At 40.0% G+C, this 72089-nt stretch overlaps 1 protein-coding gene and 1 pseudogene across 4 annotated transcripts; one reads left to right on the top strand and one right to left on the bottom strand.

Annotated features, from left to right (window-relative positions):
- Positions 1-35302: 35302 nt before the first annotated feature.
- CDK1 (cyclin dependent kinase 1) lies at positions 35303-49654 on the top strand. 4 transcript variants are annotated; one of them, XM_040242311.1, is made up of 8 exons: positions 35303-35445; positions 37968-38030; positions 40505-40661; positions 41443-41566; positions 43524-43694; positions 44854-45017; positions 45129-45270; positions 47275-49646. In XM_040242311.1, the coding sequence occupies exons 2-8, from the start codon at positions 37994-37996 to the stop codon at positions 47371-47373; spliced, it is 894 nt and encodes a 297-aa protein (XP_040098245.1). In that variant the 5' UTR covers positions 35303-35445; positions 37968-37993; the 3' UTR covers positions 47374-49646. The 4 variants fall into 4 exon arrangements, with proteins under 4 accessions (XP_040098245.1, XP_040098243.1, XP_040098244.1 ...); XM_040242309.1 differs by lacking the exon at positions 35303-35445 and adding an exon at positions 35464-35552 and having other exon boundaries at positions 47275-49654; XM_040242310.1 differs by lacking the exon at positions 35303-35445 and adding an exon at positions 35464-35561 and having other exon boundaries at positions 47275-49648.
- Positions 49655-69430: 19776 nt separating this feature from the next.
- On the bottom strand, positions 69431-70779 carry LOC120865343 (annotated as a pseudogene).
- Between the last annotated feature and the right edge of the window lie 1310 nt (positions 70780-72089).

The following is a 72089-nucleotide window of genomic DNA, read 5'->3' as shown; positions in this document are numbered from 1 at the left end:
TATTCTAAACATAGTATGCTGCCACTTTACAACATTGGTTATATTTGTGCATCACTTTCATTACATAATATTTTTATTTAAATTAGCTTACTTTCTAGCTAAACACATTTGTTTGTTTGTTTAGGCTGGGTCTTCACTGCTCCAAAAACTTTTCTCTAGTTGCAAAGAATGGGGGCTCCCCTCTATTTGCGGTACACCGGCTTTTCTTGCTGTGGGGCACCGTCTCTAGGGTTCATGGGCTTCAGTATTTACAGCTTGTGGGCCCACTAGCTATGGCTCCTGGGCTCTAGAGCACAGGTTCAGTAGTTGTGAGGCACGGACTTATTTGTTCCTCGGCATGTGGGATCTCCCCGGACCAAGGATGGAACCCATGTCCCCTGAATTAGCAGGCAGATTTTTTACCCCTGAGCCACCAAGGAAGACCCAACACATTTATTTTTAAAAGAAACTTTTTCTTCTCACCTTAATGGAAAATCACTTTCCCTTGCAATAAACAATATGATTAAAACAAAATATAACAAAATGTTAATTCCTTGTTTTATTCTGTATTCTGCTGAGACCCTCACTTTTTGTTAAAAAAAAAAAAGAGAGAGACTTAATAAGTGTTAAGTGGATGTGAAAACTGACACTAGATGTGATCTTTCTCTTTAATGTTAACTGAAGAAGTGAAAAAGAACTGAAAAGGTAATAACTCATTCTTATTCGATATTATTTAATGCGTTATCCTTAAGCCACCTACTGTTAGCTCAAGAACCACCAGCAAAAGGAAAACCATACAAATTTTCCTCTCTTTTTTTCCTCATTCTGCTTCTACACTTATGATATTTCTCTACACCTTCAACTGGACACTCTATTCTGTCCAGAGTAATTCCTACTATAATTAGTCTCTAACTCATGACTATGTTTAAACAGGAGGAATTTTCCACCTGACCATTAGCGAGAGAGAGGCTGCTTTCTCATGTGGTGCCCCTGCAATCGTGAATCAACAAGGAAGCAAGAGTTAATACAGAAATTTTTAGCCTGTGAGAAAATGTTTTTAAAGTTCAGGAAATTATGGTTAGGAACTGTGTATTTGTTTCATAAAATAAGCAAGTAATAGAAAAGCATTTCTCAGATAAAAATGAAATATCTCTGTATATTTGGTTACCCCTACCCATGGGGCGGTGATCATATGCAGAAATATGTCCCTTAATTTGAAAATTTTTATGAGGGAAAACAGCTCACCAAGCACAAAGTTGAACCAAAATGTTTTCTTTCTTGTGGCTTTTGGCTTTCTCTCCCCTATTTATGGTCTCAACTGGGTAGAAACTCATACTTCTAAATACACAATAAAGATTATGGCCTAGCAATATTTTTATCAAAGTCAACTGGAATGACAGTATAATGTTTATTTATTAAGTTTTGCAATCCCATGTAGAACATGGTTAAGTAATTTATTTTAATATCTACTTCCATTTCTTAATTCCTTAAATGTTTAAAAAGAAATAGAGATTTTTTCTGACATTCCCCCAGGAAATGAGAAGTATTGTTGACTCAACATATTTAAGATAACTAATTATTGATTTTAAAAACCCAATCATCCATATGATCCCACAGATTCACTCGAGTATCTACTCCTCGGAAAAGATGAAAACTCTAATTCAAAAGGATACACACACAGCCAATGCTCATAGAGGTGCTATTTACAGTAGTCAAGACAGGGAAGCAACGTAAATGTCCATCAACAGATGAATGGGTAAAGAAGTTTCTGTTGTACATATATACAATAGAATATTACTTAGCCACAAAAAAGAATGAAATAACACCATTTGCAGCAACATGGGTAGACCTAGGGATTGCCATACTAAGTGAAGTAAGACAGCAAAGACAAGTATCACAGGATATCACTTATAAGTGAAATCTAAAAAATAATGCAAATGAATCTATTTATGATGGGGAACACATGTGTACCTGTGGCAGATTCATGTTGATGTATGGCAAGACCAATACAATATTATAAAGTAATTAACCCCCAATTAAAATAAATAAATTTAAAAAAATTAAAAAACAGACTAACAAAGAGAAAACAAACTATGGTTACCCAAAGGGAAAGGGTGGAGATTAGGGATAAATTAAGAGTAAGGGATTAACAGCTATTCACTGCTATATATAAAATAGATAAGAAACAAGGGTTTACCACATAACACAAGGGATAATATTCAATATCTTGTAACAACCTGTAATGGAAAATCTGAAAAAATATATATATGTATGTATAACTGAATCACTTTGCTCTTCACCTGAAACTAACACAATATTGTATCAACTATACTTTAACAAAAACATTTTAGATGTCTAAGGGAAAATAGAACCTAATTAGAGATCATTAGTTATATTATATGTATCAATTTATTTGAGGATTATTTTTCTACAAGTGAAATTTTTAAAGTCACGTTTAATTTTCATATTTTGAAACTGTATGTCACATTAATCTACAGGGCTATGTATTCAAAAGTTAAAGAATAAACCCCTTTATTTGCAAAAGAGAAAAGAAACCAATCACAAAGTAGTTTATAACATGGACCTAATAAACTTTATCATCATAATAATCTTTATAATAATAATAAACATCATAGTAAAGTTACAAAAGAAAACTTAAAAAGGTTAAGACTATTCTACCTCCACGTTTTGATTTTAACAACTTTTCATTAATTCCTCTTCTCTACTTTGGTCTGAGTCTTCAAAATACATAAAGTGATGGTAATATGAATAATGGCTTCCCTGGGGCCTCAGTGATAAAGAATTTGCCTGCCAGTGCAGGGACCCAAGTTCAATCCCTGGGTCAGGAATATCCCCTAGAGGAGGAAATGGCAACCCACTCCAGTACTCCTGCGTGGAGAAACCCATGGACAGAGGAGCCTGCCGGGCTATACAGTCCATGAGGTCACAAAGAGTCAGATACGAATTAGCGACTGAACAGGGCAATGTGAATAATATAATATCAATCCATAAAAATACATATAAAATGTTAACATGAAGCAAAACTAGTTAGTAATTTGAAATAAATGTGTGACTTTCAGCTACACAGTAATAAGGAAAAGCAAACTTCTCCTATGACCCTTACTCGAATTCCCAGTGAAATGAATGGTATTGACTTTAGTCGAAGGTGCTCAGGAAAGAAGGCTAAAGTTATGTTTGTTGAGCGCCTAGCTGAACTCTGTATTCTGTTTATGGTTCTTCCAATTTATTGATATATATCTTTTCCATTGCTTATCCTGTCTCACACTAAGTTTATAAATCCAGAGTGGATTATTTTAATAAAAGTATTGATAAATAGAATGGAAATACAGGGGCACTATATAAATGTTACATGGTTTTATTGGTTGATTTATGCAACAATGACATTTGAAGTTCATTTCAGCTGCATCCCTTTATGAATCAGCTCTTTACAGCAAGGGCCTTCTCTTTTGCAGAGCACTTGAAAAATACCATCCATGACATGCCACTAACATTTCTCCAAATGCACTGCCTGCTAGGTGTATAGATTAGCATGTCTCTCAGATGCTTCTTACTCTTCATTCTAATCTAAGGGTCAATCAACTTTTCTGTAAAGGGCAGAGAATACTTATTTGAGATTTTATAGGCCATGTGGTTTGTGTTACAACTACCCAACTTTATTGTTACTCCAGGAAATGAATCATACCTAACACATGGACGTGGCAATGCTCAATAAAACTTGTCAATAAAACACGTGGTGGGCCAGAGGGGCCCGAGTCTGCTGACTCCTGATGGAGACTGCCAGCACCCTAGCCTTTGGTTTTGTGAACTGCCACGTAGTACTCACTGGGCACTCTCGTTTAACCCCTACAACAAATCTCTGAGATGCATAGTATTCTCCACTTTTTATTGCTGCGGAAATTAGGTTTTACCAAGTTGACTTAGTCTTCCCTGGTGGCTCAGCTAGTAAAGAATTTGCGTGCAATGCAGGAGACTTAGCTTCAGTCCCTGGGTCGGGAAGATCTCCTGGAGGAGGAAATGGCAACCCACTCCAGTATTCTTTTCTGGAAAACCCCATGGACAGAGGAGCCTGGTGGGCTACAGTCCATAGGGGTCAACAAGAATCGGACACAACTGAGCGAGTAACACTTTCACTTTCAAGTTGACTTGAAGCTTTCCAGGTAAAGTGGTAAAGAGCCCACCTGCCAATGCAAGAAACCTAAAAGACATAGGTTTGATCCCTGGGTCTGGAAGATTCCCTGAAGGAGGACGTGGCAACCCACTCCAGTATTCTTGCCTGGAAAATTCCATGGACAGAGGAGCCTGGTGGGCTGCAGTACATGGGGTTGCAAACAGCTGGACACAAGTGAAGCGACTTAGTACATACAGAAGTTGACTTGAGTGACTTCTCCTAGCTCTTGCATCAAGTAGCCGGGTCTGTCTGTGCAATAGCCCCATCCTTGTTCTGAGGCCACCATCTCTTGCCCAGAATACTGTCCTTCACTCCTAACCAGGTTTCCCTGTTGCCCTCTCTCCTCCCTATAATTCACTCTTCTCACTGAATCAAGAATGTTCTTTTAAAAATGTAAATTAGGCAACTCCCTGCCAACCCAGTTGTTAGGACTCCGTGCTTTCATTACTGCTGTGGGCCCAGGTTTGATCCCTGGTAAAATCTCAGAAGCCAAGTGGCCCAGCTTAAAAAACAAAATGTAAATTAGATCCCATGACTGTCCTGCTTAAAACCCTCCAGTGGCTTCTATTGCCTTTGGAGTTAAAACCAAATTCCTGATCCTGCCTGCAAAGCCTGACATGGTACCCCTGCCCCCTCCTGCCCGCCTGCCTGATTGACCTCACTCTCTGCCCTTTTCCCCTGCAGGTCCCAGCCTCAACAGCCTCAGTTCTATTTACGAGACATGCCAAGGTCCTAATGCCCTTATGATCTCTGCACACAATGCTTCCTTTGCCTGGAGCATCTTCTCTGCCCTTCCTCCAGGTCTTTACAGTTGCCTTCTTCTTGTCTTAGCCTCAAGATCATTTTCCCCCAGAAATCTTCCATGATTATCCAATCTATGCCTTGTTGTTGTTGTTGTTGTGTCGTTGTTGTTGTTCAGTCAATAAGTTGTGTCTGGCCATTTGGGACCCTATGGACTGCAGCACACCAGGCTCCCGTATCCTTCACCATCTCCCGGAGCTTGCTCAAACTCAAGTCCATTGAGTGAGTGATGCCATCCAACTATCCTCTCCTCGGTTGTCCCCTTCTCCTCCTGCCTTCAATCTTTCCCAGCATCAGGGTCTTTTCCAATGAGTCAGTTCTTCGCATCAGGTGACCAAAGTATTGGAGCTTCAGTTTCAGCATCAGCGCTTCCAAAAAATATTCATAGTTGATTTCTTTTAGAATTGACTGGTCTATGCCTTGTCATCAACCATTTTCTTTTCTGCATAGCTCTCATTACTATGGGAATTTTTTAGGCTATTGTTCAGTGCCTATCTGTCCTACCAGAATGCAAGTTCCCTAGAAGCAGGAATATCTTTCTGTCTTATTCACCACTATATCATCAGAGTATTCAATAGTGTTTGGCATATAGTAAAGACTCAAATGTGGGCTTCCCTGGTGGCTCAGAGGTTAAAGTGTCTACCTCCAGTGTGGGAGACCCAGGTTAGGTCCCCTGGAGAAGGAAACAGTAACCCACTCCAGTATTCTTGCCTGGAGAATCCCGTGGGCAGAGGAGCCTGGCAGGCTTAATATTGATATTTATCAGTATCTGCTGAATGAGTGTTTGTCAACAAAAATCTCATGTTCTTCTTCACAGTTAAACCACTTCCCTGGACTGACTGAGGTTATTTCCCATAAGACACATCATAGCATTTGGTTAGGGAAGTATTTGATTTGTGTTGTTCCAGTCACATCCCTAACTTATAACCCCAAGGACATAAGCAGAGGAAAACAAAATACACCAACTATGTTTGGCCAGTTTGTTCAATGACCAAAGATGATGATATGTTCCACTTAAAGAATAATACCCTTGAAAGCAACAGCCCAAACTTGATGTGGTTAAAATTCTATTGTTTAGAGAAGCAAGCTTGCTGAAATGATTTAACTCTTAAAGTACCATTCTTCAAAGCTCTCGTTAAAAATGAAAATAATATCTAGTCTTTCCAGTTTCTCTATAAAAAATATTACAATGCTACTGTCAAGTTTCCATCCCCATGAAATCTGGATCCTCTCCAGAATATATCAGTAGCTAAGGAGAGGAATTTAGGGAAGCTTACCATGAGCGTGATTAAGGAGGCTCCCCAGAGTGGGTAGGATGAGACCTGGACTATAATAGAGGGGTAGAATTCAGAAAGAATTCAGAACATTGATAAGTGAATTGCAACTGAGGAAGAGTTTCAGAGTTCCTAATCTTCAAAGCTATGTCATATTGCAAGCATGCCAAATAAGTGTCCTTTTTTTTTTCTTTTTGGGACCACATTATGTGGTACATGGGGTCTTAGTTCTCTGACCAAGAATCAAACCTGCACCCCCTGCACTGGAAGCTCAGAGTGTTAACCACTGGGTCACCAGAGAAGTCCCAGGTAAGTGTCCTTTATAGTGTCATCTCTAGTTAATTGGTCGGCGTTCAGTAGAGAAGAGTGCTGTGATCAACTAGTGATGCCTGCCACAGGTCAGAGCTGGGGGAAGGTAACCATGCATGTCACACACTTGCTTTATCTGCTCAGATCTCTTAGGGACCTGTTTCCCCACACCATAATAAGAACATTTTGCCGCACTTCAAATTTTACATCTCTTCACATGAAAATATCTTCTTTTTGATATAAACTAATATTGAGGTATTCCAGTACCGAGATGGAAGAAGAAAACAATATAGAGGTATTTGTTTTTAGGAGAGGGTTCTCTCACTTTCTGCCTATATCCCGCTGCTCTTCAGTCCCTCTGCTTCTCAGACAGCAGTATGTGTGAGCTTGAAAGTAAGGGTGTGGAGTTCCCAGGAGAGTGTCAATGCAGGCACAGAGGTTTACCTGGGGACCTTTAAAGGGAAGCAGAGAAGGAATCAATTTAGCAGGATACCAGCTTAAAGAGGTTCAGTCTAAGAGGTCTTCTCTCTGTGTACATTTTCCCACTCATTCTCCTTTTGGCTGTAGCTCCTTTTCTTTTCTCATTTCTAGAAACAGTGGGAGGGTCTTCCCTGGTGGTCCAGTGGTTAAGACTTCTCCTTCCATTGCAGGGAGTGCAGAGTCAATCCCTGGTCAAGGAGCTAAAATCCCACATGCCTTGCGGATAAAAAACTGAACATAAAACAGAAGCCATATTGTAAACAAATTCAGTAACGACTTTAAAAATGGTCGACATCAAAAAAATCTCAAAAAACAAAAAAGAAAGAAAGACAGTGGGATATGTGGAAGGAGAGAGATGTGGAAATAGAAGAGCATCTCTGTGGCTTTGAAGCTCTCCAGGCACATGGGTTCTGGAAAGGCCAAAGAGACCCTTTCCATCTGCTGGGCCCTAGGCCACCCTGGCTGTAGGGTGACTATGCTCCATGTACACTTGGGCTGGCAGCTGTAGTCAAAGACACAGACATATAATGACAATAATAAAAGCTAACATTAATCAAGACCTAGCCATATGCCAAACATGGTTCTAAGTACTTGCAGTACATTTTTCTTGTGGTCAGAAACATATAACAAAAGGGAAAGACTTTGGCATCAGGCAGACCTCGGCTTGAATCTGGGTTGCATCAGTGATTACGAGTATGGTTTGGGTTATAATAGTCTGCCTCTCTGAGCCTCAGTTAACTTATGTATGTATTAGAAGATATTATAATATCCATACTGCTTCGATGCTGCAATAACTAGAGATACTGTGTGTAAAGTACCTGCCCCTTAGGAGGCGCTCCGTAAACAGAAATTAGTGTTTTGATGGCTGTGAAACAAATCACCACAAATTTGATGGCTCATAACAGCGTACTTTTTTTTTCTCTCTCTCTTGCAGTTCTGGAGGGCAGATGTTTGAAATGAGTCTTAAGGGAGGAAAACCAAGGTGTCAGCAGGGTAGGAGTGTCAAGTGTCCGGGGGAGGCTCCAGGTGAGAATCTGTTCCTTGCCTTCTGCAGCTTCTAGAGGCTGTCCTGATTCCTCGGCTCATGTCCTCACATCACGTCACGCTTTCTCCCCCAGCTTCTGCCACCACATGGCCATCCCCTCCTCTGTCATCACATTTCCGTCTCCCTCTTACGAGGACGCTTGTAATCACATTTGGATCCCACCTGGATAGTCTAGGCTAATCTCCCTATCTCAGAATTCTCTAACTTAATCGAATCCGCAACGTTCCCATTATCATATGATATTCACATTTTCCAGGAAGAGCATCTGGACATTTTTTGGGGGAGAGCATTATTCAGCCTACCATGATGGATATGTTAAAATGTTCCATGAATGGCCTCATTTTTAAGAGTGATGCTGCAGACTCATTTGAGCCTACCAAAGGAGACCAGCTAGGCGCAAGACCAGACCTTTGGCACATCAAATTGGGAAAGTTCGAATTAATAGGATCCTATAGGCTTCCTTCCTTCCTTCCTTTTTAAAGAAGTGTTTCTAGAATCATAGCCCTGCAAGGGCCCTCTGAGAAGAAATGTAGGTCCCTCACCTTATAGAGGAGAAGACTGAGTATTTGTAAAATGTCATGAGGCAACCCAGACTAGAGCCCAGGTACTCCCATTCCAAGATTCCTGTTCTCTCCCCTATTTCTGAAAATAATTGCCTAACAAATATCTATAAGTTTCAATGCTAGCAAATATTATCTCTTTCATAGAAAGAATATGGCAAAGCATCTCCTTTTGAAAAACCAGCACAGCTGGAAATCCACCTGTGGGTGAAGAAACTGAAGTTTATATGTATTGTAGTGCTGTGTATTTTTAGATATTTATTTATTTTTAATTGAAATACATTTGACGCACAGTATCAAACTGTACACAGTTTCAGGTGTACTACATAGTATTTGACATTGGCATTCTTTATGAAATGATCATCATAATAGCAATCATCTGTAACCATCTGTCCCCATACAAAGTTGTTACAATATTATTGACCATAATCTTCCTTATGCTGTATGTTACATTCTTGTCACTTATTCATTATACAACTGAAGGCTTGTACCTTTTTTAAAAAACATTTTATTTTATGCTGGAGTATAGTTGATTAACAATGCTATGTTAGCTTCAGGTGTACAAGGTAGTTCAGTTCTACATATACATATATCTATTCTTCTTCAAATTCTTTCCCATTAAGGTTGTTACATAATATTGAGCAGTGTTTCCCTGTGCTATACTGAGGGTCTTTGTTGGCTCTCCATTTTAAATATAAACGCTGGGTATTTTTGTTTGAGCCTACTACCTTTGTTCCTTGAGGTATGGAAGCTTTCTCACAGTTCCTTACAAGCTCAGCTGGCATTGCTGGTGATATGAAACTTGTCAAGAAACACTGATCTTTGGGGGAAAAAGGAAAAATTAACCAGTGATTCTGCACTGACTGGGCACCCTATCCAACCAGATTCACCAGGAGGGCTTTTTCCTCTGCCATCACACCTAAGAGCAGTGGTTCTCAAGGTGTGGTGTCTGGAACATAAGATAAGATCACCTGGAACTTACTACAATTGCAAATCATTGCACCTCACCCCTGACCATATCCAAAGTCTGAGACTGGGGCCCAGCAATCTGTATCAATAGCCCCTGATGATGTCAGCTCCAGGGTTAGAACCAATTCCTTAAGTCAATGCCAGACTTCTCTGGGATGAATGGGGAGGATGGGCAAGAGAAAAGGGCAAGGTTTGCTTCCCAAGGTAAGAATGACCATAGACATGATTACATCTAAGGGTTTTCTTCTTGGGTGCTTTGGGATGGAGAGCTCTGGTCCAGACTATGACTTCAAGGATATAGGATATGCAATTGTCATAAGAGAAGCAATCAGCAAAGGATAAAATCATATGGACAATACTACGGAGAGAATTCAGAAGGATTCAAGATTGTGTGGTTTTGGGTGACAGCAAAGAGAATAATTTCAATCCACGTGACAGGGAAACATGGACTATATAGGAAAAAATCTTGCATCCCAGTAAACCTAGAGACCTGAAAAAAAAATTCACAAAAGGGCAAGGAAAGGAAGATGGAGTCCCAGCAGCAAAATCATTACAAGAGAACCTGAGGGACTTCCCTGTGGTCCAGTAGTTAATTAAGACTCCAAGTGGACCATAAAGAAGGCTAAGTGCCAAAGAATTGATACTTTCTAACTGTGATGCTGGAGAAGATTCTCGAGAGTCCCTTGGACAGCAAGGAGATCAAACCAGTCAATTCTACAGGAAAACAACCCTGAATATTCAGTGGAAGGACTGATATTGAAGCTCCAATACTTTGACCACCTGATGGGAAGAGCTGACCCATAAAAGACTCTCATGCTGGGAAAGATTGAAGGCAAAAGAAGAGGGGTAGGCAGAGGATGAGATAGTTGGTTGGCATCATTGACTTAATGGACATGAGTTTGAGCAAATTCCAGGAGATAGTGAAGGACAGGGAAGCCTGGTGTATTGCAGTCCATGGGATCGAAAAGAGTCAGACACATCTGAGTGTCTGAACAGCAACAATGATTGCAGGGAGTCCTGGTTCAATCCCTGGTCAGGGAGTTAGATCCCACATTCTGCAACTAAGACCCAGTGAAGCCAAATAAATAGATATTAAAAGAAAAAACCCTGACTGCTTGCAGGGTGACATCAGTAGATATTTATCAAACTTGTGAAAAAACAATTTAGGAGCTTCCTGTTGGAGGTTGGCTTGAGTTCAGCTTACATGGGGGCTATGAAGTGCAGTAGGGGAGAATGCCTCTCTCTTCTTAGGTCACAAGATAAGATACTAAGATTCTTCACACTTACCAGGGAGCAGGAATTCCACCTTCCACCTATTAGGACATGGATCTGAGGTCTTCCCTAGTAGCTCAGCTGGTAAAGAATCTGCCTGCAATGTTCAATCTGCCCCCAGTTCAATTCCTGGTTGGGAAGATCTCCTGGAGAAGGGATAGGCTACCCACTCCAGTATTCTTGGCCTTCCCTGGTGGCTCAACTGGTAAAGAATCCTCCTGCAATGTGGGAGACCTGGGTTTGATCCCTGGGTGGGGAAGATCCCCTAGAGGAGGGCATGGCAACCCAGCTTCACTATTCTTGCCTGGAGAATCCCCATGGGCAGAGGATCCTGGTGGGCTACAGTCCATGGTGTCGCAAAGAGTCAGATATGACTGAGCAACTAAGCACACACAGCACTAGGGTCCTGGGAGCTTCCACCTAATAGGACATGGATCCAAGATCCCGATTCTCAACTAGGCGTTATTTGTTCCCCAGGGCATATGTAGTGATGTCTGGAGACATTTTTAATTGCCACAGGCTGTATGGTTCCTGTTGGCATCCAATGAGGAAAGGCCGGGAATGCTGCTGACCAACCTCTAGTGCACAGGACAGCCCTCCACAAGAAATTATCTGGCTCCAGAGGTCAATAGTGCTGAGGTCAGGAAACGCTGCTCTTGGATAAGATGCACTAACAGCGCCCACCTCAGTCACATCTTAGGTATCAGTCTTCCCGAATGAAAACCTCTTGTTTGCAGGTAGCAAAACTGTATCTTAGAGTATTCCTACCAAGTCAAAGTGAGGCCAACTATAAGTGACTGGGAGAACTGGGAGTGGCGAGCTGTTGTTGACCAGATGAAGACTTGATGGCTGGACTCAAAGTAATATCAAGTAAACAGGTCAGACAGACAACCCCCATCTTCTCTGTCTACAGGAACTTAGTGATCTAGTCACCAGACTCTTTCCCAGTGGGTGGGCAATGGCTGTCTTCAGGTTAGCAATTCTAGCCTTGCAAGGAGTGGTACACAAGGATATATATAGCCTTGGGATGGGAAATGTACTATTTAACCAACCACTCTGCACATCAAACATGAATTACACTGATTTTGAATCACCAGTACCATTTCATCATTTAACTAGCAAAGGTTAAAAGCTAGTCATTATAAAAGAAGCCCTGTAATGAACTTCTCTGTAACCTTGTGTAATGAGAGATCCAAGAGACTAGCACTTAATGTGTTCCAAGGATACACTGTGTATTTAACCTAAAGATCTATCTATTAATACTTTCTGTCTAGAATCACCCATGGCTACCAGATGTTCAATTAAGAGAGTTTTGAATACAGTTCACTAAAGGTACAGAAGAATAAAAGTCTGTTTTCACCCAGCTCTGGTGTCTTTCCCCTGAATTGTTCATACTTAAATATAATTCTTTCCTACCCCACCCTCCAATTTTTTGTCCACTTTATTAGATAGTGATGATATAAAAATTTTCAGGTAAAATATAGGTTTATTGGATGACTTTGCTAATTTTCATTGCTCTTCTAATTAGTTAGGTAACATTTCTAACTTTATCTTAATTGTTTTTTAACTCCTTAATTAAAACTGCCTGACATTTAATTAACTTCTAATTAATTCTTCTACTTCTTCCTCCACTTCATAAGCAAAAGGGTTGAGATAAAGAAATGTGGGGTATGGTTTTCAGTATGTAACTTGTTTTCAGTATGTAAATTGAAATTAAAGCAGTTGCCTTTTTTAAATTGGGTGATTTGACTACATAAGCTGTTTTTAAAAATATATATTTATTTAGCTCTCTTAGTTGAGGCATGTGGGATCTTTAACTGCAGCATGCGAACTCTTAGTCGCGGCATATGGAATCTAGTTTACTGACCAGGGATAGAATCCGCGGCCCCTGCACTGGGAGCACAAAGTCTAAGCCTCTGGACCACAGGGGAAATCCCAGATCAGTCTTTTTTCAGGTTATTTTTCCCTGGCTCCTCACCTGGTTACCTACTGAAACACCTAGAGAAATTTTGCTTTGGCCTCAGCTTCTGGAGACCATGAATTATGAGCCTACTTTCTTTGCTAATGTCATGAATATATTTGGTCATATATTTATTTGGTCTGATAAATCTGCAAGGGTTAAACTTTTCTCTGGATAAAACATTGACCTATTGTGAAGCCTGTTAATTTTCTCCTGGTCACTGAGTTATGAGTCATCACGAGGAAATCACTCTGACTCTGCACCAGGCTACAGAAGTCAGCGAAAGGAATTCATGTGCCCAAGCCAACGCTCAGGAGACTGGCCTGGGCACAATTACTGCAATTACTGTTAAAAATGTCAGAAAAGAGATGTGATCTGAAATAAGACCTGGTTTTCTACTAAATGTAATTTCCTTTTCACTCTGATCTTGCACAATCACATAGGCTCACCTTTGCACGTGCGCGCACACACACACACACACACACACTTCTCTGTGCACACGATTTCTTTTATTTTCCCTGGCACACAATGTCTAAATCTCCACTTTTCTATTTTAATTGACACATCTTCATATATTATTAAGATTCTTCTCAGAGAAGTCTTTTCTCAAAATTGTGAACAGACTTGTCTTGACATCAAGCTCTTGTTAAAAATATTATCCATCTACCCCTTACCGTTAGCCTCTTTCCTACTTGTCCATGAAAACTTAGTTCAGTGACTGCCACCTCCTCTGGAAACTCTTCTGGGATGCTCCAGTCCGAGGCAGAGGGAGGTGTTTATTCTCTGCCTCTCTGAGTACATGTGCTTTTCCCTCTGTTGTAAATGAGTGATGACTAGGAAAACTCCCTCCCCTGCCTTTTGTCTCTGCCTATGAGTTCCTTACAACTGGCGTTTTTTAAAATTGAAGTATTGCTGATTTACAATGTTGTATTACTTTCAAGGGTAGAGCGTATATGTATGTATAACTGAATCACACATATATATGTATATATATATTCTTTTCCATAATAGGTTATTATAGGATATTGAGTATAGTTCCCTGTGCTATACATTATGTCTTTGTTGTTTTCCTATTTTATATATTGTAGTGTGTATAGGTTAATACCAAACTCCTAACTTATCCCCCCTCCCCTAGCTATCCCCTTGCTGCTGCTGCTGCTAAGTCGCTTCAGTCGTGTCTGATGCTGTGAGACCCCATAGACGGCAGCCCACCAGGCTCCCCTGGCCCTGGGATTCTCCAGGCAAGAACACTGGAGTGGGTGCTATCCCCTTGAGTAATCAATAAGTTTGTTTTCTATGTCTGTGAGTCTATTCTGTTTTTATGAATAAATTCTTTTGTATCATTTTTTAGGTTCCATGTATAAGTAATATCATATGATGTTTTTCTTTCTCTGTCTAACGACTGATGTTTTATAAGCCTTGTACATCTGGTGCTCAGGACAGTCTCTTACATACTATAAACAGGTACCAAATACACATTTTATCAATTTTCCTCCATAGGCTTAGTGATAGAATTAAAAAAATACAGGAATGCATGACTATAAGAAACATGGAATTCACAGAGATGTGTCTGGAAAGACAGATATTCCTGTGAGGCAACCAACCAATATGATTAGGAACTGCGGCACTCCATGATATCCAGAGATATGTTAAGTTGGACAACTTCTACTCTGGCTTAGAAAAAAATGCATTCATTTATCCAACAAACACTTAGCTGTGTTTTAAAAATCAAGTTCTGAACTATTTTGTAGGAACTGAAGAACTGCTAAAGAAAGCACCAGGGGTGCCAAGATTGTTATAACAAAGAGAGATAAGACCCCAACTAAGGTACATATAATATGACAGCACAGTGATGAGATCATAAGCTCTGGAGTCAGACTAAGTTCAGTTACACTCACCATTGATTACTGATCATTGATTATTATCAAGGTTACTAGGGCTAGAGACTTACCCTTGCCAAGCCTTGGAATCCTTACCTGTAGAGTGGAAATCTAATAACTCATATAATATTTCAGAACTTTATAATGTTATTTTGATTATTAACTTACAATCCTTATAAAGCACGTAACAGTAAGTGCTTTAAATAAGGCATTAACAGTAATGCCTTGGACATGGGAAAAACTCAGTAAATGTCAGTGCTTTTATTACCACTACTTGAATAGTACAAAATATGAAAGAATGTCCTACTTAATGAGTAGAGATAGGGATAGTGAATGGTGATTTTTTTTTAAACTTTGTTTATTTTATGCCTAATTTTTAAAAATTTGTCAACATTATTTATACATTTTAATTGAAATATAGTTAATTTGCAATGTTGTGTTAGTTTCCAGTTACACCAAAGTGATTCAGTTATACATACATATGTATATATTCTTTTTCAGATTCTTTTCCACTACAGCATAGGTTATTATAAGATATTGAGTGTAGTTTCCTGTGCTATTACAGTAGGTCCTTGTTGTTTATAAAGCAGTATGTATGAATTAATTGCAAACTCCTAATTTATCTCTCCTCCCCTCTTTAATACATAAAAAACTAACTCATTACTTAACTGCATTAGAAAACAAAGATTAGGCCTCACCCTCTGCAACGGCCCACATTCTGTCTGTGGAGTGTGTTTCTCTCTAAATAAATCCATTCTTACCTTAAAAAAAAAAAAAGAAAAACAAAAGTTAAACGTAAGTCACCTATATTCTCAAACGAACACTTTGGTGCACATTGTTCCACAGTTTTTTATTTCCTTGTAGAGAGATCATATTAAGCTTACTATTTGGTATCATATTTTCCCACTACTCTCAATAATTATGTATTTACACCATAACTCTTTACAGTTCCACGTATTCATTGTATAATTGCATACATTGTATCTAGTTGATTGCCTGTCAGAGTTATTTTTTCTTTGTTCTATTAGAATCAACACTGTAAAGAACATCGCTTCCTGCCAATGGTCTGATAATCATCTGGTAATTTTTCTAAAGGAACAATTACTCATCAACAGTTAAATTTTATTTTACTACTTTATTTACTTTGTTCAGTAGATAAAACATTTGCATATTTCATATAGCAAAACCATATAGAAATCGTAAGTAAAATACCTTGCTAACACTCTGTCTCCATCTAGCTTCTCAGTTTCTCCCATCATAGAAAATCATTTTGATTACGTTATTAGGTAACTTTATAGTATTGTCAGGCGAGTGTATGCTTCTCGGTTCTGTCTCGTCACAACAAAGATTTGGAGTGATGGACATTAAAGCCCTCGGCGTGTCACAGCTCTCGGGTCTTGGACAGACCGTGTTATAGCTCTCAGGTCTCGAATGGACCGTGTTACAGCTCTTAGACAAATCGGTGTTACAGCTCCGTGTTACAGTTCTATTTTATTTAGATAATAGCAGGAAAATCCATCTTCGAGGCGTGAGGGCATGTCGACCCAAAGACACGAAGAGAAGAGCGCCCCAGGACATGGGAGAGAGAGAGAGCGCCAGAGAGAGAGCCATTTGGCTCCTGTTTTTATATGTTTTTTTCTTCCCCCTGGGCCTATCCTACGCAAATTTAGCTTAGCCAGGAGTGCTGTTCTACCTGAAGTCCTCACTCCGGTCCTCGGACCTTCCTTTGATCTTCCTCTGTTCTATTTTCGCAGGCTTTTCCCTTCCTTCTCTTTTAGCCACCACCATTTTGGACTCCTTTTCCCTATTCTAACTACCTATTAGCAAATGCTCCATATATAATCTTATTTTCCCACTTCTTACCCCAAAACTAGCGTTGCATACTCACGTTCTGCATCTTGTTTTCTCATATAGCAGTGTATGGGAGATGATACCATTTTGGTACATAAGAAACTGACTCTCTTTTCCCTTCACTTCCCTCTCAGCCTTCTCTTAAAAAAAAAAAAAAAAACAGGATTACACTTTGCGGAGATATCATTTGTTCCTCATAGACTGTCTCCCTGCTCTAACCCCTAGGATAGGATTAGATGAATTTAACCCTGCCCTCTACACCCCTTCACCCCTTCCTGGCTTAGTAATGACAGGACAGGAAGAGCAACCCAATCTAGAAAACTGCCTGAAAGTGATGAAAAAGTGTTAGTCGCTCAGTTGCATCTGATTCTCAGTGACTCCATCAACTGTAGGCCACCAGGCTCCTCTGTCCATGGAATTCTCCAGGCAAGAATATTGGAGTGGGTAGCCATTCCTTTCTCCAGAGAATCTTCCTGATCCAGGGATCAAACTCTAGTCTTCTGCATTGTAGGCAGATTCTTTACCATCTGAGCCACCAGGGAAACACAGGAAACTGCCTGCTAAGTCGCTTCAGTTGTGTCTGACTCTGTGCGACCCCATTAGATGGCAGCCCACTAGGCTCCCCCATCCCTGGGATTCTCCAGGCAAGAACACTGGAGTGGGTTGCCATTTCCTTCTCCAATGCATGAAAGTGAAAAGGGAAAGCAAAGTCACTCAGTTGTGTCAGACTCTTTGTGACCCCATGGACCACAGCCTACCAGGCTCCTCCATCCATGGTATTCTCCAGGCAAGAGTACTGGAGTGGGTTGCCATTTCCTTCTCCAAGGAAACTGCCTAGATTGTTGCAAATTCCTGGGAGACAGCATGTGTCCACCATTTTTCCCAATCTATTCCTTTTATATATATATACATATACATTTTATACATATATATATATATATATATATATATTTTTTTTACTTTTTGAGGGTGCCTTGTGGCCTGTGCATGAATGGATATGAGAGTTGGACTGTGAAGAAAGCTGAGCACCGAAGAATTGATGCTTTTGAACTGAGGTGTTGGAGAAGACTCTTGAGAGTCCCTTGGACTACAAGGAGATCCAAGCAGTCCATTCTAAAGGAGATCAGCCCTAGGTGTTCTTTGGAAGGAATGATGCTAAAGCTGAAACTCCAGTACTTTGGCCACCTCATGTGAAGAGTTGAGTCATTGGAAAAGACTCTGATGCTGGGAGGGATTGGGGGCAGGAGAAGAAGGGGACGACAGAGGATGAGATGGCTGGATGGCATCACGGACTCTATGGACGGAGTCTGAGTGAACTCCGGGAGTTGGTGATGGACAGGGAGGCTTGGCGTGCTGTGATCCATGGGGTCGCAAAGAGTCGGACACGACTGAGAGACTGAGCTGGACTGAACTGTGGCCTGTGAGCTCTCACTTCCTGACCAGGGACTGAACCTGTGATCCCCTACATTTGGAGGGCAGACTCTTTACCATTACAGCACCAGGGAAGTTCCTCCAGTCTAACTTCTTGATTACTAGGATTTCCTTCCAAAGAGAAACATGTGAACAGACTCTGAGAGATATTTATAACCACATACTTTGTTTACAGCAACTCTGAGCAAAAACAGTGGGGAAAACACAGGTGTATGGAACCAGAACAGTGGGCTTGTTAATCCTGTATGTACATAAACCCTTTTCTTCTCCTCCATGATTCATTCTTTGTTTAAAGCACAGACCACTCCCAAAACTATCCCCTGACTTTCTTCCAAAGAATGATAACTAGGCCTAGATCCCTAATGACTGCTTTATTTGCATGTAAGTTTTCTCATTATGATATATAATTACCCTAAATTCATGATCCTATCACCAAGGTCAACCAGAGCCTGATAATGGACAGTGAAACTTTAACTAGTTGTTGTATTTCCTTTCATTGGTTTACCTTCAACTTTTTAAGGCTGCTGTTTCTCTGTTCTGGCTGACTTTCAGTTTCTCTTGAAATGACTGAGTTCAGAACTTTCATGATGGTCAGTGGTTTAAGACTCCTGCTTCCAATGTTGGGGATTCGGATTCGATCCCTGACTGGGGAACTAAGATTCACATGCTATTGTACAGTGCAGCCAAAAATTTAAAAAATAATTTAAAAAAAAAAAAGAGAAAAAAGAAAAAGAAATTCCTGAATTCATTCCTTCCATTACTACCGACTAAAACTGAGGCCTTTCTCCTCCTCTTAGCCAGAACATTGTAGACCTTTCTCATTCAACGAATTATAGGTAAAAGAGATAGTCATTCCAGGGACTTCCCTAGTGGTCTAATGGTTGAGAATCCATCTGCTGATGCAGGAGACATGGGTTAATGCAGGAGACATTAACCAGGGATGCAGGAGACATCCCTGGTCTGGGATGATCCCACATGTCGCAGAGCAACCAAGTCCATGCACTGCAACTACTGAAGCCCTCGCATCTACAGCTGTGCTCTGCAACGAGAGAAGCCCCTGCTATGAGAAGCCTGCCCATCAGAACTAAGAGAGTATCTCCTGCTCACCACAACCAGAGAAAGCCCACAAGTAGCAATGAAGACCCAGCACAGCCAAAAATAAAATAAACAAATAAATCTTAAAAAAATGTTTTTTTAAAAAAGCAGATAGTCCTTCCAGAAAGAATGCAATACAATGTGACTGAAGAATCCCAAGTTGTTTGATGCGATGGGATGTAGCACAGCATAAAGCATCAGGGCTATCAGGAGATGTGATAGGTTAGATAGACTGGAATTGTACTGCAAAGAAAGGAGAATGCCAGGCTAATCAGTTTAGGCTCTATTATCTCTGTGACAAAGAGCTACTGAATAATTTTAAAGAAAGTACTAACATGGCTATAGAGATAGAGGAGACACTGGAGCGAGAACAACCAGGCAGTTATTGAAATGATAACCAAGAAGTGTGAGGACAGGGGGCCTTACCTGGTGGTCCAGTTGTCCTAAGCTCCCAGTGCAGAGGGTCTGGAATGGATCCTTGGTCAGAGAACTATTCCGTAGGTGGCTCAGTGGTAAAGAATCCACTTGCAATGCAGGAGACTTGGGTTAGACCCCTGGAGAAGGAAATGGGCAACCCACTCCAATATTCTTACCTGGAGAATCCCATGGACAGAGGAGCCTGGCAGGCTATAGCCCATGGGGTCGCAAAAGAGTAAGAGACAACTTAGTGACTAATGACAACAGAGAACTAGATCTCACATGCTTCAAATAAGAGTTTGCATGTCACAACTAAAGATCTATGGTGCTGCAAGGAAGACTAAGTATCCTGCATGCCGCAGCTAAGGCCTGGAGACAAATAAATACTAAAAAAAAAAAAAAGTGATAAGGACATAAGCTGAGGCAGTGGCAATAGGAATGGAAAGGGAAGAAAAGGTAGACTGTACATGTCGAATTAGACATGGTTGGGGAGGAAAGGAGACCATCACAACTTCCAGAGTGGGTGAAATGGAGAAGCAATATCTGGTTGAGCATGATATTAGAGGTTAAGATGCCAGTGGGAAATCCCGGTGGAAATGTCCAGTAGAAGTGAGCTTGGAGCTCAGAAGAGAGGTGAGGATTCGAAATATGCACTTGGTCACCTTTGAGTTCAATGAGACTATCTCTGCAAAGAAAGAGAATAGAGTGAGAAGTGAACGCCCAGGTGGAACCTTGGGAACCATGATGGAGAGAAAGGAAATCAGCCAGTGAAGGAGACTGGAGAGCAGAAACCAGTGGTAAGAAGAAAACCACAAGAGAGTTTTCTTGTGGTATTGAGAAAGATATGTCTTTTTTTTTTAATTAAAAAAATTTTCTTTGAAAGATGTAGTTTTTAAAAGAGTTTCAAAAGAAAAAGTATTGTCAAAAATATTGAACACCTCATAGAAGTCATACAAATTTATGCATGTATAGCAAGACATGCTTCCTGTCTGACTTTTGTATCTGTATGAATAATGAATCACACCATTATTACTTCTGTAAAATAACCTAATGAACTCCCCCCCCCATTCCTTCTATAGCCTTGCCTTCTATCTTCAATCTTTTTAAATAGCCAATATGTCTTTGTCATCAGTATGTGTATACCATTCTTGCCCTACCCTTATCTCTGTTTCACTACAGAATCATTTACTGGACCATTCCCGTGTGCTAAGCCTTGTCCCATCCCTGTGGATTCAGAGATAACCTGTCTCTGTCTTCAGGCCCTCATAGTTGGCATTCTTGTCATGTTAAACTAAACAACTGTAAATCACTAGGAGACTCGTGGAAAGTGCTGGACTAAAGGGCAGCATGGAAGAGCTGGGTTTTTCATTTTTGTTTTTATTTTTGTCACAGGGCATGCAGAATCCTAGTTCCCTGGTCCGGGATCCAACCCATACTTCCTCCCTATAGGGGAAGCTTGGAGTCTTAACCACTGGATTGATTGCCAGGGAATTCCCAGACAGTCGACTCTTGACCAGCACATCCCCAGCCTCCCCTGACGTTTTCTGGGCTCAGCTACACAATCTAAGGAGGAAGAGAAGGAGAGAGAAAAGATACAAGTGCTCGATCAGTCAGCCTTGTCTAACTCTTCTGTGAACCCACGGAGTGTAGCCTGCCAGGCTCTGTCCATGGAATTTTCCAGGCAAGAATATTGGAGAGGGTTGCCATTTCCTCCTCTAGGTGATTTTCCCTACCCCAGGGATCGAATCCCTGTCTCCCCCACTGGCAGGCAGATTCTTTATCTCTGCACCACCTGCAGAGATAAAGCCCTAAGATAAAGCAAATTTTAAAATTTTTAATCAAAAGTTAAGGGGAAACATATATGCACACTCTTTAAGATTGTACAGATGAAACTACACACAAATACAAGAAATGCTTCAGGATAGCAGTCACTCGAGGCTGTAATAGGATGGGACACAGAGAATCACACACGTGGAAGCTATTGTTAAGATCCCAGTTTTGATACCGGGTTATGGTTTCATGAGTGCTTATTACATTATTACTGTAAATTAATAATTATACGAATAAAGATGGCTAAAGAGGCACCAATGATGGAAATGTGTCATGAACCATTCATCCACTTCCTTGTGGATTACTATGTCCAGAAAAACACTGAAAATTACCAGATATCTTTCTAAAAACTTTTTATTGAGGCAGAAATTACATAATATAAAACATACTATTTTAACCATATTTAACTGTACATTTCAGTGGCACTAACTGTCACATGGCTGCGCAACTCTCACCATCATCCATCTTCCAAGTTTTCCTAAACGGAAACTCTGTCCCCATTAAACACTAAGTCCCCATTCCCCCTCCTCCTTACACCACCCCCAGCCTCTGGCATCTACCCATGTGTTAACACTTTCTGGCTCTATTTATTTGACTATTCGAAATATCTCATATAAGTGGAGTCAAAAAGTATTTGTCTGCACCTACTGTATACTGGAATGCATTTTTAAGGAATAACCAGCTATCTTGAGTGGAAAATTCTAGTAAGGAGAGAAAAGCCAGACCATCTTCCCTGGTGGCTCAGAGGTTAAAGCGTCTGCCTCCAATGCAGGAGACCCGGGTTCAATCCCTGGGTCGGGAAGATCCCCTGGTGAAGGAAATGGTAACCCACTCCAGTATTCTTGCCTGGAGAATCATGGACGCGGTCGCAAAGAGTCGGACATGACTGAGCGACTTCACTCACTTCACTCACGGCTGTTTGAGAATGAGCTCTGAATTTTTTCATCCCTTTCATCTGAAACTAATCACTGTGGTGGTCCAAGAATAATGCACAACCATTTTAAATACTCTATTATTACCCAGTGATTCAACCTTGTTTAATCACATTCTTATTTAAAGAAAACGGTATACTTCTACTGTTCTTTAAGGAGACACCAATGAGAATGAAACTATCCTTGTGGTATGTAGTATGAGGGCTAAATATATAATTCCTATTTACCAAAATCAGTGTCAATAACATTTCCAATAATTTATCTTAGAGTGTCATATTTCTTTTTCTCACACGCACATGGAAGATTGCATGGTAGTAGAGAAGCTGAGCTTTGGAGTCAGAAAACCCTGGGTTCAAGGTTCCCTTCTACCTCTTATCAAATATCTGACAGTGGGCAAACTATTTACCCACTCTAGATCTTGCTTTCGTCCTCTGAAGCTGAATCTGTACCGAGAGAACTATTGCATTTTTGAAGAAAGGCTATGTAAAGTTCTTAGCACAGTTCATGGCATAAGTCTAAATGTTATAAAGAAGGTAGCTAATATTTTAATACTGAAACTTTTAAACTGCCTTATCTCTTTCCATACGAACATGGGCTTTCCAGGCGGTGCTAGTGGTTAAAGAATTTAGCTGCCAGTGCAGGAGATATAAGAGACACAGTTTCAGTCCCTGGGTCAGGAAGAAACCCTGGAGGAGGGCATGCCATCCATCCCAGTATTCTTGCTTGCCTGGAGGATCCCATGGACAGAGGAGCCTGGAGGGCTACAGTCCCTGGGGTCACAAAGTGTTGGACACGACTGAAGCGACTGAGCACACACAGTGTACATATACATAGATTAATGCATGTTTATGTATTTCCTGCTTACTGACAAAGTTACACTGTTTATTGTCTGGAACTTAAATAACACAAATAAGTCCTAGGAGCTCTGAAGATAGGGGAAATGTAAAAACTTTAGTTCCTTAACACTCTCTTCATTGCTCATTAGGTGATCTCTAAGGCTCCATCAGCTTTAACACTTTATTGTCTTATAAATTCTATGATTATTGCCTTTGCAAATGCTCAGAAGGCATTGAATGGAAAGCAAGCTTATTTTTGGTTTTGGAGTTTTATTATATATTTAATGATAAAAGAGGATGGTCAACTCAGACATTTTCATGACCAGGCAAGTTTACAAAGTGTCTACTCCTACATTAGGACATGCATTTTTGATATTCAGTAACCACAGTACTGGTGCCATATTTCATTTGAAATTTCTGTTTGCTCTGCTGATTTCTTTGCATTCCTTTCCTTAAACTGCTGAGGAAGGTATTTATAAATCTTTTCAAATACTATACTTTACTCCAGAGATGTATTGATTGTAGACATAATCATTCTAGGTGTCTCAGTTTGGTTTCTTCCTTTCCTTCCTATCTTTTTTTTCTTAGTAAAAAACAAGGTCATTGAAGAGAGTTGTTCTGATATGAATTTTCATATATAGTGACCTTGCATTGTGAAGCCTTGGAAAGTGTTAGTTAAATGGCAGCAGCTTGAAATTGCAAGTAAATTTTAGTAGCAGTACATTCCTTTTTAGTGTGTGGTCATTGTCCAGGTGGCTCAGTGGTAAAGAATCTACTTGCCAAGCAGGAGACATGGGTTCCATCCTTGGGTTGGGAAGATCCCCTTGAGAAGGGCGTGGCAACCCACTCTAGTATTCTTGCCTGCAGAATTCCATGGACTGCGGAACCTGGTGGGCTATAGTCCATGGGGTCGCTGAAGAGACGGACACGACTAAACAGCAGCAGCAGCACTGTAAAAACAACATAAAGCTATTTGGATGGAAATGCTTTTAAGTAACCACACTTTCCATCACACTGAGAGAACAATTCTGTGTCTATTTCTTTCTAGGATAAATTCATGCTTTTATAAACTTGCTATCATAGTATATGTGTCTGAGTCTGTGGTATTTGATTAAGGGAAATGTCATAATTTACTGATTAAACTATTTCCCTATTAGATTTCTAGATTGGCTCTAAATTGTTTTTCTAATTTTTTATTATTAGAAAACGTTGCAATCTGCTTTTCCAAATACATGACTTTTATTCGTATAAAATTTTTTCCTTATGATGAAATAATGTTGGAGGAAATACTAAATTTCCAGAAACAAAAAAACAGCCTGGTTATTTTAGCTCTTCAGTGCTATATTACTTTCCAAAAGGGTGTGTGTATGTGTATAAAATAGAGCAATACAGCACAGCAACATATATTTTAGGATATTATCTATAATGAGTATACCAAAAATATACTTTTTCCCACTTAAATTATTTAACCAAGAGAACACACCAAAATTAACTTTTACTAATTTTTCTTTTCTTCTCTCCTCCTCCTTTCTTCTTCTTCATCTTCTTTTTCTCCTTCTTCTTTTACAATAATCAATAAGAGACTTGGATGTAATATTCTAGGTTCAATTTTTTTTAAAAAAAGACTTTCCATTCAAGGCCATATTTAGATATTGGTTATTGTGAAGAAGCTAAATACTGACTAGTTTTCTGGGCTTGCAAACTCAGCTAGATCACCTTTTAAAAATGGGTACTTTGAGTTTACTCACTTGTCTAAAGATGTTGTTGTTCAGTCACTCAGTCATGTCTGACTCTTTGTGACCTCATGAATTGCAGCACACCAGGCTTCTCTGTCCTTCACTATCTCCCAGAGCTTGCTCAAACTCATGTCCACTGAATCAGTGGACCATCAGTGAACATCGAACTGTCTCATCCTCTGTCATCTCCTTCTCCTCCTGTCTTCAGTCTTTCCCAGCATCAGGGTCTTTTCCAATGAGTCAGTTCTTCACATCAGTTGGCCAAAGTATTGGAGTTTCAGCTTCAGCATCAGTCCTTTCAATGAATATTCAGAACTGATTGCCTTTAGAATTGACTGGTTGGATCTCCTTACAGTCCAAGGAACTTTCAAGAGTCTTCTCCAACACCACAGTTCAAAAGCATCAATTCTTCGGTGCTCAGCTTTCTTTATAGTCCAACTTGCACATTAATACATGACTACTGGAAAAACCATAGCTTTGACCAGACAGACCTTTGTGGGCAAAGTAATGTCTCTGTTTTTAAATACGCTGTCTAGGTTTGTCTAAAGCTACAATCTGCCAAATGTACTTGTCATATTTTTCTTAGCCATGGAATAACTGAATCAAGCTTACAACCATTCCAAAATATAGACAAGAAGAAAAATACTTGGCTTTTAACCAGTAGAGATGATAACAGCTTCATCTACTTTACCACTTTGTCTCTACTACCCTCTAGTGGAACTGTAGTCATAATAGCCTTACAGCATTGCCTCCAGATTTAACACACACACACTCACACACATACACTCACACACGCACACACACGTGCACGCTTGTGTACGTGTAGAGCATGTGTGCATGTGTGAGTGTTTGTGTGTGTGTGTAGAGATTTATAAATTTCTGCCTTGTAGAGTTGGTCCCAGCCTTGGATATGAGAAATGCCTGGAGGGAGTTATCTTTTAACTGGCATTCTTGTTCTTCTTCCTGGTGGCTCAGAAGGTAAAGTGTCTGCCTACAATGCGGGAGATCTGGGTTCAGTCCCTGGGTTGGGAAGATCTCCTGGAGAAGGAAATGGCAACCTTCTCCAGTATTCTTGCCTGGAAAATCCCACGGACGGAGGAACCTGGTAGGCTGCAGTCCATGGGATCACAAAGAGTCGGACACAACCAAACAACTTCACTTTCACTTTCTTTCTTTCTTGTTCCTCTCTCTTCCCACACTAATCCTTTCTGGGGAGCACTGCCAGACTAATCTGTTTAAAGGGGAAATGTGATACTATCACTTCCCTGCTCAACTGAGTGAGAAAACCTTCAGTCCTTCCTTTTGGGCTTTCTGAAGTGCTGCTGGTAACCTTCCCCACCGTGACCTCCGAAACTCTTCACGATAAGAATCCAGCTCTCCTTTCTGCTCTTCTACCCCCTTACCTCCTGTCTCACCCCACCTTCCAGCCAAATCCCACTGCTTGATGTTCTCCACTTCTGGCCTATGCTTTCCCTTTCTGCTTACCTTGAAGATGACTCTAGTAGTCATCTCCACCCCACCAACTTCCTTCTTCTATCTCTATTTGCTAGAATTATGCTCACATTTCAAGACTTCTTTCAAATGTCATTGCTGCTGCTGCTGCTGCTAAGTCGCTTCAGTCGTGTCCAACTCTGTGTGACCCCATAGACGGCAGCCCACCAGGCTCCCCCGTCCCTGGGATTCTCCTGGCAAGAACACTGGAGTGGGTTGCCATTTCCTTCTCCAATGCATGAAAGTGAAAAGTGAAAGTGAAGTCGCTCAGTGGTGTCCGACTCTTCACGACCCATGAACTGCAGCCTACCAGGCTCCTCTGCTGATGGGATTTTCCAGGCAAGGGTAGTGGAGTGGGTCGCCAGTGCCTTCTCTGTTCAAATGTCACTACTTACTTTAAAAAAAAAAAAAATTATTTGACTTCACTGGGTCTTAGTTGCAGCATGTGTGATCTAGTTCCCTGACCAAGGATCGACCCTGGGACGCCTACATTGGGAGTGTGGAGTCTTAGCCACTGAACCACCCAGGGATGTCCCTCAAGCACACTTTCATTCAGCGTGAGCAAGCTCCCTTCATCAATTTCATGCAAGCCAGATACATCTCTGATGTATGCTGTTATGTATGCTATTCTCTTTACCTGGTCTTCTCAGGTGTCTCCTTCAATTCCCATTTAAACTGACATTGGCTTTCCTTCCCAACCCAATGCAAGGGTCAGGTCATTTAATGAAGCCTGACCTGCCTCCCCCAATTTTTTTTTGCTTCTCTTCTGTGACCTTAGCAATTCACCCAAGTCTCTGTTTCAGTACCTACCACCAGAACTATTTTTGTGATCAACACAATCAGGAAAAATCCTGCATGTGACCTGTTTACTAGGGGTGATGCATTGATCTAAGTAAACATTTAATGGATTACCTCGTGTCATGCTCAAAGCAACACAGTTGGTTGCTAATACTATTGTCATTTGAGTAAATGAGGCACAGAAAATTGAAGTGACTTGCCCAAAGCCACAGCGAAGTTAAGGGCAAGAAACAAGATTTAAAAGGATTTGACCCCAGGTGATCTTTGGGCCTTGAGTTTTTGGTTTTTTTTTTAAATTGAAGTATAGTTAATTTACAATATTGTGTTAGTTTCAAATGTATAGGAAGTGATTCAGTTTTTCATACATACATATTTTTTCTTTTTCAGATTCTTTTTCATTATCAGTTCAGTTCAGTTCAGTTGCTCAGTCGTGTCTGACTCTTTGCGACCCCATGAATCACAGCACGCCAGGCCTCCCTGTCCATCACCAACTCCCGGAGTTCACTCAGACTCATGTCCATCAAGTCCGTGATGCCATCCAGCCATCTCATCCTCTGTCGTCCCCTTCTCCTCCTGCCCCCAATCCCTCCCAGCATCAGAGTCTTTTCCAATGACTCAACTCTTCACATGAGGTGGCCAAAGTACTGGAGTTTCAGCTTTAGCATCATTCCCTCTAAAGAAATCCGAGGGCTGATCTCCTTCAGAATGGACTGGTTGGATCTCCTTGCAGTCCAAGGGACTCTCAAGAGTCTTCTCCAACACCACAGTTCAAAAGCATCAATTCTTTGGCACTCAGCCTTCTTCACAGTCCAACTCTCATATCCATACATGACCACAGGAAAAACCATAGCCTTGACTAGATGGACCTTAGTCAGCAAAGTAATGTCTCTGCTTTAAATATACTATCTAGGTTGGTCATAACTTTTCTTCCAAGGAGTAAGCATCTTTTAATTTCATGGCTGCAGTCACCATCTGCAGTGATTTTGGAGCCCCAAAATTATAGGCTATTACAAAATATTGAGTACAGTTCCCTAGACTAAACAGTAGGTCCTTATTGTTTGCTATTTTATATATAGGAGTGAATATATATTAATCCCCAGTTCCGAATTTATCTCAACTCCCCTCCCACTACCTCCCCACTATCCCTGTTGGTAACCATAAGTTTGTTTTCTGTCTGTGAGTCTATTTCTATTTTGTAAATAAATTCCTTTGTATCATTTTTTGATTCCATATAGAAGTGATAGAGTATGATACTTGTCTTCATCTGACTTATTTCACTTAGTATGATTCTCTCTAGGTCCATCCATGTTATCGCAAATGGCATTATTTCATTCTTTTTTATGGCTGAGTAATGCTCCTTTGTATATATGTATCATATCTTCCTTATTCATTCCTCTGTTGAAAGACTTTTAGGTTGCTTGCCTGTCTTGGCTATTGTAAACAGTGCTGCTATGAACATTGGCAGCCTGAGCTTTAACTGTGATAGTATAGCTAGCCAATCCAGAGGGGCTTTTTGTCAGGACAGTGTCTCCTCCTCCTCTTTTTCGTTTCCAGTGTGCTGTTTGGGATTGGTTGGGGAAGAAATGTAACACGATTTCTGGGGTAGGAAAAGGTATTTATCTTGTCTTGTTGAATGAAAAGCTCTACTTCCCTCTTTTTCATTTTATGTTTCCCCATCTGGACTTTGAAGTTTGGGGACTTGCATTTGATTCTTGCTTGTAGGCCAATTATTTAAGTTAGCGCTTGGGGCATAATAAAGGCTTCATAAAGTTATCAAATGTTATTGAAACAGCAGGTATCTTTCTCTTTTTGACTTCAGTTCAGTTCAGTCCTCTCAGTCGTGTCTGACTCTTTGCAACCCCATGGGCTGTAGCATGCCAGGCTTCCCTGTCCATCACCAGCTCCCGGAGCTTGCTTAAACTCATGTTCATCGAGTTGGTGACGCCATCCAACAATCTCACCCTCTGTTGTCCACTTCTCCTCCTGCCTTCAATCTTTCCCAGCATGAGGGTCTTTTCCAATGAGTCAAGTTTTCACATCTTGTGGCCAAAGTATTGGAGTTTTAGCTTCATCATCAGTCCTTCCAATGAATATTCAGGACTGATTTCCTTTAGGATGGACTGGTTAGATCTCCTTGCAGTCAAGGGAAACTCAAGAGTCTTCTCCAACACCACAGTTCACAACTATCAATTCTTTGATGCTCAGCTTTATTTATAGTCCAACTCTCACACCCATACATTACTAGTGGAAAAACCATAGCTTTGGCTAGGTGGAACTTTGTTGCCAAAGTAGTGTCTCTGCTTTACCTGTGCTGTCTAGGTTGGTCATAGCTTTTCTTCAAAGGAGCAAGCATCTTAATTTCATGGCTGCAATCACCATCTGCAGTGATTTTGGAGGCCCCCCCTCCCAAAAATAAAGTGTGTCATTGTTTCCACTGTTTCCCCATCTATTTGCCATGAAGTGATGGGACTGGATGCCATAATCTTAGTTTTTTGAATGTTGAGTTTTAAGCTAACTTTTTCACCTCCTCTTTTACTTTCATCAAGAGGCTCTTTAGTTCTTCTTTGCTTCCTGCCATAAGGGTGGTGTCATCTGCATATCTGAAGTTATTGATATTTCTCCCAGCAATCTTGATTCCAGCTTATGCTTCATCCAGCCCGGCATTTTGCATGATGTACTCTGCATATAAGTTAAATAAGTAGGGTGACAATATACAGCCTTGACATACTCCTTTGCCAATTTGAAACCAGTCTGTTGTTCCATGTCCAGTTCTAACTGTTGCTTCTTGACCTGCATACATATTTCTCAGGAGGCAGGTAAGATGGTCTGGTATTCCCATCTTTTTAAGAATTTTCCACATTTTGCTGTGATCTACACAAAGGTTTTGGCATAGTCAATATAGCAGAAGTAGATGTTCTTCTGGAACTCTCTTGCTTTTTCGATGTTCCAATGGATGTTGACAATTTGATCTCTTGTTTCTCTGCCTTTTCTAAATCCAGCTTGAACATCTGGAAGTTCTCAGTTCACATACTGTTGAAGCCTGGCTTGGAGAATTTGAAGAGTTACTTTGCTAGCGTGTGAGATGAGTGCAATTGTGCAGTAGTTTGAACATTTTTTGGCATTGCCTTTCTTTGGGATTGGAATGAAAACTGACCTTTTCCAGTCCTGTGACCACTGCTGAGTTTTCCAAATTTGCTGGCATATTGAGTGCAGCCTCTTTGTCTTAACTGAATGTATTAATAACATCACTTTACCTTGTATTTCCTCAGTACTTGGCTCAAGGTACCAGCTAAAGGAAGATATTTAATTAATTAGCACAAAAGAAGTATGATCACTTGTTGCATTTTTCTTATCTGGGCCTCTCCTGTCAAGCTCAATGAGACTAGATATCTAATTCATCTTTGGATATTTGGTTGCCACCAAATAATACAAGATAAACTGAAGAAACTCAAATATTTGGTGAGTGGAGCTGATAGAGTTTGGTTTGCTGTCATATTTCACTCTCACATCACTGGTATAAACTGATGCACAGCCAAGAGCCAAACAACTAATGTTCATGGTAGAAGGGAAAGCCTCGGGTGCTACAGGGCTCTCAAGTGCCTATCTCATTTTGAAGGATAGAGTAAATTATGTTTCATAACATCTTAGCAGTAAGAGGATGTTACTCTAACTTTGCTCTTTGAAACTTGCCAATTATAGTAAACATTTTGCTTGAAGCAGAATATTTCATGGTATGAAATCGCAGGTCTGTATCAATCCAGATGACAGTTTATTTAGGTAAAATAGAACCTCATTTCATTAACACCACTAGAAAAGAGACTTTTACATTAATCCCTTAACTTATTGATTAGAGATATAGTTACAATCCACTGCCCTGGTTTATCAAAGTGACTTTTCAAAGAGAATGATTAAAAGAATTACTTCTAAAAAAAAAAAGAATTACTTCTCACTATAAATTTTTAGCTCTGGCAGAAAGCCCCTATACTAGGTATTAATGGTATTGTGATAAAATTTAAGAGACATTACTAATTCATTCAAATTAGTAAAAGAATCTCAGACATTCAGCTAAAACAACAGCCCTGATAGTTTCTCCTGGCTCCAAATATGTATGAAAATGCTTGCCAGTTTCAGAGTTCAGTTCTCCATGAAGCTCATGAAACATATGTGTCAGGATTCTGCCTTTGCACAGCCCCTTCTGGTCTCTGAAAGAGGTGTTCACAGGGGCATGTCTTTGTAAAATGTATAACAAGATATTTTAAACACAGTTTGTTCACACTGCTGTTTTTTCCCTACTTCAATTCCCAGTCAGTCACACTTTCCCACCTGTCCAGTGACCTGTCCATGAACACTGTTGAGATTCAGCTCAGGAGATGCTAAATTGAAGATACAGGTAGTTTAGGATGAGTTGTATCTAACACTTCCAAAAAACACATTACTTTTGTTATCAGAGAAATGCCTAACTGAGAAACAGTCATGATAATTCAGTGTTTTCAGTCATGATTAAAAGGTCTCGGGACCTTTCTCGGTAAGGGGGGCAGGGGAAAGGGGGTGGGGGACATCCTGGTGGTCTGGTGGTTAACTCTCCATTCTTCCAATGCAGGGGGCATGGGTTCAATCCCTGGTCAGGGAATTAAGATCCCACATGCTGTGCAGCGTGGACAAGAAATTAAAAAAAAAAAAAAAAGGTTTCAAAACTGTGTGTCTTACTTTTTCTACTATTTTACTTTCTGAATTAATGAAAAGGAACAGTCTTTTCCTTTTCGATACTTTTTAAAAAACGGCTCTGAATTTTATCCCATAGCAAAAGAGGCCTTGGCAAGATTCATTTCCTCATATGTGCATTTCTTCATACATTCATCCATTTATCCATTTATTCATTTTTGACCTAGGTAATACACCCAACGGAGAAGGCAATGGCACCCCACTCCAGTACTCTTGCCTGGAAAATCCCATGGACAGAGGAGCCTGGTGGGCTGCAGTCCATGGGGTCGCTAAGAGTCGGATAGGACTGAGTGACTTCACTTTCACTTTTCACTTTCATGCATTGGAGAAGGAAATGGCAACCCACCCCAGTGTTCTTGCCAGGAGAATCCCAGGGACGGGGGAGCCTGGTGGGCTGCCGTCTATGGGGTTGCACAGAGTCGGACACGACTGAAGCGATTTAGCAGCAGCAGCAGCAGCAGCAGCAGCAGCAGCAACACACCCAAATGGTTCAAAATTCAAAAGCTCCAAAGCCTTCCTCCCATCTCTGTGCCCCAGGCATTCTCCAGCTCCATACAGGCACACTGTTATTAGTTTCCTGCATCTCCTTCCAGGCATTTTATGCATTTACAAGCACATATTTCTCAAATGTTTTTATCTGAAAAAAATACTTGTGTTTGCTTGGGCTTCCATAACAAAATACCACAGACTGGGTGGGATAAACAACAGAAATTTATTTCCACACCATTCTGGAGGCTGGGTCACAGTGTTGGCAGGGTGGGATCTGGTGAGAGCTCTCTTCCTGCTTTGCAGATGGTGACTTGTTCTGTGTCCTCACGTGGAGGAAACAGAGTGATCGAGGTCTTATAAGGCCTTCTTATAAGAATGCTCATCCCACAGCCAGCTCTCCACTCACATAATCTTATTTAAAAGTAATTACTCTCCCAAGGGCCCATTTTAAATAACACCATATATAGAGGTGTGTTAACATCAGAGGGCTGCAATGCACAAATGAAAGGGGTGGGGGTGAGGAGAAACATAGTTCAGTCCATAGCAACATTTGTATCTCAAAGCCAAACAAAACTTCTGTGCAATGGCAATGGACCTCTGCACACCCCCTCTTCTAAATGGAGGTCACCAAAATATGAATATGAAAGTTTGGGGAGCACATACCTTCTTATCCTCTCTGTTTTAGTTTTTTGTGTTTTTTTGTTTGTTTGTTTTTTTCCATGTCACTTTATATACATTAAAAAACTTTTACTTTTCAGGTTCCTCCCTGCGGCATGTTAGTTCCCTGACCAGGGATCAAACCTCCGCCTCTTGCAGTGGAAACAAGGAATCAATCAATCGCTGAAACACCAAGAAAGTTCCCTAGTTCTAAAATACTGTTGCAAAGCTGAACCTCTTCTGTTCTGAGCAGCCTCTCAGAAGAGCATTCAGGGCTCTTTTAGATTCTGACTCCAAATTCCCTTCCCTGCTTAACACCTAAGGGGCCCTCTACCCTCTGATCAAGGCACCCTAAATTATACAGGCAGACTTCAGGGCTTTACTCATACGACTTCTGCCTGGAAGGCCTGCCTCACCATTCCTTCTCCAGTGTTCCTGGAGAATGTCACATCCAATGTTTCTTCAAATGTCACATCCTCTTTTTGAATTAGTAATTTCCTCCTCTATGTTCTCATGTCACCTTAGAGCACAAGTTACAGCGTAAGTGCCAGAAGCAAGTTACAAGTAATGGTTGTGTCCTCCCACTCCCAACATCTCAAGCAGGAAAATACCTGACTGATTTTTGTGACATTGTATAGAAGTTGACCCAATGAACAGTAAATTGTATTTGCCAAGATAAGAGCCTAAATTTAGAATAACCCCTGAAGCCTTGTGGCTCAGCTGGTAAATTTTCCTCCTCAGTGTGGAAGACCTGGGTTCGATCCCTGGGTTGGGAAGATTCCTCTGGAGAAGGGAAAGGCTACCCACTCCAGTATTCTGGCCTGGAGAATTCCATGGCCTGTATAGTCCATGGGGTCGCAGAGTTAAACATGACTGAGTGACTTTCACTTTGCTTCACCCCACCTGAAACTTTAAAAGATAACTAAAAACAAACAAAAACAAGCTGCAAAAATAGAGAAAGATAACTGAGTTAAATTTAAATAAAAATCTAGCATGAAAGTGTGGAAGCTTGTGGTCTTCTTTATGCTGAATGTCAAATGTATATAATGAATTACTAGCTGTTTTTAGATGATATAAATTAAATCCTTTGCTTAAGCCTCTCAGAGAAAAAGCTATATATATTTATTCTTTAAAATTAGTACCCTAAACTAGCAGAGAATAGTCTTCTCTAGAACACAGTTTTCATTTTATTTAAGGCAATTTAAGGCAGTTTTCATTTAAAATGTGAATTTGAGATTTTAGAAATAAGTTTTAAAAGTTATTAGGTTCAGGCCAAGATTTCCCAAATCTCCTACTTCTACTATGAATTCAAAATATTCTGTCACCCAGGAGCACAAAATTGCCAAGGTTGAGTGTTTGTGCCACATATAGGGGGCCATATGAAAAACTTATTCCATTCCTATCCTAATCTGGATCATCAAATACATAGTTGTAGAGGGCATGGTAATCAATATTTGTTCCAGATCCCAATACAGTCAGTGGAAAGACTCTTACTATCCCCAGTTCTTTTTTACTTTTTTATTTTCTTAAAGACTTAAGAATGATGTTCAGGTGCAGAAATCTCTTTAGGATATGGTGGAGGGCAATGAAAGAGTTTGGGGATACTGGATTATTTAAAGTGTAATTTAGATCTTTTTCTTCTCCCACAGAAGTGTGAATTTTTGTGTTTTTAAGAACATTTAAAATTCTGATGTGAGAATATTTTAACATTTAAGAAAAGAAAAATTTTGCTTTTTAATTTTTAAATTAAAATGTTACACAGATTTAAAAAATGAAATTTAAAACAGTGAGGTGAAAACAGCACAGCCATATATGTGTGTGAAATGTGACAAAAATGTATCTAACTCATATTCATATATATATATATATATATATATATGAAACGTTTCTTTACCCTGTTGAGGACATCTTTCCTAGTTTTCTATTACCTCTTTCTATTAAAACAAAGTTTATTTGTTTTGTTTTTTGGCTGCCTTGAGTCTTAAGTTGAGCATGTGGGATCTTCCCCTTGGGACATGCAGAATCATGCTCCTTTGGCCCAGACTGAGATTCATTATTTTAGAAAAGCATAAATATACATTAGCTTTCAGTATCAGAAATGAAAGTAATGGGATCTGGATTACGTGTAGCACCACTTCTGTGATGAACTATTTGAATACCTCAAATTTTTATTGTGCCAATATTGGGAGAGAAAAAAACCCAACCCAGAGAGGACAGTAGATTTCTTATGACTAGAAACAATAAGACGACCCTATCTTGGAAAGCGCTTGCGCTCAGACTCAGTTGGCGCCCGCCCTTCTGCTTTTTCTCCAGCCGCCGTTTCCTCCACCTTTCGCGCTCTAGCCACCCGGGGAGGCCAGCGTTAAGGGAAGCTAGGCTCTGATTGGCTCCTTTAAAAGTCTACGGGCTATCTGATTGGTGAATCCAGGACCCTTTAGCGCGGTGAGTTTGAAACTGCTCGCACTTAGCTCCAAAGCTGGCGCTTGGAAGTTAGGGAGAGCGTCGCCGCCTTGGTAGCCGCCGCAGCTTTCGCCGCGGGATAAAGCCGGGTAGCGTTGGTGAGGTCAGGGTGTTGCCTATGGGGTGTCGACTCGGAAGGGCTGGCTCGCGGACCTTGGAGGGGAAGTATTAATGAAGCAGGTGATAATTGGGAGGCTGGGCTCTGGGCAGTGGGGTTCTGCGTACCGCCAAGCCCGGCCTTAACCGGAGGCCCCGGGCCTGCGCATGGAGCGACGCCCAGCCTCGGCTTCAGTGGGAGGCGTTGGGGAGTCCAGCCCGGCCCGGTAGGGCTGGCATTGCTATGGCCTCGGAATTGCAATCTGGAGGCTGAGGAGGCTTTCGGGGGTTGATGGAAGGCAGATTTGTGCCTTCGTTCGCCGATGCCAAGCGCTTGTGGAGTGCCAGGCTCTGCCCTTCAGCTCCTAGCTTCGCCTCCGGGAGTGGAAAGCAAGACTGCAACTCAGCCAGGTGCTCGCGCCTGCTTCTAATCCCAGGTGGCCCCGGGAAACCGACCGGAAGAACTAACTTGTGGGCCTTCTCAGCTTGCCTCTCTGCTCCCATGACCCTAGCCTACCTGGAGCTTTTAAGAACACTTATCCTGGGCATAGACCCCGAGAGAACTTGGATTTTTTGGATTTTATTTTATGCTTGGTGGTTGTTACATACAATGGAATTGGTAAAAACTGGAAATCTAAGAAACGCCGAGAGTTAGAAACGTGTCATTTAAAATCCTTTCATCAGTTTTAACGTGCAGGTCTTGCTTTCTTTAAAGACCTGGAGGTGTCTGGGTGGATGAAGCCATTGGTATTTTACATCCTGCCACTAGGAATAGAGGAGGCACTCAAAAGGCATTACGAAGCCACATCCTTTATTTAAAATAGTTGCAACCAGGAAAAGGTGGAAGAGTAATTGAACCCAGCTTTGAAATTGAGTTAGTTTTCAGTTATTTTGTTTAAAATAAGCTCCACAGTTTCATTGTGATTTGGGCATATTACAGCTGGATATTGAAGAAAAGATAGTCCTAATCCATTGCCATTTGTAAAATTGAACATTTTTAAGATGGCCAGGGTAGTGCAATTTTGTTTATTTAAAAAAGTTTATCTCTGCTTATGTCTGGAATGATTTTGAAAAAGAATGTGAGAAATTTAACTTAAGGGTCAATATAACTTAAGGTTCAGTGACCTTTATGATTTTATCAGTGATATAAAAGGATGGTTTGGGCTTCTGAAGTTGATGTTTCCGTGGCAAACTTACCAGGCCAGGAAGTCTTGAGTATCTGGTTGTCATTTCCGCTTTTTTTTTTTTTTTGTGATTCAAGTATATGGACATTCTTTGTACTTGACATGGCATGGGGTATAATTACACTTTATGTATGGAATTGCCCATTTTCTTTTAGAGTGCTTAGTGATATTTCCTACTTTACAAAAGGTATCTTGAAAGTTTTTTTTATCATGTTTGTGTTACGTGACTCCTGACAACAAGAGAAAGATAAAAACTCTCATTTGAGCAGGTTGAAATGAATATACTTTTGCTGTTTTAAATATTTTCTAATGTGAACAGTGTGACCACATTTTAGCTCCCTACTCATGTCTTTAAAAATTGTTTATTAGCTTCATAAAAGTATCATGAAGCTACAAATTCAAGTAGCATTCATTGTTAAACTATTTGGGTATAACTGGCACACATTGATGAGCCTTGGAAGTCTTATGTAAAGAACATCAGGGTTTTCTTTGGGACGGATAGATGTTGATATCTGAATTTGAAAGTTAATTTTGAAAGAAGCTCTCAGGTGGCTTTAGTGGTAAAGAATCTGCTGTAGGGAACATAACAGACAGTGGTTTCCATCCCTGGGTCAGGAAGGTACCTTGGAGGAGGGCATGGCAGTCCACTCCAGTATTCTCGCCTGGAGAATCCTATGGCAGAGGAGCCTGGCAGGCTCCATAGGATCACAGAGTCGGACACTGAAGCCACTTAGTATACCAAAGTTATACAAGGATATACAAATATCTCCAATGTTTCAGAAGCTAAGAAAGGTGGGAGAGTCTTGAGCTCTTCCCCTTGTAAATATTGTTTTAATAGAATAGCTAATATTATGGAAAATTTTTTTAAAATTTATTTATATTTGGCTGCACTGGATGTTCATTGCCACAAGTGACTTTCACTAGTTGAGGCAAGTGGATGCTATCTTTGTTGCGGTGCACCACCTAGGTGCACAGGCTTCAGTAGTTGTGATGCTTGGGCTTAGTTGCCCTGTGGCATGTGGAATCTTCCTGGACCAGGGATTGAACCTGTATTCCCTGCATTGGCAGGTGGATTCTTATCCACTGCACCGTGACGGAAGTCCTATTATGGAAAGTTAATACTGCTCTAGGCACGATTCTTTACTTGTAATATCTTATCAATAACTTAAAAGCACCCTTTGAATTAGTAGCATGTGATCAAATAAGCTTTTCTTCTCATTGTAGGATCTACCATACCCCACTGATTAACTATGGAAGACTATACCAAAATAGAGAAAATTGGAGAAGGTGAGTGGTTTTAATAATATACAAGGAATTTAAAAAAATGATTTAATGGTTTGACATGTAAATATTCAAATTCAGTTTTTAAAGTATCTAACAGTCATTAGTGCATTAATATATATGTTCTCATATATATATGCTATATATATAGTAGCATAAGCAAAAAAAAAAGAAAGTTAACCTTTCAAGAGCATTGAAATTATTCTGACATGTCTCCCTACCAGCATCCCTCCAATAATCTTACATTCTTCTAATACTAAACACTTAAAGCAATACATCTATATATTTTTTAAAAAACACTATTGCTATTTTGTAGGTGTGTTGAGGAGAGTGTTAGGGCAGTGAAATTATGTACTTTAGTTTTAAGTACATCTGCATATGCTCTCTGAAGTTCTAGTCAGGGTCATGTATTTCATTTGGTGGTTAATGTCTTCATGTCTTTTGATTAAAATAGTCCTCTTGTCTTTTTCCCCCTTGACATTGAGTTTTTGACTACCCAGTTCATTTCTTAAATATATCAACTCTTATTTCAATCATTACCAAGTTGTTCTGTGATTTCCTTCTAAGTTAACAAAAATAATTCATTGAACTCAGGTAATAATTTGAACTCCTTTTGCCTTTTTAGATCATAGAGAATGTAACTGTATGCATGATGTGGAACCTTAGTTGGCATTTAGCAGATACTCTATAACCATTTGTTGATTAACAGTTTTTCTGTTTATTGTTCAGTCTCCATAATTTGCCTATTTTGAAGATTTTTAAATTTTATAATGCTTTAGTTCAGTTCAGTTGCTCAGTCGTGTCCGACTCTTTGTGACCCCATGAATCGCAGCACGCCAGGCCTCCCTGTCCATCACCAACTCCCGGAGTTCACTCAGACTCAGATCCATCGAGTCAGTGATGCCATCCAGCCATCTCATCCTCGGTCATCCTCTTCTCCTCCTGCCCCCAATCCCTCCCAGCATCAGAGTCTTTTCCAATGAGTCAACTCTTCACATGAGGTGGCCAAAGTACTGGAGCTTCAGCTTCAGCATCATTCCTTATAATGCTTAGTTCATTTCAAAGTGCGAGTCAGGAGAGACAAAGAGCACTTGCGATGTCTAAAACTCAATTCAGTATATATTGAGTATTCACTATAAGTTAATCAGTGGCTATTATGAGTAAATTTTAGGACCAGGTGAATGTTGTACAATTGAGTGAGAGGTAAGAATACTTTAAAAAGTTTGAATTTACCATTAACTACTTATTTGACCATATTATGTAAATGGCTGATCTTCCTTTCTTAACAGTGTGCTGGGTGAGGGTGCTACTGGCTTACCTACTTTTGTGTTTAATGCAAGTATAATTTACATCTGAATAATGTACAGATTTTAAGTGTACAGAAGGTCCACCCATGAAGGATGGTGGTGAAGATCAAATAAGATCAGTTCTTTATTTTTTTGACCTCACAACACAACTTGTGGGATTTTAGTTCCTTGAATCAGGGATTGAACCCAGGCACTTAGCAGTGAAAGTGCTGAGTCCTAACCACCGGACCATCAGGGAATTCCCAGATCAACTGGTTACCCAAAGCACAAGTACTCCAAATTTCATCAAAATAATATACAATGGATTTTATGTTAACGTTTTTAAAATGACACCATGACACAGACAATTGGATAGAATTTCTCTATTTAAAAAGAATTTCTATAGCATCAGTTTGTTACTGAGCAAACCATCCTTAATATTCTGATCAAACAAGTAGATCATTTAATTTTTTAGTGGTTCTTATCCTTTTTTGAAATACTACTAGTTTTGGAGAAACTCTTAAAAAACTATAAAATAGACTTCCCTAGATATAAATAAGTCCCTCCTAATCACTTTTGAAGTTACACTGATATCATAGGAAAAATAGTAAAGCTATTTAAGAAAATTTTCATATAATTAAGGGAGTCAAGACCTCCCTTAAATTGTCCAACCCCAGATTAAAAATCACTTACCTGGGGGATTCAGCATATCATGCATGCGAACTTGTGTTTAGCTGACTAGTCCATCTCCCTTACTGCCTTTTCCGTTCGGTGCCCAACCACCCCAGGATCCCTTATATTGAAATTGTTGCTCATTAGCTGAAGCCCATACATCAGAATCCATGTTCTCAACCTCCAAATGGATGTGAGGCTTCCTGCATTTATTTTATGCCTACCTTGGGTAGGATATTTGACAGGACATACATTCCAATTTGCAAATGATCCTTTTTCTCTAAAGTGTGCTGGAAAAAACCTGTGATGACTATATGGATTTTCTAAACTGCAGATAGGTTAGGTTGTAATTAGCCTCTTCTTTCGGAAGTGCTGAGAGTATAATTATGAGTGAGATGCTTCCTTTGGGGCCACAGCAGATGTTTCTATCATGTGACCCCTTACGGAATTCAATCATCTTTTAAAAATTTTTTTAGTTTGTGGAGGTTGTCACATAGCAGACACTTACTTTGTCTATTTCAGGTACCTATGGAGTTGTGTATAAGGGTAGACACAAAACTACAGGTCAAGTGGTAGCCATGAAGAAAATCAGACTAGAAAGTGAAGAGGAAGGGGTTCCTAGTACTGCAATTCGGGAAATATCTCTATTAAAAGAGCTTCGTCATCCAAATATAGTCAGGTATGGTATAATATCTGAATTTGAATCATTTTCCGCATGCTATTTCACAAGTGAATTTCATTGTGAAAATTTTTACAGTTGATTAATTTCTGATCGAACCTTTCTGAGTGGAATAGAATCCTACTATTTTTGTTCATTGAGAATGCTGGACATAGAAAACCTTGGCTTTTAAAGCAGGAATAGAGTTAGAGGGGCTTGGTGATAGAGATTAGTAGTGGGGGCTGGAAAATCAGGATAAACTGGTCAAGGGAGACAAGGAAGTCTTTTTTCACAAAGCTTTGTCACTGTTCCAACTCTGAGAGCTCTGGTCTTTAAGGACTCCTTAATCAGCGACCTGAGATAGGTAGCTAGATCAGGTGAAAGTTAGGATTTAATTGCATTTTGGGGGCTTGAGATTGTGAACAACTGGTAAGGTTAGATAATACTTTAAGAAGTTAATTTCTATGATTTGCCTCAATGGAAAGACAAACTCTAAGCAACAAGTAGTCAGCCTAGAAATATTCTTCTGGACTACAGGCCGTTTACCAAGTTAGCACCTGTAATATCACTTAATTTTCAGTTGCTGCCCTGAGGTTCCTTTCTCAAATTCTAGTTTAATACTACGGTTTCACTACTAGGGAAGGTACCACCTCTTCTATTCCAAAACAATATAGCATGAATTTGTTACCGTAGAAATTTCTTATGGCCTGCTTTTTCTAATAGCAACTATGATGTGCATAGAAGCCATTTTATTTTGTGAGAGATCAAAAATGTTAAGATTTGTAATTGTTTTATTTTTCAGTCTTCAAGATGTGCTTATGCAGGATTCTAGGTTGTATCTCATCTTTGAATTCCTTTCCATGGATCTCAAGAAATACTTGGATTCTATCCCTCCTGGTCAGTTCATGGATTCTTCACTTGTTAAGGTAAGAATCTTGCCTAACTTTGTTAGTGTTTGTCTACTGTGAATGTAAAGAGTCTATGCTTTAGAAGTGCCTGTGTTTCATGAGAATATACTTGGAAAAAGTGTTAGAAAGCAGAACAAGGAAGAAAAGAATGTTTCATTAAAGAATATTTTGTTTTTTCTCAGTCTATAGGTTAGGTTGTTAACAATCACCCATTTTGTTACTAGATAGTGCTTCTGGTTGTAAAGTGAAAAGTACTGCCTGAAAAAACATAAAAGAACTAATGTGTATTGTTGGAAGCTAGGATATTCTGTTCTTTGTCAGTCAGATATGTGTAAAATAAAAGAACAAAAGCCTGGGACAGGGTGATGCTAGCAGGCAGTTTCATTTTATTCTGGATTTGAATATGTATTTTGGTTAATTTATTGTAGAGATTAAGTTTCATTTAAATTTAAAATAATTATCCTTATACCATCTCTACCAAACCACTCCTCTGATGTAGCCTTTGTTTTATTAGTAATCTTAGAGACACTTGTATGTCAACTTTGTATGTGTATATACTTAAACTTTTTATAAAAATGGGATTTTATATATATTAGTATATATGCATTACTTTCCCTTTTACTGTGTAAAACGTTAGTCTACATAGGTCTACCATCTTTCTAATGTCTGATATAATTGCATAAACCGGTTCCCCACTGGTGGACCCTGAAGTTGTTTTCCAGCTTGGTGACTCATGTCCTTATGGTCAGTGCTGCAAGGAATATCTTTATTTTCCTGTGTATCTTTATAGGAATCTCACCACTGAAATCAGTGGGTTGAAGATGTTTATTTACACTTAAAATCTTGATAGTGCCAGTTAACCCTCTAAAAAATTAGACTGACATCATGGTGTATGTATATTTTTTAACATATCACTGTCATTAATCCTTTTTGATAATGATACTATGTGAAAAATACATTAACATCATTTGCCTTTCGTTTAACATTTTTTATTTCTTAGCCATTTTATAAACACTACATATTTTTCACTAATGATTCTGTTAGGATGCCACTGGTTTCTAAGAGCCTTTTAGTGGTAATATGTTAATAATAGTTCTTTTATTCCTTTTTTTTTTTTTGTCTTTTGTTAATGGTGTCTATATACCATTGGTTATTTTTATAATTTAACATACTTCTACATATCAGTACATGACTTTTTTATGTCTTATTTAAGTCTTCCTCATGCAAAGATCACATGTATTGGAACAGTACATGACAGTTTTTCTGGTGGTTTCAGTAGATAACCATTTCTCCTTTTGTCTTAAATTCTAGATGGATCAAAGGTTTATTTTGATGTAAGAACTAGAGTTCTTAATTTTTTTCCAAATGCTAGCCAGTTGTTCCAACTGATTGGTTTTATGTATTTTATAATATGGAACTTTATAGTCAATACTATATTTTATATTTCTGTAGTACCCATGTTGCTTCAAATGTCAGTTACATTGTGTTGGCAACAAGTATGTTACAAAACACTTCTCTGAACTGCTAAACAGCGTTTGTGATCAGTGTTTCCAAAGAGGAAATGAATATATAGAGATAAAAGATCGAAATGGAAAAGTCTAAACTTACTCAGGGCAGAACTAGAGTTGCTATAAGTATATAAAACAAAAGTTTAAGAAACTTTCTATATAGAAAATTACCTTATTACTTAAGAATTAGGGACCAGAATAAGTAAAAGAAAATGAAATGAGTGTCTATAGATGTTCCCATAAGGTGAATATCTTTGTCTTATTTGTACAAACATAATACTTGATATAAATGCTTCTCACCCCCCAGATACTTCCTGTTAGTCTCAAGTGGCCTGAGAACTTTTTTGGTAAATTGTTTATTTCTCTGCAATATAATTTCTTATGTCTTTGAAAGAAGGCTGCCAAGATTATTTAGAAAATCATTTCATCATATGGTTAAGTTTCTAATTTATATTTCCTTCTTCCAGAGTTATTTGTACCAAATCCTACAAGGGATTGTGTTTTGTCACTCTAGAAGAGTTCTCCACAGGGACTTAAAACCTCAAAATCTATTGATTGATGATAAAGGAACAATTAAACTGGCAGATTTTGGCCTTGCCAGAGCTTTTGGAATTCCTATTAGAGTGTATACACATGAGGTACGTTTTTTTGTGCTTTTGTTATGTGTGATTGAGGGATTGTTTTCTTTATTTTCTAAGACAAGAAAAAATACTCAGATTTCCAGTCTGTGCCAGTATCGGTTTATTGCCTCTCTAATCCAAAGTAACCCTTCACTGTCCGCTATGTGAAAATGCATCTGAAACTTTTGAGTGTTTTTCCTTTGCTGGGATGTTACCTTTGACAGTAGAGGGTGCTAGAGACAGTTAGAGGGTGCTAGAGAGGCATTGCAGGAAGGAGTCATTTATTCTTATAAGTCAGTCTCCGATTATTACAATCCTCTGTTACAGTTACTAGTCCTGTCTAGTAAAGGTTCCCTGTTCAAATTACATGTGATTTCTGTCTCGTTTGGATCCTATCTTGAAAAAGACTAGTTAAAAGGTTTTGTTGGTTAAGTACGACTATTTCAGATGCTTTTATAAGCTTGTAAATATAACCGCGTTTTGTCCCTGTTCTGTTGGTGACTTGGCTTTTTGTTGGCTGTTTCTGGAGGGAGAGGGAATGCTGAGTCACAGTAAGGATTATGGGGAACCTTGTCTTCTGTGGAGCTGCCTACCCTTGTGCTCCTAGACTTCCTCTAGATCAAAACTTGTGGCAGTGCACCTCTGGTCAGAGGTCTTGGCTCCTTTTTCATTATTCCTTTTTATAATTTTTCCCATGGATCTGTAAATATGTATTATTTGGTTTCCACTGGTTTAAACAGACGCAGTTGCCCTCCATTGTGATAAATTGGATATGCTAAAACAGCAGATTGGTGCTAGACCACTTACTAAGCTGCTGTGTGCCTTGGTTGTGATTTTAGCGTGTAAGCAGTGCAGGCACTTGTACAGTGTAGCGTCAGCCCAAATCCAGCGTCACTGTCCTTTGTGTTTTTAAGTGAAGGCTGCCTTGACTGTTTTGATCCTTGCCTTTTACTGATTTGAAAAGACTTGGTATGCTTTTATCTTTTCCTCCTTAGTGAATATAACTTACAAATGAAGTATTTATCTAACATTTAGTATTGTGTATAGTTAATTGACTTTTAAACACTATCAGAGCCAATCGTGCAGCATTCTAAAGGACAGTCCTAATATAAATGTTTACATTTAGATAATTTAATGTGCCACATTTATTCCAAGTAAGGTGTTTTCTTTGTAATAGGTAGTGACACTCTGGTATAGATCTCCAGAAGTGTTGCTGGGGTCAGCTCGCTACTCAACTCCAGTGGACATTTGGAGTATAGGGACCATCTTTGCTGAATTAGCAACGAAGAAACCACTGTTTCATGGGGACTCAGAAATTGATCAACTCTTCAGAATTTTCAGGTATTTTTGATTTACACTTGAGCTGTTAAGAACTTTAAAATTAACATGTAGATAGCAAGAATTATGTTGATGCTTTAACTTGTAAGTTTTTGTTTTGCTCTGGCTTTTTAGAGCTTTGGGCACTCCTAATAATGAAGTGTGGCCAGAAGTGGAATCTTTACAGGACTACAAGAGTACATTTCCCAAGTGGAAACCAGGAAGCTTAGCATCCCATGTCAAAAACTTGGATGAAAATGGCTTGGATCTGCTCTCGGTAAGGAATGCCCTTTATATTGGTTTTAAAACCATGGATAATTAATTCTGAATGTACTTAATTTTGTCTTTACCTAGGAAATAGGAATAAAACCAACATTTGTTGAGCTAGACACATAACTGTTACATCTGTTATGTTCATTACTAGTTCCATTTTAGATATGAAAATCACTAGTGGTTTTGAGAGGAGAATTTGGCATTTTTTTGTTGTCCTTGTTGATTTGTTTTTAATCTGATAGATAGCTATAGATACTCTGAAGGAGAGGACAGGGTTAATAATAACGCTGTAAGTGACTGACTTGGAGTGACCCTCCTTTCCAGCTTTTTTGTCTTGGTATTTACTGGTTTTTAGTTTAGACATAGATGTCTTCCTTATTTTTTCATATTTTTAGTTATGTAAGCCTTTGCTGCATGGATTTCCATTTCTCACCTTGTGCCTCTTTTCCACATCAGATAAGTTAGGAAAGGGATGAATGTAGTTCTTAAAACTTTCCCCTCTATTACATTGCTGTTCCAACTAAACAGCTGTGTTCTTTAAAAATAAGACAAAAAATAATTTGTTAGGATAAAATAAATTGCCCTAGACCTGCCCCAGGAAATTTATTTTAGAACAGTATTTAAATACTGAGGTGTTAGAAGGAACTAAATCTTACGAATCTCAGGTAATGTAATTCCAAAAAAGAAATTTTGGTAGGTTACTAAACAAAGGAAAAACATCTATTGTTGTATCATCATACATGTGTTCTAATTGATCTTTGGGCCTCTTTCACAGGTTATAATCATGCTGACAACTCCAGCTCAGATTTCCCAAATGCTTACAGTGCAGTCCAGGGTCCTTTACTGCCTCTCAGATATTTTGTGCATCAGTATTGATGATGTGATGTAAAAGGCCCTCTGTATTCCTGGCCCAGTCTGGGATTCTTGAACATTTCAAAGAATGTCACTTTAGTTAACCAAATGAAAATTGTGTTGTCAGTCACTGTTCCTTAGTCTCGCCAGTATTGACATCTTGGCCTGGATCACTTTTTTGCTGCTGGAGGCAGTCCTGAACATCGTTAAGATACTTAACAGCATCCTGTTTCTGTGTCCTCTAGATGCCATTAACACGTTTTCATCCCAATTGTGACAACCCCAAATGTATCTACACATTGCCAAATATCCCATTAGGGGCAGTCTCACCAGGCTGATAATTCCTACTGTAAACCACATGTTAGTCTTGGTTTCAAATTTCATCTTTCTCACTTGTAAGCTCTGTGAACTTCGGTAAGTTCCTTAACCTCTTTGAGCCTCAGTATTCTCATTTATAAAGTGGGACTAATTCCTACCTTCTGTTGTCAGGATTAAGTAACATGAAATGAACAAAGTAGAGTGCTAGCTATAGAATAACAGCTTAAGTGGTAACAAGATAGTAAAAATGTCTCTAGTTTGGCTTATTGATTTAGTTTTAAGATTTCTTTAAGATACATTTTAACTTTATCCAAACTTTTCTGCTGATGTGTAAATAAACCTTAACACTTAAGTTTTCTGACCATAGTTCATGTAGTGACTCATTTTAACTGTTTATAGCATAGTGCATGCTGGTTTTGTTTTTATTAGAAACTTGCTGAAAGCTACATTAGAAACCTCTAGTTAATTACTACAATTTCAGGAATGTTGTAAACAACTCAGAGGGCCTTTTAATTCTCAAAGTAAATATAATTAACTAGATAATCTTTCTTAAATTTATGCCTTGATTTTAAAGTTATCCATGAATGCTTGTGTCTTAAAATGTAATTTATAGCTAAAAGGTTATCAAGATATTTGTGATTTAAAGAGTAGATCATTTTAGAGCTAGGGGGTGAGGTAAAACATTCATGTGGTTTGCTGTTAAACTAATGGGAACGTTCATTTAGTAGTTTTTCTTTAAAATCATTAGCATATGGCTTATTGGTAGAAAAGTAAGGCTTTTGGGGGATTTTTTTTTTCTTATATAAATAACCTTTTAAAATATCTTTCCTTCACACAGAAAATGTTAATCTATGATCCTGCCAAACGAATTTCTGGCAAAATGGCACTGAATCATCCGTACTTTAATGATTTGGACAGTCAAATTAAGAAGATGTAGCTTTCTGACAATTTTCCTGTGTTGTGTCAAGAGCAGATAATTGTATTTTTACTGTTCCTATCTGTTTTTGTCTTGTGTATTGTTCTTTTCTTTGTTGTAAAACTTAATCTGTACTTCATCTTCTGATTTCAAAAGTAACTTAAAAAATGTAAATACTGTTCTATATGAATTTAAATATAATAATTCTGTATATGTTTGTAGATCCCACTGTAACAGCTGTTTGTTACTATAATAAAACTATATAAATCTAGTATTGATGTCAGGAATCAGGAAATTTTTGAGTTAGCTTAAACCGTCTAAAATGCTACTCCAGTCTTCTTTTCTTGTTGGAATACTAAAATTTAGGAAAGTGTGCTAAGTTCAAAGTTCATAATGCTTTGAAGTATTTTTATACTCTGTTTAAATTTTCTTGTCAGTTTCTTGTTATGTGGTAACTATACAACCTGCCTAAAGATGAATATTTTTCTACTGGTATTTCAATTTGTGACCTAAATGTTTAGGCATTCAGAATGAGAGAACTATCCAGATTTGAGCGACGATGCTTAATTTATAGAGGTTTTTAGTAACTTGTAAAACTAATGTTAGTATATGCCAAAGCTTGCTAAGTTTTACAGTCAGAGATCAAGGGCTGTCCACAGCAGGAAAGAACAGTTTAGAAAATTTATGAGCTATCCTATTTTTAGGTAGGTTATGAAAGTTATTTGTCTGAATTCTTGTGCTTTGGTCAGAGGTAATAATCATACAAAGGAGTTGCTTATCTTGGCTTTCAAGTCTGACTAAAACTCTTCGAAAATTTTGACATAGTTTAGCTTATTAGCAGCCTTCTTAGAAGGTTCTTATTTAGCCAAGATCACTAGCTTTTGGAATTGTTTAATAATGCTGCTCATCGTGATTTTTACCTGTACGTAGCCTAATTTAGATTGTTTGTTATAGCCAAAAGAAGTGTCTCTAAAAATAATTTTTATCATTTTTAGTGTACATTTATCCATTGGTTGCCCATACGCTCTGTTTTTCATGCTGATTACCCATGACCGGAATGAGCCTTCTTGTGTGGCTGATCCAGTTGATTGAGTATGTAATGGGTGATCTACCTAATCTTGTTGTCTTCTAATTTTTTCACTTGAGGAGAAAGTATGGGTCACTTTCTTTGGCAACAGGGCATAAGGTGAGAGGTTTGGTGACCGCCTTCTAGGTCTTTTGGTGGAAGCCAGCCTGCAGGAAGGGAATGTAACTAGAGATGGAAGTTGTTTGAGGTCACACTGTTGAGAGATTTCATGGTGGGAATTTGGTAAGTGAAAGGTCACACAAAAGAGGTAATTGAGGTGGTGAAATGGAGTATCTGCAGGCTGTCTATTGAAATGGGTCTACTTTTCAATTGTGCATTACAGAACTTTAGCGGTGTAGAATCAGCATTGATAACTGATACCGCTACCCCTCTGCCCCCACAAACTATCAGTGTGTCTTATATAATTATTTCTTGGTCCTTCTGTTTCAATAATATGTAGATGCCCTGGTGTCACCAGTGTTTGGGGCCTTGTGGATTCGGTGGCAGCAGCCTGCCTGCATGCTCATTGCTATTGTTCCATGCAGTCTAATTGTTTGAAAAGTCAGCAGTTCATCAGCTTAGAACCGACTTGGTGGACCAGGGAGATGAGATGGAAGAACCCTGCCATCAGTTGCTATAATGAGACATACCTTTTGTTTTGCTCCAGCTCTCTGTGTAGTCCTAAGTAAAGTGTTTATGTCAGCTTCAGTGACTAGTTGAAAAGCCACGGAATTGGGTCCTCATCTCATACATATTTTTAAATTGGCTTGTGCTGTGGCGCTTCTGATTGATTTTAAAGTGGATCTTGTCTGTGGGTCAGTAGCTCTTAAATCTGTTCTGTGCTAGAAACACCTGTGACTAACTCTCTTCCTACCCTGAACAGTTAAAAGTCCCCCAAGATGATTCTGATGCAGCCAGTTATTGCCAGTTGGTGGTGACTTTAACAACTTTGGACCAACATCTAGTTTTAGTTGTCTGAAAACTATGTTATACTGCATTATCTCTAACTTGTTCTATTTCTGTTTTAGGCTGTACAAAGTTCTTTGGTGAGGGGAGAGGTTTGTGTATTTTATCACCAATAGGAGACTTCCATATACTGTGACTAATGCTTTATCTTATTGTCTGTAGGCTTTAGAGAAGGATTTGTTGTTGTTGTTAAACATAAAATATAAAGGCAGTAATGATGCAAAGAAGTTAATACATAATGTATAATAAAATCATTAATTTATATGTGGACATGGCCTGTGTGAATTAAATGAAAAAAAAACTTTTTTTTTTTTTTAGTGAATAAAAGGTCTTTTGGGGACTTGGATTAACAATAAAATAATTTTTAATTAGTGATAAAAGGAAACTTGAAAGTTCTTGGTGAAATATACTTCTACATTACTGCTTCTAGCAAACTGTACTTAATAACCCATCAACTTCAGCCCCATCCCTATTTAAATAGTTGCCATATTCCTAGGACCCTAGGGTCATTTTGCATTTTGTGGACAGAACAGAGACATTTAGATATGTTTGTGGGCTGTAGAGTTTGAGAGTAGTGGGCATTGTTTGAATAGGTCTGGGGCAAGATGGATAGAATATTGAGTGACTAAAGAGAAAGCAAAGGATGGAGGGATAAAGTGTGAAAGTCCCTGAAGAGGGAGAAACTTCTGACTTAAAAATAACATCTGGAAACGGCTCAGGTGGGACAGTAATGGTACTGACAAGGATTGTAACTTTTGACCTTTGGAGAAAGGAATTATAATTGGAAGCAAGAGTAGACCTTTTCAGTCCCATACTGAATGTTTGGATATTTATTTAGTAGTTTGAATATTGAGTTTCTAAGATGCCTTAAAAACTTTAGGAGAAATGTGTTGAGAGTCATAGACTTGTTTGTTGAGAAGAGAAAAAGTTATCATAACACCTGCATTCCTTAGAATACTGAAAAGTCTGGTATTCAAACTTGAATTAGGACCTGGAGAGCCTGTTAAGAGATTTCTTGTGCATCCCCAGATTAAGTAGGTCCTGCATAGCCATGAATACACTTTCTTATGATGGTCCAAGGACCACTCTGAGAATCACTGCATGGGTAGTTCTCAGAAATCTGGAGAACTGAACAGAAACCTAGTCATCTTGTTAACTGAGGAAGCATGGTGCAGGAGAAACTGACCCAGAGTCAGCATACATGTAGAAGTTGAATTGGAATTTAAACCTAAATCTTCAGTTCAGTTCAGTCACTCAGTTGTGTCCAACTCTTGCGACGCCATGAATCGCAGCACGCCAGGCCTCCCTGTCCATCACCAGCTCCCGGAGTTCACCCAAACTCCTGTCCATCGAGTCAGTGATGCCATCCAGCCATCTCATCCTCTGTCGTCCCCTTCTCCTCCTGCCCCCAATCCCTCCCACCATCAGAGTCTTTTCCAATGAGTCAAGTCTTTGCATGAGGTGGCCAAAGTACTGGAGTTTCAGCTTTAGCATCATTCCTTCCAGAGAAATCCCAGGGTTGATCTCCTTTAGAATGGACTGGTTGGATCTCCTTGCAGTCCAAGGGACTCTCAAGAGTCTTCTCCAACACCACAGTTCAAAAGCATCAATTCTTCGGCACTCAGCCTTCTTCACAATCCAACTCACATCCATACATGACCACTGGAAAAACCATAGCCTTGACTAGACGGACCTTAGTCGGCAAAGTAATGTCTCAGCTTTTGAATATGCTATCTAGGTTGGTCATAACTTTTCTTCCAAGGAGTAAGCGTCTTAATTTCATGGCTGCAGTCACCATCTGCAGTGATTTTGGAGCCCCCCAAAATAAAGTCTGACACTGTTTCCCCATCTATTTCCCATGAAGTGATGCGACCAGATGCCATGATCTTTGTTATCTGAATGTTGAGCTTTAAGCCAACTTTTTCACTCTCTTCTTTCACTTTCATCAAGAGGCTTTTTAGTTCCTCTTCACTTTCTGCCATAAGGGTGGTGTCATCTGCATGTCTGACGTTATTGATATTTCTCCATCTTACATTGTCATTATTGAGAATTGAGAAAAGTGAACGGCGTAATATAAAGATTCCAGTTTTAGAGCCATGTTAGGGCTTGGTTCCCAGTTCTGCCAGTTCCATCTGTGGCTTTGGGTAAGTCATTCAGAGTCTCTGAATCTATTTCCTTAACTGCACAATAAAGATAATAAATGGCATTTATTTATATAAATCAGTAGGATTGTAAAATTGTTAGGGATATAGACAGGGCGGCCAGGCGTCATGCATACACACACACACATACGCATACAGATATAGTACATGTATCTTTGTCAGGATCCCCTAATGTTCTCTTCAATACATTGCAAAAATTGGGCCGTAAGCTATTTTTCTGTCACAGTAATTGGTTCTTAAATCTTAACAGATGGCATTTAACAATGGCATTACAAGGTACACTAGATGGGGGATGTGGGTAAAGTTCCTGGTACATGGTAATTCCTTTCTCCTTTGAAGTCTCCCACTTTTTTCTTACATTACTCTTAGCACTTTTATTTTCTCCCTTACTGAGGGCTGGGGACATGTCCTGTTCTTTCATCCCCACAGCCCTCTGTCTAGACCTCAAGTGCTAGACTAATCCCAGGCCTTTAAGGTCACTCATAGGTTATGGTTCCATTCAACAATAACTGAACATCTCTGGTGAGCAGCCACTGTGCTTCACATACACTTCCTGTTTTTCCCAGCAATCTTGTAAGGGAGCGGGCATCTTCGTCTTAGAAATGCTGAAACCAAGATTCATAGAGCTTAAGTAATTTGCCAAGGGTTGCAAGGCTAGTTAAAAGGAGGAGCAAGGACTTGGGAGCTTTCTGACTTCACAATGTTCTCTTTTCTTGGCATTGTGTTGGTTCCCAAGATAAATTGATAGAACATGTATTTAGTTTCTAAAGTTTAAGAAGAAGGCAGGCAAATAGTAAAGCCAGTGCAGCCCAGGTGCCAAGGAGTTCCCTCCCAGCTCAGGGTCCAAACCAGCCCCCCAGGTTTCAGGCTTCCCCATGGAGCCCCAAAGCTCCTGAGACCTCTACTTCAAGGTTGAAAGGACCAAGGTGAGATAGTTTTCAGTCGGTGTTCATTTTCCTGTCCCACTTTTACTACACTGCATGTGGTCCTCTTGAGCTTCTTAATCCTGGCTCCTTTTTCATTCAGATGACCCAGATTGGATCAGAGTGATAAACCATAACCCAGCAGCAATAATTGGTTCAAGGGGTGGGCAAATGACTTATAAGACTGATGAGGGTCCATTTTGCTATGGAAACCATGAGAGAATGGAGTCTTTCTGCTGACACTGCTAAACTGGGATGACAGGGCTAGGAGCCTGAGGCATGTCCCCCATTCTGCCAAGAAAGTGATGAATCTTGGGGGTTTGATGTCCCTGGACTCTGGTCCTCAAGCCTGGTTCTGGCAGAGCTACCTTAACATTTGGAGCTACTCAGAATCCCTTGTAGGTGTAGAAGTTGTGGGGTTTTTGTTTTTGCTTAATTTAGTTTGAGTTGGGGTTCTGTCATTCCAACCCCGAAGAGTCACAGCCATCCATACTAAAATAACAATTGTATGCTTTTAAAGGAACCTCCAACTTAAGCTCCCTTACAGTTATAAATCCTTACATAATTAAATATCTTCCCTTTAAAAGCTCTATTGTTCATAATCATTGTTTTAACTGCAGCTTCTAGTTTTGGTTGTGTAAAATGGAACTGTTAGAAATGTATCCCTATTGTTGTTTCAAAGAACCTACAAACTTGAGGAATGTTTATGTATATGTACCTACTCTTTTACCAGTTAGAAGTAGAAATCTGTAAAATACACTTCCACAGGCAGTCGTTTCTTCTCTTGAGATAAAATTTCAAAACCATGCTCTTTTCTGTTAAGGATATGATGGAATAACAGAAGCAGAATGGGGAGAATTTATTTCCTAATGAGTGTTAGTTTTTGTAAAGAGCTTTGTAGTAACTAAGTAGCCTATGCTATTTCAATAGAAGCTTCCCTTACTATAAAAATGCCCATAACTATAAAACCACAAGAATAATTAAACCACAATATATACTTTATAATAAGGACAGAAAAGGTAGATTTCCCAACTGAGCACAGCCATTTGTCTCAATGGTTCTGGTATCATGACAAACATATTTATGTGCAAGAAAATATAAATCTATTCTTCATGAACTGTGTTCACTGCTTCAAGGATCCAAATGGGAAGCCAAACATTTGCTCTATCTTAAATCTTGCTAAAATTTGAACATAGTTTTAGAAATGCTTTTTGGCTTCTTGTTTGAATTACTTCTCATGCACAGGCACTAATGGAAAATGGTTCAGAACATAAAAGGCTTGTGATTTCCCAGGTGAGCACAAAACTGTTTAGTCAACATCAATCTGAAGCCTTAGGGACTGGATGACAAATGCGATGTTATTTATATGTTGGGAGCTCTTACTTACCCATGCTAACTGAAAGTTCTAGCAGCTTGGAGAACCATAAAGGGCAAACATTTCACCTCTCTCACCCCAGATTTTGGCATTCATTATGACCCACAAAGGTCCATCTAGTCAAAGCTTTGCTTTTTCCAGTAGTCATGTATGCATGTGAGAGTTGGACCATAATGAAAGCTGAGCACCAAAGAATTGGTACTTTTGGACTGCGGTGTTGGAGAAGACTCTTGAGATTTGGGCTGCAAGGATATCAAACCAGTCAATCCTAAAGGAAATCAGTCCTGAATATTCATTGGAAGGACTGATGCTGAAGTTGAAACTCCAATACTTTTGCCACCTGATGCGAAGAGCTGACTCATTAGAAAAGACCCTGATGCTGGGAAAGATTGAAGGCAGGAGGAAAAGGGGACGACAGAGAATGAGATGGTTGGGTGGCATCACCGACTCAATGGACATGAGTTTGAGTAAACTCCGGGAGTTGGTGATGAACCAGTTTTGGCGTGCTGCAGTTTGTGGGGTTGCAGAGCAGACACGACGGAGCAACTGAACTGAACTGAACAATGTAGGAGACATGGGAGATGCAGGTTCAGTCCCTGGGTTGGGAAGCCCCATGAAGGAGGAAATGGCAAACCACTCCAACTATAAAATGTTCATATAAGAGAGAACCCAATGATCAGTGAAGAGAAAATAGAAGTCAGATCAGAGAATGCTGCATAGATCTTCATTTCCTAGAAATTAAAAGTGTAATAGCCAACAGTGCACGCAGCACATGCAAGCCGAGCACATTGTAAGATGTATGGAGTGTTTTCTTTGGAAGAGCAATGGTGATTTTCATTCTTCACTTCCCCTCAGAAGGTAATAGGGAGTTTAACTCAGATCTACAGGTATTTTAAATAGTCACCGTCTGAAAAATAACCAAAAAGTAAACTTTATCCAAATACAATTGTGTAAAAGTATGTATCAGATAATAAACATTGTGATGTTAATATTATATATTCATACGTCTCTGTCAATGGAATAGCTGGCTCATGTATAAAGGAAAAAGGCAAAGAACTTCAGCCTTATCTCTTATATTGTTTTTTAAGAGAAATAATCTTGTGTGTTACCATGTTTGGAATATCTCCTAGCAAGGCTGAAAAGCAGGGAATAAACAGCAATAATTCAGTGTGCCTAATGGCACAAAATAAAGGAGTTATTCACAAACAGAAAACTGGACTTTTGAGCAAATGTTTATTTAAATACAAACAGTTATCTCCAATTATGTGATGCAATATTTTTACCAGAAGAAGTGCTTTTTAAAAACAGCCTTCCAGGGAGCGAATAAACAATACTATATTTGGCTAACAGCTGCTTTTGGAAAATGAGATGTCAGCAAAGCTGAATGTTGTTTAAAGAAAACTAATTATCCAGCTACCTTTGACTTGGATCAGAGTAAATAAAGCACTTCCCTATTTGCACAGAAATGTTTTGTCTAGGATTTAAACATTAGGTATTAGTCAGATACTTCAGTTCCTCACTCATTTGCCATGTGGAGCAAATTGCATTAAAGTATCCCTGTGTTTGATTTTGCTGCCAGAACCACTTCAGGTCATCTGGTGCTGCAGAGCCTCGACTGCTTTCTTGCTTCACCGTCCACGAGTTCTGTTTGGTGTAAAGCAGTGTGTTTATAGACACACGGAAATGCAGGTGACCTAGTGACACAGAGTGGTGGCATTTGTGGGAGTTAAATTATGCAAACGTCAGGTAATATAATGTGTTTGAGCCCACATGTAAAATCAGAAGTAATGGAAATACTACCAGATTTTGAACATTCGTTTGAGGTTGGCAAGCCATGTAAACTGTAGCACTGATATATGCATTGCTGTTGGGCAGTTTGGCAGGAAAAACAGGCCTGCAGCCCTTTGTCAGTGTTGTGTCAACCAGGCTGTGGCTTCCCTGAGTTAGAGCTTCTGTAGGTAGGTGCCTGTGGTGAGGACTTTCCTTATTTTCACATTGACCATTTTTAAAACAATTATATATTCCATATCATTAACATATACCTCATCAGTGTTTTAATGGCTGCATAGTATCTCCTTATACAGTTGTATTTTGATTGTGCAGTTGTACTTAACTAGTAATGAATGAGACTTTGGGAGGTTGTTTTCTTTGCCTTTTTTAAAGAAAATTTTACATTTATTTTTGACTGTATCAGGTCTTAGTTGCAGTGCCCAGTACCTTAGTTGTGCATGAGGGCTTAGTTGCCCCAAGGCATGTGGGATCCTAGTTCCTGGACTGGGGATTGAATCTGCATTCCCTGCAGGGGAAGGCAGATTCTTATCCATTGGACCACCAGGGAGGTCCCTCACATTGGCCATTTTATAATTTTAGATATTTTTACACTCTGAGGCAATCTTATCTGAGCATTCATTAAATGGGGGTGACAGTCTTAGGGCTGAAAAACAGACTGAAACTTTGGTTTTTGAAATGAACTTTAGATGGGCTTTAATGGTCTTGAAGGCCAAACAGTGCCTGTGACACATTTTAGAGCAAGTCTCTAGTTAGAGTGAAATGTTAGTCTTGAGAAAACAGAAAGCAGCATGAAAGCCAAAATGTACTATAGTTGTAGATTTTGAGCAAGCATGTCCCATTCTGTGGAAAAATCAGTATTGAGTTAGGTCTGTTCTTTAAGAACATATCCTCTAAAATATGGTATATGCTTTTCATATAAACAGTTCTTAGAAAACAAGCCTAGGACAAACACAGTTTTAATGATTCTATAAATGTTTAGTCTTCCAATGAGTATTTATTGGAAGGTATTATAAGCCAGATACTATGTCAGGAGGACAGTGTTCAGCTAAATAATCTTATCTTGGTGGACTTTACAACCCCTTGTTGGGAAGACAGGTTACAAACAAGTAAATAAATGTAATGGGATGTTAGGAAGGGACTCTTGCTGTTTTTACTTTGGCCATTAAGGTAGTTGTCAGAGTAGTTCTCAGAGTTCCATACCTGGTATGCAGATTTACAAGGAAATGACTCTAAGAACCTGTCCCACAAGTCTTAGGTCCAGGATAAGTTACACAATGTCCAGGGCCCAGTACAAAATGAAATGAAACTGTGGGACCTCCTGTTAAAGTATTGAATTCCAGACAACAGCAACAGAACATTAAATCAGGCGCAGGGCCTTTCCAAGTGTGGGGGCCTGTCTGACAGGTCACATGCCTATGAAGTTGGCCCTGCTTAGATCCTTTAGCCAAAAAAATAAAAGTAGAAAAGCTTAGAGTAGAGAAGAGAGATTTGGGGGACTGTGATCTTCCGAAAATGGTGCTGTGCTTTGGGAATGCTACTATGTAACTCACCCAAGTCTAGTGGGGAAGTGGTTCAAAGGGACCCTTGAAGAGCTTTGAAATATGTTTCTTGTCATGAAGAGACACAGACCCAGTGCCTCTTGGAGGCCTGAGAAACTGACATTGAAGACTAACCCCGTGCATAGCTCCTACCCACGATATCTGCAGAACAGTCAGGAGAATGCCACTGGGATGGTATCCATCTGCATGTCTAGAACTCGTGGGGCAAGTGTTGTTTGCCTAATTGGATTGGGTCCAAGGGGGAGAAGCTGGGAGGGGGTTTCTTGGGCCAATCTGCATTTGCCAGATGGCATCAAGTTCTGTCTCCAGACAAAGAATGGAGTCTTTTCCTGACATTTAGAATAGCCCACTCTGACTCACAGTCCTTCAAGCTCCTTTGTAAAGTTAAGCATACTATGAAAAAATTTTGTATAAACTATCAATAGCAACATACAGTGGTCCTGTATATTGATGAGTCCTGTGTACCCATCACCCAGCATCATTTTTACTACATTTGAAACTCTCGGCATGTCTGTTTCTGTTCACATCTCCCTTTCTTTTTCCAAAAGATGTATTCCTTTATACTTTTTTCAAATTTTCTGTGTACTTTTATAACATATTTATCTTCATCATCATCATCATCATTGCATGCCTTTATGCTTTATATAAATATATAAAATTCTAACATTTATTTTGTTTGGCTTTGTGAGGCTCATCCATGTTGATAAACGTAGCTATTGTTCATTTGCTTTCACCGTAGTAGAATATTCCATTGTAAGACTCTACTATAATTTATTCACGTTTCCGATTAATAGACACTTGTTTCTCTTATCTCGCTGTTATGAACAGTGGTGCTCTAAGTTTTGTTATGTGTGTCTCCATCTGCTCCCGTGCAAGGGCCTTTTTGGGGCACTGCGGTGGGGACAGACCCATTCCGTGTCCTTCCCCTGCTCATTCTCTATCTCAGGTTGCATTTCCGATTCCTGTGTTCCCTCTCTGGCTTCTGGGCTTAGCTAATGGGAGGCAGTGGCAGGAAAGAGGGGAGAGAGAGGTCAGAGTGCCTCTCTCTCTCTCACTCAGATGATGTTGCCTCTGCACCTCCAGCTCCCACCTCACAGGTCCACCCTGGTTCTAGCTTCTACCCAGATGCTTCAACTGACTCCTGGTCTTCTGACAGCCTCACTCTTCTGTCCCTGTAGACTTGGGTGAGAGTGGGCTCCTGAAGCAGCACGTCGTTGGTTGTCTCACTGTCTGCGGTTTTACTTCTCAGTTTTTTCAACCCACAAGACGCCAGTGCGGCCGCTCTGCGCGACCCTTCGTGTGCATTCCTGCGCTGCGTTACCCTCCAACCCGGTTACCAGGCAGGTTACCGCCAGACCATTAGTGGTTCTGCTAAGCCATTGGCTGGCGCTCCAGTGGGCCCCTCCCCCAAGCAGCAACTGTCAGTGAGCGGCAGTCGGCCAACTGTTCGCGGGTGGAGGTCCTCAGGTGGAGGTGAGGAAAGAGGCCGATCCGGGCTTTCTCCCTGGGACCCTCCAGCTCACCCAGCCTCTGGCCAGTGGATGAGCTGGGCTGGCAGGCTGGGGGCTGTGCCCTTCAGGGCCCCAGAGCCCTCACCAAGGCTGCCCTCTGGCCAGGTCCAGGCCTCGAGGCAGCAGTGAAGCTCTCCCCACCCCTGCCTCTGTGACCCAAAGGCAGCAGCAGTCTGCCTGCGACACAGTCTGCTGGAGCAGCCTCTGCGATTTGGGTGGCCTGAGGAGCCTGACGGCCAGTTGGGCCCTGGGCTCCTGGCTTCCTCAGGGATGACAGCTGGGCTGGGGGCCGGGGACCTGGCCCTGAGGGAGCTGCCAACAGACCTGCTTCCTCTTAGCCAGGACCTGGACCTCACAGGGTGAAAGTTGAGCCTTGGGACCTTTCCCTTTCTTTTCAGAACAGAGAATAACTTTTTTTTTTTTGGTGGAGGTTTACAGGAACTGTGAACTGACCTCTGAGGATCTGACACCAAGAAGTTTGCAACAACTAAGCACATCCCTCCCTCACCTTTCCTGAAATAGGGCTTTGCTGAGAGCTTTGGGGAGTTTAGGGGTTTTAAGGCAGGAGCCACCTGTCTCCTTGCATGGCCCTCAGTAAACCTTTTTCTGCTCCAAACTTTGATGTTTTGGTATTGTTTGGCCTCAATGTGCATCAGGCACATGGACGTGTGTTTTGGTAACACCACCTCTAACTACCCAAGAGGTATAAAATTATTTGCCTATTTATTTTTTCTTCAAAAATCTTTATTGTTTCCATTTGGTCCAAGGTTTGGGCAAGGATTCCAGGGTGGTTAAAAAGCTGCCTGGTGGCTGCAGAGAGGCAGGCAGAAGCCCTGACACCAGAGAGGCACCTCCAAGGCCGCCAGGCTGCAGAGGCGCCTGGTTGTGTTGGAGTTGAGCCTTTGGAAGAGACGCTCACTTAGCCCAGCCTGGGAACCCGCCAGCCTGTGGAGGTTGGTCTGGGGTTGCCCATCTTCTTGATGAGTTTCACCTGCTTATCTAGGAAGCGACTCTCCTGGAAGTCACAGAAGTGGGGGTCTGTGTGGGCAGAACCCAGCGCATGCAGATCCAAAAGGCCTGGTTCAGATTCTCCTTGAGAATGGCAGCTTCCATAGCATCCTGGGTTTTACCCCACTCATTCTTTTTTTTTTTTTCCTCCCTAAATATTTATTTATTTGGGGTTGCATCAGGTCTTAGCTCTGGGGTGTAGGATTTTCACTGTGGCACATTGGTGTCTCTCTAGTTGTGGTGAGGGGGCTCAGTAGTTGCAGACTGGGCTTAGTTGTCCTGTGGCATGTGGGATCTTAGTTTCCCAAACCAGGGCTTGAACTCATGCCTCCTGCATTGGAAGGCAGATTCTTAATCACTGGACTGTCAGGGAAGTCCCTACCCACTCATTCTTGAGATGGTTTCTGTATATCCTGGAAGGAGCTCAGCTGCAGCACTGGTTTTGCATTTCAAGAGACACTTGGAGCCTTCCTGCTTCTCTTGGTCCCATTTGCAGAAAATGTGGCTCACACCCTCCAGAGCCATATCCTCACAGTGGAAATAGACACTCATGCAGACACACACACTTACCCAGAAAGAGGTAGGTGTAGGAAGCCCACAGATGCATATTAACCAGGCAGCTGATGACAGCCTCCACCTCAGGAATAATTCTGATGGATCTGGGAGCTCATGGTTGATCATTATTAAGGAGTTTAACTCAAAAAATGGTGTTGACTTGTCCCAGTGGCTGGGGATAGCTCAGTGGCTCATTCTGAAGGTTTCGACTGTTAAAAGGGTTGGAGGGTGGTGGGAGGTTGGAGCAAGGGGTGTCTCTGGGTCTGTGCCATCCAAATACTGTTGAAGAGACAGATCTGCAGAACTGCAGAGCACACTGCCTGTTTATTGATTGATTGGTTGGTTCTTATTGATTTATAGGAGTTACTTATGTTATACATACTAATTCTTTGTTGATTATATGTGCGGTAAATGTCTGTTTCCATTCCTTGTGTTGTCATTTTTTCAATAGTATGTTCTGGGGAGCTGAAGTTTCTTATTTAAAGGTAGTTCTCACGAAGTTTTAACATTTCCCTGAGCTGCATGGAACATCGCTAATCAGATCAGGCCAGTTGTGAGCCAAGTTATGCGACTAGACTACCTGTATTGACAAACTTCAGCAACCCAGATCCCTTCCACAGAACATGTGCATGAGGCAGCTTGCAGTTGGCTAATCAAGGAACCATATGTTAGCATTTCCCAGTAGAATAAATGGATGGAGTCAAGAGAGGCCGTCTGAGGCTCCATTTGATGCAGATCCTAGCTGGGAGCATGGAGTGGGCCTGGTTGCACTAGAGGACACCTTCTGGGCTTTTCTCGCCCAACTGTATCTCAGACTCCGCTGAACCCAAGACTATAATGGGCATGTGTTGTTTTCAGTTTTTACTGAGCCTGGTTTATAAAGTTTGTTGAACAGAGAGAGCCCCTCCCTGAAACATAACCAGCTATGTTCAATGTGACCAACTGACAACCAAGAACCCTCCTGGATTAGAGCAGAGAACATAGGCAGTGTGCAGCCAGGGTTTCATGCTGCCAGAGGAAGCAGGTAAATCTAAGGAGGACGACACGGCAGGCTGAGGAGAGTGAGCCCAGGACCAGCCTAGTGCTTCCCTGGCCGCATAAGCCTCCACATCCACCTCTCCACTGGTGAGGGCGGCCTCTAGCCCAGACCCAGTGTGAGGCGTGACTCCCTAGAACAAAGGTCAGGAGCACTTGTAACATTTGCATATTAGATTTGTTGTTACTTGCACATGATGTTTTTATTACTTTAATTTTATTTTTCAAAATTAATTTTACTGGAATATAGTTGATTTACAATGATATATGACATTTAAAAAATTCAAACAATATAACAAAAAGTACACAAAGTCCTGTTTCTTGTTCTCATCATCCAAATTCCTACCTTTCACTCCGGTCTCCACCTCTCCCTGCTAATGTTTTCTTTATACAAATAAGCAGGTGTGAATGTATGCTCTTATACGTCTCCATTTTTATACAAAAATAACATATACAGACAGATTTTTCTTTTAAACCACAGATCTAGGAGACATTAGATAAAGAATTTTAAAATCAGATTTTATTTAATTAGATCTTTCCTATGAATTACTGTGTTATTTTGATAAAATTTTTCCTAATCTCCTACCACAGTTTAAAAATGTTCTTACAAACGTCTGTGATCACCCACCAATCCAAGACAGAAGTAAGTCAGGAATAAACTGGGCAATTTTTTTCTTTTTAAATATTTCAGAGTCAGAAAAAATGTTGTGTGATGTGTTTATTAAAGAAAATTTGAAGAACAGAGAAAAGCACAAAGAAGAAAATAAAATTTAACAGTAATTCCACTACACAGAAATATTCAAGTGATAACAATTACAGTGCTTAGGATACATTTTATAATGGATAATAGTGCATGTCCCAATAAAGCACATAACATATATTTTAAACTGTAAAGTGGGAAAGCATTTATCAATACTTTAAAAAAAAATTATTTTGTTTTTGGCTGTGCTGGGTCTTCATTGCTTTGCATGGGCTTTCTCTAGCAGCAGCAAGCGGGGGCTACTCTCTGGTTGTGGTGTGCAGGCTTCTCATTGCCGTGGCTTCTCTTGTTGCAGAGCATGGCCTCTAGGTCCTCAGGCTTCAGTAGTGTAGTACATGGGCTTAATAGTTGTGGCCTGGGGCTCTAGAGAGCAGGCTCAGTAATTGTGGCAGTCTGGCTTAGTTGCTTCAAGGCATCTGGGATCTTCCCGGACTTGGGCTTGAACCTGCATCCCCTGAATTGCAAGATGGACTCCCACCAGGGAAGTCCAATGCTTGTTTATTTACCATAAAATCACAAGTGTTCACTATTTCCAACTTTTCAGTAACAATAATGTGATGTGTTGATATATGTGTTAGCTTGCCTCCTCTACATATATTATTTATTTATTTATTTATTTTTTAATTTATTTATTTTATGTATGGCAAAACCAATACAGAATTATATTTTTTAATATTCTCTATACATGTTGTTTTCAAAAGGAGTTAAGTAGAGGCAGACATTGATTTTTTGCCAAGTATATAGAAATTGCATCACCTCTCTATTCAGCTCAATGGGTTTCAACAAGTATTCATTCTCTACTTTAATGATAAAATTAATAGTAATCCTTACATTTGTGTACAGTATTACAGTTGGCAAAAGTTTGTCTGCTCTTTGAACAGCCTGTTGAGTAAGGTAGTACTATTCTTATTGGCTAGATAAGTAAACTGAGGGTCACAGGAGTTAAGTTCCTTATCTAAGGCTGTCTAGCTAATTGAATTGAAGGCTTGCAAGTTTGGATTCCAAGTCTAGTTTCTATCCCGCCAGACTGTGGTGGGGACAGAAGAAAGGAGAAACACCTCATGTTCCCAGACATCTTTAGGTTTACAAAGTAGTTGATGAGACAAGTCACAAAACCATTAGACACCCAGAGAAGACAACACCTGGCCTAATGGAGGCGAAAATGGTCACCCTTATCAAGCCCTATGCATCGTCCTCCATTTTGCCACTTTCCATCACTTCTCCCTGTTGCTTTACTTGGTCTTCTTCTGGACTCTGTGGTACCTACCTAGACTGCAGAGGCCTTTGAAGAAGAGCTCCTGTTGAGAAATTGGAAAGAACTTTAGCTAAATTCCGGCCGTGGGATTTTCAGACTATAGGCCAGGCAGAAAATGTGCATTCCTCCAGCAATGGAGATTTTTCACTGACAAGTGAGAGTTACACTTAATATTGTGCTTTTTCTGTAGCTTAAAAATATTGTCATGCATGCATTTGATTGTTCAATCATTTACTCACTCATGTTTGAATTCAACAAGCATCACTGAGGACCCAGCATGTCCTTGGTGTCCTAGGGCACCCTGCTAACCCTAGTGGAGAGCAAGATAAATAAAACACGAGTTATACCCTTAAGGAGCTCCATTTCCACATGATTCTTCTGGTTACTCAGGCAATAGACTTGAGTGTAGCATTATTAGATAACACACAGTCTGTACTTTCAACCTAGACACGACTAAGGGACAGCTCTGTAGAAGTATCACATAGCTAAAGCCCAAGCCAAGAATTGTTTTTCATCTTTTTTTGATACTACAGCCACTCTTGTGAAGATAAGGTCTCTTCAAGTATTAAGATCGAAGGTGGTGGTATCCAACATATGTAAGACAACCCTTATAGAGTGCAAGAAGAAAACATTAATGTGTTAGTATTACATGCAGTAGTGCACATATATACTTTCTTAATTCATAGCTGTACATATGCTTGATAGTGTTTTATCTATGGAGTGGGCAGTCAAGAATTTGGTTTTTCTTGGTCGCTAGCCATAGTAGCTATTCTCGCTCTCCTTTCTCAACAGAAACTGCTGAAAGGCTCATTTGGGAAGCTTTTTAAAGTCATTGCATTCAGATTTGGCCTGATGGCTGAGGAGAGACTTCATACAAGGTTTCTAGAGCGAGTGGTTAAAATTTGAGTAAGGTCCTTCAGTCTGTGCCAAATCTCTCTAATGCAGACAAAGGAAGGATAGATTTCTTCTTAGCTCAATCAGCCCTTCCTTCCTGCCAAGATCTTAAGTTTTAAGAGCTTACTTTCCCTCCTCATACTTGAAGAATTCTTTTATTTGATGTTGGAGCTCTTCTCCAGAGTGACTTTTCACTTATTTTCCCAAATAAGCACCATGCTTTATTAACCCCCTTCACTCCTTGCCCCTGATATGAGTTGGAAGGGCATTGACTGGGGACAGAGTTCCCCTCTCTTCTGTTGCCAGACATCTACATTTGACAATAGATGCCAAGCAAGCATCATCTATCATGATCATTCTGTCTCTGGAATAGAATTCCAGAGCATTCTACCAACTTCACCAACAAGTTCTGCTTATTTACTCACTGTCTGTGCATTGAACACTCTGTCTGCTTTCTGCCCAGGAATCCTTTTGGCTGTACCACAGTCGATTTCTAGGCTGAGGATTATTTTTCATTTTCATTTAAGTGTTCAATTAATATTTTCTTCTTTCCCCATTCTGCCTTTGCTCTCACTTCAGTGATATCATGGAAGTCATTACAGCTTCTGAAAAATATAAATTGTGTTTCACTAAAAGAATTACTAGTCTGTGATATTTTTTAAAGTACTTAGGTCGGGAATGTGGGTTATGATTGGAATTATAGAAATTATAGAAAGGTCTTAAAAGATTCTATTTTATCTTCTTGACTTACAGTTTGATAAAGATTTCAATTTTGATCAACTGTTCCAGAGACCCATCCAGAGTATAACGTGAATTTTACTTGAAGTATCCCTTTCCTCCAGTTCAGGCCTTGGCTTGTAATAATAGAGTGTCTGTGTTTTGAGATGAAATTTGGAAAAACTGCTCATCCTTATAAAGGTAAGCCAGGTGACCCTTGCAAACATCCTCACCTAATTTCACACAAGAATTCTGAGCTTATCAATTCCAAGACTGGTGATGCTCTAGCATCTTCAACCCATGGCTTCCAGAGTTGCCTAGGAGGCATCTCCATACCAACTGTCCAGAAGGCAGATAAAAACAGAGCAAAGTGCCTGGGGAGGTCTGAACATAGTATACCTCAGTTCTCACATTGCATCAGCTAGGACACTGTCACATGGCCATGGCTAACTGCAAGCCAGGCTGGGAAATAAGGCTAGTTGGGCATTAAAAAAGAAAAGGAGAATGTGGATACCCATCTCTGCCACTGAATACTTGCCCTTTGACTCATGGAAACATTTATTCCAAAGTCTCCCGTATCAGCCAGTGAGAGTCAATTGTGTGTTCAGAGGTAGTGGAATCCTTTCCCTAGGCAGGCTGGGAACCCTATTGTTTCATAGAGGATGGCAACCCCCTTCTAAATGGTACACAGTGGATTTGAGTTTCACCAAAGGATTTGAGATGCTCAGTAAATCTCTACAGAAACAAGCAGGAGTGACCTCTCTGGAACCATAATCAGAAGTGTATTATATCTACCTCCTCACTGGAGGCTGTGATCTAGTGTTCCCAAGTGTCTGAAGAGCTAATGTTCATGGCCTTTGCATTTGACCAGGGGAAATTCTGGTCTTATCTTTGCAAATAAAAATAACTCTGCTGAAATTGCCTACTTGTTATCTGGAAAGACAGGAGGAATTCTTTGGCAAGAAGGGTCCTGGCAACTAGCCTCAAACCTGGGCAATGGAAATAGATGGTCTGGACAAATGTTGCAGACTTTCATCATTTGGAGAAACTAATACATAGGGCATCAGCTGAGTTTCCATTTCAGTGCAGCTTAAGCCTGAGTGATAAAGGCAGCCTGCTCTGTGAACTTTGTATTACATAACCCTCATGTGATTCAGAGCTGCTATTTATAGTTTTCCTTTGTGTGGAAAGGGAGTAGGTTACAGGGATGCAGCTTCCTTCTATCCCAGCATCCCAGAAGGAGATGGGAAAACAATTCTGTATTTATCACCTAGCCTAGGTCTTTCAAAACTGCTCTTGCTTTATGGTCAAAAACAATTTTGGCATCTTGTTGTTCAGTCGCTAAGTTGTGTCCACTTTGCGACCCCATGGACTGCCGCATGCCAGGCTTCTCTGTCCTCCACTATCTCCTGGAGTTTGCTAAAATTCATGTCCATTAAGTTGGTGATGCTATCTAACCATCTCCTCTGCCACCCACTTCTTTTGCATTCAGTCTTTCCCAGCATCAGGGTCATTTCCAATGAGTCAGCTCTTTGCATCAGGTGGCCAAAGTATTGGAGCTTCAGCTTTAGTAGCAGTCTTTCCAATGAATATTCAGTTCCTTTAGGACTGATTTGTTTGATCTCCTTTCAGTCCAAGGGACTCTCAAGCGTTCGTTCATTCATTCATTTATTCTTTCATCATCCATTCATTCATTCAGGTAACAAATATTTAGTGAATGTCTACTAGACACTAGGAGTGAAGATAAGTGGTTGAAAACATTGTTTCCTAGATCTCATCCCAGACTAATGAGAACAGACTGTTTAGGGGTGAGTTCTGGCCATGGGTATGGAGATATGTATATATCTTGCTGGGTGGCTTGCAGGATCTTAGTTCCCCAGCCAGGAACTGAACCCTGGCCACAGCAGTGAAAGTGCTGAATCCTAACCACTAGACCACCAGGAATTCTCTGGTCATGGGTGTATTTTAAAATCCCTTCCAGAGAGTCCAATGTGCAGCTAGGACTGAGAATCACTAGAATTTGTAGACTCTGAAACCAGAGGGAATTATAATGTTTAATAAATCAAGGAGGTGCACTAGAAACAGAACCAAATAAAGAGGGTGTTGAAGAAAAGTGCAGAGAAAATTGGAAATTGCTTGATATAGGGAAAGAGAAATAATGCTGGTGTCTGATTCATTTGTGGCAGAATGTTAGCCTTTCTACTTTTTAGCTTGTGTGATGCTGGACAAGCCATTTAACCCTCCGAGCCTCAGCTTTTGCATTTTTAAAATTAGGGTATTAATCATGTTCATATTCTAGGATTACTGTGAGCATTTAAATAGAATGCCAAGTGTACAACAAATCTGTTATTTTTGTTGTTATTTGGAATTCTGGAGGAAAGATCAAGCATAATAAGTTGGATACTTAAAGATATGAGTATGATCCTAGGTAAATCTCTTGTGCTGCCAAAGGTGAGTGAAGGCCACTATGTATCTGTGGGTGTCTGAGACCTCAGACCAATACAGTGCATCTTCCTTGCAGGAAAAGGAATCATTGTTATCTTAAAACAAATGTAAATATGTTGTTGATGAGAATGTCAGACTTATATCAATTGATTAAGAAAAAATGAGAATTCACATGGTTTGAAACAATCCCATTTTTGGGAGGACACCTTTAGGGACCTCTCAGGCCTCCCTGAGGGTTCTCTTCACATCTCTGCTGTTAGTCTTCCCTGACCTTCCAGTGAAGAGTATATAGCCCTGAGCATAACCAAGGTCTCAGCATGTTGAGTGAGTCTGGACATTCAGAGGTCATTCATTCTGGATTTTTAGCTAAACATTGTTAGGATTTCTTCAAGTGACAGATTTTGTAAACATTAGCAGATATGTATATTCAGTGTATTTCTTTTTTGATTTGTAAGATAAATGGTAGCACGATCTACACATTTTTAAGTCCTGAATCTCACCTTAACGATATATCTTAGAGATTATCTGCATCCATCCATAAAGAATGTCTCCGCTTTCTTCTTTTAGAGCTGCACAGTATTCTTTTATGTGGATGTATTATGATTTCCTTAACCAATATTCTGCTGATGTTTTCAGCATTTTGCTGAAACATTGCTGTTTAAACTTTTTGTTTAAACATTGCTGCAGTGAATGACCATGTACATAAGTCATTTTGCGTACGGGAGCATCTTCTGTTCTATAAATTCCTGGGAGTGGAATAGCTACGTCAAAGGATATGTTCATTCACAGATTGTTCTTCACAAGGATTGTTCTAATTTCCACTTGCACCAGTGATGTAGGAGAAGGCCTTTATCCCCACACCCCCACCAATACAGTCTCCTATCAAAGTTTGATTTCTGCCAATAGGCTAGATGCAAAACGGCATTTTCTGATAGCTGTAAAGTACATTTCTCCAATTGTGAGTGATGTTGAATTCCATTTCACATGTTTTAAGACTTACTTGGGTTTTCTTTGCTGAGAAGAGTTGAATCATATCATTTGTCTATTTTTAAAATTAATTTTATTAAAGTACAGTTGATTTACAATATTGTGTTAGTTTCTGGTGTACAGCAAAGTGATTCAGTTATACATATGTATATATATACACATTCCTTTTCAGATTCTTTTCCATTATAAGTTATTACCAGATATTGAATATAGTTCTCTCTGCTATATAGTAGGTCCTTGTTGCGTCTCTATTTTATATATAGTATTGTGTATCTGTTAATCACAAACTCCTGATTTATCCCTCGCCACCTTTCCACTTTGGTAACCATAAGTTGGTTTTCTATGTCTGTGAGTACGTTTTTGTTTTGTCAATCAGTTCATTTGTATCACTCAAAAAAATTCCACACATAAGTGATATCATAAGATATTTGTCTTTCTGTTTCTGACTTATTTCACTTAGTATGATAGTCTCTAGGTCCGTCCATGTTGCTGCAAATCACTGCCTATTTTTTGATTGGGTCATTGGTTTGCTCCTTATTGATTTTTAGAAGTTCATGATATACTTAGAGAAATTAGCATGATATCTATTACAAATATTTCTTCCTTCCAGTTTTGTCATTTGTCTTTGATTTTTTTTTTCTGCACAATGTTGTGGCTTCTGTGCTTCATGTGTGTCATAAATGCAAAGATATTCTGCACTCTGAGATCATTAAATAGTTCTCTCATGGTTTCTTACATCACTTGCAATACACTGTTCTTTTTTATATTCAAATTTTTGTACCTCTTTGAATTTTTCTGGGTGTAAGGTGTGAGGTATGGGATCCAACTTTCTTTTTAGATGGCCATGCAGCTATCCTAAAGTCTTTAACTGAGTAACCTATCTTTTCTCTGTGGATTTGCGATATTGTTCTTTAAGATTTATTAAATTTATCACATACTAAATTCCCATGTGTTCTTAGGTCTCTTCTGGACTTTCTATTCTTTTTCATTGGTCTCTCAATCTATTCATGTATCAGCACTATATATTTTTTAATCACTATAGTTTTATTTTTTATTTATTTATTTTTTGGGGTACCAAATTACTTTATTTGAAGGAATGGTGCTAAAGAAAGAACTTAAGTAGATGTTTTAGTACAACTTATAGAAAAGGTGAAGGTAACCCAAATATGCATGCACCGCCTTGGTGCCCAGGAAAGGCACCCCTGTGGCTATGGGAAGGCAGCCTGAGGCTTAGCTCTCACCATGTCCAAGGGCGTGCTTGTCAAAGCGGTACTCTGCTATGCCAGATCCTGGGGCCCACATCTTGCACAATGTGATTATGTGGTTACCCAGTTCTTTGATGGCTTCCACCTGCTCATTCAGGTGATGAGTCTCGATGAAATGACACAGATGGGGGTCATTTTTTTAGGTGGCCAGTTTGTGCAGTTCCAGTAGTGACTGATTCACACTTCTTTCCAAGCATAGCGCACATTCTGTTGCATTCAGCCCATTCTCCCTGTCATCGTGGTCTGGTTTCTTGATATCCTGAAGGAAGATTTGGCCACCTCATTGGTTCTGCAGCTTCATCAGTTTCTCAGTATGTTCCCTCGAAGAAAGTATTTGGCAAAGTTCTTCAAAGCCACATCATTGTGGTCAAAATAGTATGACGTGGGCAGGTAGGCATAGAAGGTGTAGAGCTCTGGGTTGATCTGGCAGTTGATGGAGGCCTCCAAGTACTGGTGGTAGTTCTAGCGCACCTGCAAGGGGGGTGCGGTCGTCACCGCGGGTGGCTGAGAAGAGGCGGTGGTGGGCGGCGGTGGCCAGCGGCGGCTGCGCAGCGCTGGACTGGCGGCAGGGACCTTGGGCGGTCGGAGGGCCCTGTCAGGTGGTGAGGAGGGCTGGCTCTGAGTGGCCGGCAGGGGCGGGGGATGAGCAGCCGGTTCAGTTCAAGCACTGTTGAAGCAACAAACTGGCGACTCTCCAGGAAGCCTATCACGATAGTTTTATAATATGCTTTAATTTCTGGTTTGGAAGAAATTTGGTAATTATTATTTTTTTTCACATGGAACTGGAAAAGGTCAGTTTTTGTTCCAATCCCAAAGAAGGGCAATGTCAAAGAACGTTCAAACTATTATACAATTGCACTCATTTCACATGCTAGCAAGATAATGCTCAAAATCCTGCAAGCTAGGCTTCAGCAGTATGTGAACTCAATGGACATGAATTTGAACAAACTCCAGGAGACAGTGGAGGACAGAGAAGCCTGTCTTGCTGCAGTCCATACGGCCTCAAATATTTGGACACAACTTAGCGACTGAACAGCAACAACAATAGTATCATGAAGCAGAAAAAACTTATTAGTATAAGTGTTTTTTCTGGGCTTATTTCTGTGTCTACACCCTTCTCCACGTAGGCCTTGATATTGACATTTGCATCCATACTTGTGTAGACTTCTACACTGTATAGATTGTCACACTGGTGTGCATACAGGATCACAGCTGATATATAATTTGGTGTTGTGCTTTTTTAACACTATATCATATCTTTTTTGTATATTTTACAAAGCTTCGAATATTTTTTTATTGTTGTATATTATTTACTATATTTATTTTTTAAAAATCAAGAATTATGCAAGCAGGTTTTTAATCTCCTTTGACACTAGTCAGCAGTGGCCACAGGACTGGAAAAGGTCAGTTTTCATTCCAATCCCAAAGAAAGGGAATGCAAAAGAATGCTCAAACTACCACACAATTGCACTCATCTCACATGCTAGTAAAGTAATGCTCAAAACTCTCCTAGCCAGGCTTCAGCAATACGTGAACCATGAACTTCCAGATGTTCAAGCTGGTTTTAGAAAAGGCAGAGGAACCAGAGAACAAATTGCCAGTATCCGCTGGATCATCGAAAAAGCAAGAGAGTTCCAGAAAAACATCTACTCATGCTTTATTGACTATGCCAAAGTCTTTGACTGTGTGGATCACAATAGACTGTGGAAAATTCTGAAAGAGATGGGAATATCAGACCACCTGACCTGCCTCTTGAGAAACCTATATGCAGGTTAAGAAGCAACAGTTAGAACTGGACATGGAACAACAGACTGGTTGCAAATAGGAAAAGGAGTACATCAAGGCTGAATATTGTCACCCTGCTTATTTAATTTCTATGCAGAGTACATCATGAGAAACACTGGGCTGGAAGAAGCACAAGCTGGAATCAAGATTGCCGGGAGAAATATCAATAACCTCAGATATGCAGATGACACCACCCTTATGGCAGAAAGTGAAGAGGAACTAAAAAGCCTCTAATGAAAGTGAAAGAGGAGAGTGAAAAAGTTGGCTTAAGGCTCAACGTTCAGAAAACGAAGATCATGGCATCTGGTTCCATCACTTCATGGGAAATAGACGGGGAAACAGAGGAAACAGTGTCAGACTTTAGTTTTGGGGGCTCTAAAATCACTGCAGATGGTGACTGCAGCCATGAAATTAAAAGACGCTTACTCCTAGGAAGAAAAGTTATGACCAACCTAGATAGCATATTCAAAAGCAGAGACATTACTTTGCCAACAGAGGTCTGTCTAGTCAGTTCAGTTCAGTTCAGTTCAGTCGCTCAGTCGTGTCCGACTCTCTGCGACCCCATGAATCGCAGCACGCCAGGCCTCCCTGTCCATCACCATCTCCCGGAGTTCACTCAGACTCACGTCCATCGAGTCCGTGAGGCCATCCAGCCATCTCATCCTTGGTCGTCCCCTT

Source organism: Oryx dammah, unplaced genomic scaffold (assembly GCF_014754425.2).
Source record: "Oryx dammah isolate SB20612 unplaced genomic scaffold, SCBI_Odam_1.1 HiC_scaffold_6, whole genome shotgun sequence".
NCBI lineage: Eukaryota > Metazoa > Chordata > Mammalia > Artiodactyla > Bovidae > Oryx > Oryx dammah.
Note: the sequence above shows the minus strand (reverse complement) of the source record. Positions and strands in the feature narration are given on the sequence as shown.

What these genes read in the sequence shown, in the direction of transcription:
- CDK1 (XM_040242309.1), top strand. Translation starts at nt 37,994, where the DNA reads ATGGAAGACTATACCAAAATAGAGAAAATTGGAGAAG. An exon ending in TTAGAGTGTATACACATGAG is followed by an intron (nt 43,695 to 44,853) that starts GTACGTTTTTTT and finishes TCTTTGTAATAG; the next exon opens with GTAGTGACACTCTGGTATAG. An exon ending in CAACTCTTCAGAATTTTCAG is followed by an intron (nt 45,018 to 45,128) that starts GTATTTTTGATT and finishes CTGGCTTTTTAG; the next exon opens with AGCTTTGGGCACTCCTAATA.